At 49.9% G+C, this 70,219-nt stretch overlaps 2 protein-coding genes across 8 annotated transcripts; both read right to left on the bottom strand.

The window, feature by feature from the left end:
- Positions 1-3,943: 3,943 nt before the first annotated feature.
- SELL (selectin L) lies at positions 3,944-23,330 on the bottom strand. Of its 2 annotated transcripts, XM_059675012.1 has the most exons (9): positions 23,185-23,325; positions 22,416-22,485; positions 20,275-20,661; positions 18,824-18,931; positions 15,504-15,689; positions 13,932-14,117; positions 12,315-12,443; positions 7,917-7,935; positions 3,944-4,221 (listed from the first exon to the last, which is right to left on the bottom strand). In XM_059675012.1, exons 1-9 carry the CDS (start codon positions 23,185-23,187, stop codon positions 4,203-4,205), a joined length of 1,107 nt encoding a protein of 368 aa, XP_059530995.1. In that variant the 5' UTR covers positions 23,188-23,325; the 3' UTR covers positions 3,944-4,202. The 2 variants fall into 2 exon arrangements, with proteins under 2 accessions (XP_059530995.1, XP_059530996.1); XM_059675013.1 differs by lacking the exon at positions 15,504-15,689 and having other exon boundaries at positions 23,185-23,330.
- Positions 23,331-28,845: 5,515 nt separating this feature from the next.
- SELE (selectin E) lies at positions 28,846-39,581 on the bottom strand. Of its 6 annotated transcripts, none has more exons than XM_059675005.1 (14): positions 39,447-39,581; positions 39,054-39,136; positions 37,587-37,973; positions 36,439-36,546; positions 35,861-36,046; positions 34,975-35,160; positions 34,641-34,829; positions 33,652-33,870; positions 33,040-33,264; positions 32,185-32,361; positions 31,552-31,662; positions 30,854-30,875; positions 30,687-30,751; positions 28,846-29,767 (listed from the first exon to the last, which is right to left on the bottom strand). In XM_059675005.1, exons 2-13 carry the CDS (start codon positions 39,109-39,111, stop codon positions 30,703-30,705), a joined length of 1,917 nt encoding a protein of 638 aa, XP_059530988.1. In that variant the 5' UTR covers positions 39,112-39,136; positions 39,447-39,581; the 3' UTR covers positions 28,846-29,767; positions 30,687-30,702. The 6 variants fall into 6 exon arrangements, with proteins under 6 accessions (XP_059530988.1, XP_059530993.1, XP_059530991.1 ...); XM_059675010.1 differs by having other exon boundaries at positions 33,076-33,264; positions 33,652-33,840; positions 39,447-39,571; XM_059675008.1 differs by having other exon boundaries at positions 33,652-33,840; positions 39,447-39,571.
- Positions 39,582-70,219: the final 30,638 nt, after the last annotated feature.

Below are 70,219 nucleotides of genomic sequence, written 5' to 3' on the forward strand. Positions count from 1 at the left end.
GGGAGTGGCCACGGCCCTTTGGCCAACAGTAGTTTCAGAAATCAAATCTATTTTAATAAATTTGTATTCCCTGAATGCAAACTGGTGGAGCCACTGTGGGAAACAGTATGGCATTTCCTCAAAAAATTAAAAATGGAACTTCATTTGACCCCGTGATCCCACTTCTAGGAATATATCCCAAGAAAACAGAAACGGGAATCAGAAAGGATATATGCGCCCCTGTGTTCATAGCAGTGCAATTCACCATAGTTAAGATCTGGAAACAGCCCAAGTGCCCATTAGTACAAGAATGGATTAGAAAACTGTGGTACATCTACACGATGGAATACTATGCTGCTGTAAAAAAGAAGGAACTCTTACCATTTGCAACAGCATGGATGGACCTGGAGAGCATTATGCTATGCAAAATAAGCCAGTTAGAGAAAGATAAATATCACATGATCTCACTCATTTGTAGAATATAATGATCAAAATAAACTGATGAACAAAAATAGAATCAGAGTCTTAGAAGCATCGAACAGACTGTCCAACCGCAGAGGGAAGGCAGGGAGTGGGGGGGTAAGAGATCAACCACAGGACTTGTATGCATGCATATGAGCATAACCAATGGACACAGATGGGTGGACACAAGGGCATGTGCTGGGGGGGAGGGGGGAAGCCGGGGAGAGGTCAATGGGGGGAAAAGGACACATATGTAATACTTTACACAATAAAGGATTTAAATTAAAACAAATTATATTCCCTGTTCTCTTTAGCATAAGACACGCAGCTCTTTTTTATTTACTTACTAGAGGCCCAGGGTGGGGTCTTGGCCCACCCTGATCGAGGCTGATCCTGCCGGGGCTGGCTGGGGGGGGCGGGGGGGGGGGGACGCAGGAGGTTGGCTGGTCTAACTCCCTGTGGAACTCCCAGTCAAGGGGACGATTTGCATATTAGCCTTTTTATTATATAGGATTATTTTTAATCCTCACCCAAGGATATTTTTCCATTGATTTTTAGAGAGAGTGGAAGAGAGAGGGAAAGACAGAGAGAAACATCAATGTGAAAGAAAAACATCCATGGGTTGCCTCCTGCAGGAGCCCTGACCAGGGCCTGGGCCGGGAGGACCCTATAACCAAGGTACGTGCCCTTGACCGGAATCGAACCCGGGATCCTTTGGTCCGCAGGCCAATGCTCTCTCCACTGAGCCAAACTGGCTAGCAGGGGTGGGCAAACTTTTTGAATCGAGGGCCACAATGGGTTCTTAAACTGGACCGGAGGGCCGGAACAAAAGCATGGATGGAGTGTTTGTGTGAACTAATATAAATTCAAAGTAAACATCATTACATAAAAGGGTACGGTCTTTTTTTTCAATAGTTTTATTCATTTCAAACGGGCCGGATCTGGCCCGCGGGCTGTAGTTTGCCCAGGGCTGGGCTGGGGCCACACAGCTCTTTTTAAATATCACTTCCCTTAGCTATGAAACAGACTCCTGCTGGCCATGTGGATTTAAACAAGGCATTTAATATCTCTGAGCCTCAGTTTCCCAAAATTTGACATGGGGATAATAAGACCTGTGGCCAAGAACGGACGCTATAAGGAATGTGAGCCAGATTCCACTGGGGCCTCTGCCCCTTAAAATCAGATACAGTGGATTGGAAATGCTGATAATAGTGGAGGCCCAACCCCTCTCTGGTTGTTCCCAAAATCCCCCGGGAGCTTAAAGTTCATGCTTACCTTGGTACTGAGCTCTTCCCAAATCCTTTGTTCTAACTTTGCTTCTTGTGGCTAACCCTTCATGTCTGCTATTTTTCGCAAACTAAGAAAGCAGTCCTTCCCACTCTCAACTCCTCCTTCAAAGTTCAAAGCCACCTGAACACAGAGCAGTGTCTGTGGCAGATCTTCCCGAAGGTTGATGCAGTACCGAGGTGCTCACAGCGTTGAATGTTCCTGTTTGTCCTCAGGGCCAGCTGCCCATGGACTTCTTGCTCCCATACATTTCCAGCTCTTCCCTGTCTCTAGTTCCTTCCCTCACTTTTTTCCTCATGTCCTCACAGGAGCAAAGCAAACGAAGTTCGCTGCATGTTCTTCCACAGAGCACCCCACTGACGTGCTACTGCAGCCTAAGTTTTGGCGACACTGGTCCGTAGGGTCTCACCTTCTGCCTTAGAGGCTGACCAAGAAAAGACAGTGTCCTCCCAGCATCCGATTTGGATGTGGATGTCAAATGAGATCATTGGATGTCAACAAAAAATCAGTTTAAGATAATCAACTTAAAAACACCTGTCACCCTGTACTGTCGTCATGATGGCTGCCTTGGCGGTTAGAACTTGGAGAGTTGGAAACACTGACACCAGATCTGTGCCCTGGACCGAGCCTCTTGCCAAGGTGCCGGGGGAAAGCTGAGTTCCCATGGGACCGTCCAGCCACGCAGGGAGGAAGGCTTTCGCTCCTGCAATGCCGGAGGCCACCTCATGCGACCAGACTGCCAAGGCTGACGGGAAGCGCACTCTCATTATTCTCCTGATGATTTCCTCGTCCTTTGTCACGGCTGTGTGCTGTTGGGTGGTGGCAGCTTTCCTTTTCTGAGCGGGACACGTGGACAGAAGGAAGAACCACATCAGGCAGTCGAGAAAGGGACATTTTAGGGACAGGCCTGCCCGGGAGGCTGAGCAGGTGGCACTGCCTGGCTCCGAGGGGTGTGTCCCAAGCCGCACTCACGTGAGTGGCACACCCTGGGTTTACAGTGCACAACCCAGGCTCCTTACAGCGCCGCGTTGTAAGGCAGAATCTGAGGCGGCTGGAGAAAGGAAGATGTAATCACCACAAAAACCATCCTCATGGCCCTGCAGGCGTGTGTGAGAGCTGTGCTGGCCGTGGACAAGGCGTGTTTGCAGCTGGTCTTTACCAGGGCCCTGCTCTCTTCTACCAGCTCCGCCCTGGATGTGGGTGGTACCTGCTCAGGCCATCACACGCCGCAGAGAGAGGGTTTGCTGCCCACGCCAGCAGCACTGCTAACTCCCCCTGGCTTACTTGAGCATTTACTGAGTGTCAAGGAATGAACTGGACCCTCCAGGGATGTGGCACAGACTCTGCCTTCAAGGGCAGTGGGGGAGGGGCTGTATTTTATTGGGGAGAAAACATATGGATGACAATTTTTAAAATAACAAACTAGGTAACACTGGGGGGAAAGAGCTGTGTTTAAGTACAAAATGGCATGTTACAGACTAACCTTGCGGTTGGAGGCCAAGGGGAGATTGCTGTGGGCGGGCCTGGTAAGGACCAGCTGTGAAAGAAGTGGTGAGGGTGATGGGGGAGGCGGGACCTGAGGTGAACCGTGAGGAATGGGTGGAATAGGGAGATGGGTAGGAGAACTGGGGGCGGGGGAGGGGGAGCATTTTGGCAGGAGGCCCAGAATCTCTTTCTCCCAGTTTCAACTCTTCTTCGGAACCACAGGGGTAGAGGCTGCGTGCCGCTGGTGCCCTGGTAATGTTGTTTCTTTATCAACTACGCAGTGGTTCTAAAAAACACAGAATTCAAGAAACCTGGGTGGGTGTGACAAAAAGAGACAGCGAAACCCGAATCTGAGAAAAGCTTGGGTCTGGCGCCATCCTCCTCTCCGAGGTGTGGTGCTTATGAGATGCTGTGTGTGGAGACAGCCACCGGCCAGGGAGCAGGGGGAGGCAGGCAGTGTGGCCTGCGGGGGTGCAAGGTGGGATCCAGTCCTGTTCAGTGCAGAACCCCACAGTTTCGTTGGAGTTGGAAGCAAGGAGGACATCAGCTGAATGGCCTCTCAGTGAGAATGTACGCCCTCCCTCTGCCCCCCATCTGCCCCCCCCCTTGTAAAGTGTGGCTTGCAGCACCACGGGCCTGTGGCTGACACGTACCCACGCCCCATGGTGTTTGGAGGTGTGTGTCATCAGGTACAGCTCTGAGTAGAAACTGGAAACAAGAGTCAAGAAAGAGCGTGACACCAGGGTGTTTATGTTCCACAGCAATCCTTTCCCTGTGGTCTCGTTCCTCCACGGGGAAGAGAGACACACTGAGCTACACAAACCACAGGGCAGGTGGGTGGGGGGAGGGGACGGGGGCAGAAGAAGCTGCTGGCCCTGCAGAACCTTTCCAGATGTACTGAGCGAGACACGCGTCATCTCAACGGCGGCAGGTTGGAAGGATCCAGGGGTGGGCCAGGATCTCGAGAGCTTTCGGTCCCAGAGCATCATTTAGTACGGATCATCCATGCTGAATGGAAAACAAGAGGATGGAAGTTAAAGGAAAGGGCTCAAAACTGCGAAAGTTCAAGTGTTATTAGGAACAGTAAATAGTCCCTAGAGGTGAGAAGAAGAATAAAGAAAATATGATGAATGGGTTGGACAAAATGCCAGACAGGTGCCGAGGCAGAGAAATGAGGCCAGAGCAGCCTACAGCAGCGCTTCTCACACCTTCTGCTGCTTCCCACCCAGATGCAGCCGGTGTGGGTGAGGCCAGAGATTCTGCACCTCTAACCAGCTCCCAGGTGATGCTGCTGGTCCCCAGCCCACACCGAGAGAAGCGTCCGGGACCGGGCTCTGTCTTCAGACCCAGTGAACATGCGGGAGCTGGAGACAGACCCTGAACAGTGGGAGGTCAGGAAAGCAGAAGCAGACATGTTCAAAAGGAAAGAGAACTCAGAGAACATCACAGCTCATGAAAGCCATGGCGGTGGGTCTACAAGGCCTGATTCTGGTGGGCTATGATGGGAGGAGGTGGTGACACGTCTAGCTTCATGAACTAAAAGACACTCGTGTGTGGGAAACAGCTGTCTCATTCTTGGAAAGGACGGGAGAACCAAATGCAATCTGTCTTCATAGCACCTCTCGCAGGGAGGACCAGCCTGACGCTGTTCTCACGATGAGCTGCCCTGGGAAACCACAATTCAGCAGCTGCCAACGCGCTGCCAACACAGACACAAAACCGTTTCTGAAAACAGAATCTCACGTCGGCCCTCCTCTGAGGTTGGCATCGTATCTTCCTGTGTATCTTGGGTGTAGCTCTTACCCAGGCAGAATTTAGACACTAGAAACCAAATGAAGTGATAAACAGAACCGATTTGCAGAAGAATCAAAATAACCCAGCAAGAATCGAAACCGCAAATGCCCTAGGAGCCCGTCATTCACCAGCCAAAGGCTGGTAGGATTGAGCACAGAGGGCTCAAGGGCTTTTAAAAAACTGATACAGGTGTTTGCTGTGATCGTGTTCATGCCACCTTTGGCTTGTTTTAGAAACATGCCCTACTCCTTCCACCCCACCCTCCCTCGGTGCCAGCACACCAAGGGCTCCGCGTGGGGGGAAATCACACCACCGGGACTTGCCACTCTAACCTGGGGGCCAAGAGCCCTGAGTTCCAACAGCATGAGCGTTCAGAGCATGATCTTTGACCTACAGGGGTGCAGATCTCATGGGACTTTCTGTGATCACCAAACTTCTGAAGGGAAGGCAGTCTTTTACCAACGCAGAATTCACTGACCACTGCCATGTCTGTCTTGTATTTTCCTTTTTCCCTAAAATATTTCTGTCTTAGCTCCCCAACTAGGCAATCTCCCTGAGGTCAGAGGTAAGGATCGACTCCTCTTTTCCCATCCAGTTTAGCATTGTTCCTGCACAAAGGTGTGCAGTAAAACAACTGTTGATTGATTCATGTAAAAATTAGCAAACCGTTCAACTTAATGTGGCAGTTAGATTAGAATGGTAATGAACTTAACGCTGACATTCCTCCTGCCCTAGGACATCTAAAACGTTGAATTGATCCATCAAGCAGTGATGAAAACACAGGTGGTTCCTGCGGCCAGAAACTGGCTCTGGGGGGATTGTGTCAGAAAGACTTTTACTCGGTGGGTGTGAGCATCTTGTGGGTTTCCTGCCCACAGAGCCGGGGAGGTGCTCTGGGAAGGGTCTAGGACCCATCCGCACTGTCCACTGGAAGGTGAGGCAATGAAATAGAACAAAAGGACCTCCACCGACCCTCTGTCCCCACCCAGTTACCTCCAACTCTCTCTTCTCCTTCTAGCCAAGCTTTTCAAGAGAGATGGCTGACATGTTCTGCCTGTTTTCTCATCCCCACTGATGGATCACACTGAGCCCTGGCCACCGGACTTCTGTCCTGACCTCCACACTGAAAATGGGCTCCCACCAGTACCCTGGTCACATCCAGGGGAAATGTACTGGTTCTCTTGGCAGCATGTGAAGCAGTTTCATTTCTTTGTTTCCTAAGCGGTCCCAAACCCCCCCACCCCCCATTTCCTTCTCACTCCCTGGCGACCTCTTCCCACTCTCCTTGTCCTCAATGCCTTGCTCCCTGCTGCTGTTCCCCTGGCTGCCCCTCCCTCCCACATGCTCCTTGCCCACCCTGCAGCCTGGGTGATCTCCCTGGTCCTCCGATGGCAGTTACCTCCTGAGATGTGAGAACCCCTGAATCCACGTCCGCCCCACGGCGGCCTCTGGGCTACAGACAGAGCCAACGGACCACGCATGAGCCACAAGCACCAAAGCTCAACGTGTACAAAACAACCCGGAGCACCACCTCCAAAACGTCTCTCTTTTCGTTTTATTTGTTGTTGCTGTTTTCCCTTCCCAGTGAATAGCATTGTGCCACCTGCCAGCTCCCCAATCAGAACCACGGCAACTTCTCTGATTCTTCTCTGTTATTAGCCAACTAAGGACCACACTCAACTGATTCTACCTCCTCTTACCTCATGAGTGCATCCTCGCTGCTATGGTTCTAGACAGTTTTAACCTCATAATTTCAAATTCCTTCAAAACAGTTCTTTGCCTCCAGGTGCACCAATTCCCATGTTTGCTTACGTTTGTGTGGGGTGATCCTCACAGATCGGGTGCAAAGATCCCCGAGATACACATTTCAGCATGTGGGAGGATGCTGCAGGGGAGGGACAGCCACCTGCTCAGCCCTGTAGGGATGCCCCAAAGGCCTCAGGATAAAGTCCACACTTAATCTGGCGTGTGAATCATGCTGTGATCTGGCCTCCCTCACCTCCTGGCTCCTCACTTTCTCTTTCGCACCCTGCGCACAGCCCGCTGAACTTCTCAGTGACAATCTGTGGTTTGCAGGTTGGCACTCTGAACAAGCACCCCCCCGGGGGACCATCTTGTTTCATTTCCTGCATAAAAGGAGTCGGGTGTCTAGCTGGGTGCTTCGAATGGCACCAAAATCTCGCTTTCACAGTTCTTTTCACTGACACTCTCCTTCCTAACATTTCAGAGCAAGTCCCTAAGGCTCCCAAACTGACAAAATGTTTTGCCATCTTCATTTCTGCCACGCAGGCCATGCACTGTCACATGCTTGCATCTCTCCTAAGTATGTGTTTCTCCAATTAAAGAAATCTGAGGTTCAGGCCCAAACTAAAAAGTTACCTCTTTAAGGAAGCTGCAGATAGAATCTGTGCTTCCAACTTTTTCCAGATTTCTGAAGGCAGGGCTTAATAGAGCAATAGTCACCTACCCCCTTGTGCTAGGCATTGAGGGACTGGGGTCTGGGGTTATACCTGCTTCTTAAAGCCTGGGATTCAACAGTTTCTCAATACATATTTATTGCATAAGATGTTTCCTGCCCTCGTGTTAAGCCAGGACAAGAAAAAATAGATCACAGTGCTTCCAATCCTCACAAAATATTCAGAACAATCAGAAAGCACTCCCTTTACATAACTGCCTTTTCCTAATAGGGCATTACTTGTCCATTCATTCATTCAGCTCCACTCACATTAAAAAGACCACTACTTTTCAGAGAGGCTGATAGATGGATTGATTTATCTGGAAAGGTCATTTGAATGAGGCCCTATGTAAATGACTACTGGAGCCAGTGTGTTTAACTATAGCAGGAGGGATCTTAGGAAGGTAGAGAATAGATTGAATAGATGTAGAAACTGCTCAGTGATAAAACTTACCTCTTCTGAGACTTTTTGCCTAAAAATAGAAGAAATAGAAAAATGGCATCAGCAAAAGTAGACAATTTCAATTTTTTTTTAAATAAGAGTAAACAGAAATTCCCACCCTCGGAACCATCTTTTGAAGCATATTATGCATTTTCTGAGTGGGGCCCCATCAGCATCTGAGGTCGGAGGTACTGGGCTACTGCTCTCATTCAAACAGCGGTCAGTACTGGGACGGGCCGAGTTCCACTCCGTGGTCTGCACGGACCATAAAGACAAGTCCAGCCTGACCTGCCTGGTAACCAGGCCCAATACACCTGTTCACAGGCTCCCCATTCCCCACCTGCCCTCCCACCCCCTTCAGGTCCTTCCCTAGGAGACCTGACTGCTGATACTGTGAGGACACGTGTCTCACACCATCTTCTCTAGGAGAATCCACAGGAGGAATTGCACTCAGGCCAGTGATAGGAGTGACACCCCCTATCTGATGACAGCCCGGTGGGTTGTCATCTTACACAGTGACGCTCAGAGGTCGGGTTTCCTCCTCTGACGGCTGCGAGGAAACTCGGAGCCCGACCTGAGACCCTCGCTGAGCAAGCGTGTAGGACTTTGTGACACACACATTTCTGTGTTCTACCTTCACCGGTGGCTCCAACCTATTTTTGTACAGTACATTTTGGCCTCCTTTTTCTTACTTTTTAACTAATTTTAACTTGCTCTGTTGAACACATTTTGTAAATGATCTGACATCCTCTTGAAAAAGCAGAGAATAAATAAGTAGATAAATGAATGAACTGTAGAGTTGAGCTGCAGAGGAAATAAAAGCAAATAAAAGCTTTCTGAGTAGCCCTAGCTGGTTTGGCTCAGTGGATAGAGCGGCAGCCTGCGGACTGAAGGGTTCCAGGTTCGATTCCAGTCAAGGGCACACACCCAGTTGTGGGCTCAATCCCCAGTGGGGGGTGTGCAGGAGGTAGGCAATCACTGATCCTCTCTCATCATTGATGTTTCTATCTCTTTCTCCCTCTCCCTTCCTCTCTGAAATCAATAAAAATACCTCTTTTTTTTAAAAAAAAAAAAGCTTTCCAAGTAGAAAAACCTGCCTGGAAAGCGGTGTATTTCAGGGGCCAACCCCCTGGAGCTCTAGAATCATTCAGTCACCGAGCAAGCCCTAGTTGCCAGTAGCGTGTCCCTGAACAGCCACTTATCCTCTGTAAGACTCCACTTCAGTGAACGGGGCCTGAAATTATATCTTCCTCATGGAGTTATTTTAAAAAATGTACTCAAAGTACTTAGTGCAGAGACTAAAGCTTAGATAGTTGTCATTTACTATTTTAAACCTTTAAAATATCAGAAATTAATATTTTCACATTTCTCCCAAAATTCAGCCACCAGTAACGAACCAAATATGCCTGTGCAGAGGGAATTAAGTCTGAACTCATTGCAGGTTGCTGTTGGTTGACCTCCGTATATTTGTCTTTTAGGAGCAATGAGACGTACAGCAACACACGAGCAAGAATCGGTTCCTGCTGAGAGTTTCCTTTTTGAAGAAAAGGGAACTAGGACCTGCGCTCACCCCGTGCCCTGGTGCCCTGGTGCCCTGGTACCCGGGTGCCCTGTTCCAGTCCTGTGGTCCCAGTGGAAGAGTCTTCCATCCCCGGGGAAAACAGAGTCTCCTTAGCCCAGAGACCAGCGGCCTCAGGGGCACGTCCAGATGGGAGTCCGGCTCCGGCCCTGCTGACATTCAGGGACTTTGGAGATTTGGCCTAAAACATGATTGTCTCTGCCCGGCCGGTGTGGCTCCGTGGTTGAGCTTTGACCCATGAACCAGGAGGTCACAGTTCGATTCCTGGTCAGGGCACATGCCCAGGTTTCGAGCTCGATCCCCAGTGGGATTGTGTGCAGGAGGCAACTGATCATTGATTCTTTCTCATCATTGATGTTTCACTCTCTCTCTCTTCCTCTCTGAAATCAATATAAATACATTTCAAATTTTGAAAAACCACATTATTGCCTCATTTCCCCATTTACCGAGCAGGGCCAAGGATAATGGCTAGTCGGCTGCGGGGAAAGTTTCTAGACAAACCTATGCACAGGGGCATGTTTCTGGAGCCCCCGATTCCTCTCTCAGAAGAAAGGGGCTGAGGTCTGGAGGTCAACACAGCCAGGGCAAGGGTCAAAGTGCCAGTTCCAAAGAGCCATCTGAGGACAGAGGGACAGGGTCCGGATTCTGGACGTTTCATTGACTACTATTCTGTAAAGCAGTGGTTCTCAACCTTCTGGCCCTTTAAATACAGTTCCTCATGTTGTGACCCAACCATAAAATTATTTTCGTTGCTACTTCATAACTGTAATGTTGCTACTGTTATGAATTGTAAGTATCTGATATGCAGGATGGTCTTAGGCAACCCCTGTGAAAGGGTCGTTCAGCCGCCAAAGGGGTCGCGACCCACAAGATTCACTTGTCCCTTTTCCAGCTTCCTAAACCCCAAAAGTTCACAATGTTGATGAGTTCTGCATAGATCCAGATGTATTGTTTTTCCCTTTTATTCTTGTAAATGCATCAGCTACCTTGTGTTAGAAAATTTCTAGGGGTTTAGCCCATCATTTCTAACACTGTCTCTACAGGGAAAAAAAAATATTCTTCATGTTTCAATTAACCTACAACTAAAATTTTTGGAAGCAAAGGTGACTTGAGGTTGGGGCTACCAGAAGAGGTTTCAGAAAGGAAGACCGTTTGGATGTTTTGTGAGAGAAGCATGACCTTCCTACAGCCAGCGGTCTCCGGGCTGTGCTCTCTGCTGGCATAACTGTAACAGGCGAGCTGCCCGTTATCTGCTTCCTGTTTGCCCCACACGCATTCCCACAGCGGGGCACGCCGTTTTCAGGTTATCAGTTTAAGATCTTGTACAGAAATGACTCCAAGGTAAAGAATGTAAAAACAGCCCCACTGCCTTCTCTCACCCCTGCTTATCGATCAGCCTCAGCCAGCCCCTCCCCGCCCCACACTGAACAACTGTGACTTCAATTCTGTTCGTTTGATTCTGCTAGCATTTATGAAAAGGTTTTAGAGCTTGGGAATAAATATCCTCCTTATGCTGGCGACTCGCAGCCCCAAAGTCTTCAACAGTTACTCAGCCACCCCTTACCCACGATGCTCTACCCCCTGTCCAGCCACCCCCACCCAACGTCGGAGGAAAGAGAGGACACTGGGCCAGGCTTTGAAGTCTCCATGGAAACGACCATCAGTAGTGGGAGGGAAATCTCACTCCTGTTCTGCCTTTTACTTACATACTTAGTACGGTCCTATGAGTTGATGGGACCCGATGTCAGCAAATGTCTAAGAGCAGGAGCAGAGGCACTAACTCCTCATGCTCTCAGGTTACAGCTACTGAGGTCCTCGCACATCCTCACCCTCCCCCCACCCCACCCCGTCTTGCTGGTTGGTTAGAACACAAATCAGGTTCCCTTGTTCTTAAATTTAGGATGAAAGATCCGATCACATGAAGACTATTGAGAAATGGTAGCTACTATTCTTGCACTTGCCAGTGAGGATAGGTGGGTGAGGGGTGCAGCCCGTACATACCACATTCACTGAACAGAATACATGCTAATTAATATGATGGAAGTGGGATTAAAATGGCAACACCGCACAGCTGCTTAGCAGTTGTTTTGAGGTCACCGATGGCCCCTGACCTTGAAGCAGGGATATATCAAAAGCTGCCTACTGTGACCTTGAAGCAGGGGTGTATTAAAAGCTGCCTACTATGCATGAGTTTCAGAGTCTTGGACATTTCTGTTGGCTGAGTCCGGCCAATGAGGCAGCACACACCAGGTCTGCCTCGGGCTGTGGGCCTGTAACCGTCAGGCTGGTCCACGTTAGGGTTTGGATACTCAGGGGCAGGTGGGTGAGTGATGCCGTTCCTCCCTGGTGGGCTCATCTGCCATTTAGGGCAGACGCTGGCTTTTCGGGGCTGCCCTCCTTGCTCCCTTCTCCTCCAGTCCAGAGTGGCGGGGAAGCCGGAGAGCGCGGTGCCTTGCTGGGGCTGAGTCGCTGGTGAGTAGGCATGGGGGAGAAATGTGGGGGTGTATCCTGGGGACCTGCGACTCCACAGGTCAGAAGCCACGCGGTGTGTGGCTCCCGGTGAGGTTATCACCCAGTGAGGTGCCTTGAAGATAACAGGACTTTGTGTGTTTGTTTTAAAGTTTGTTGGATGAAAAATAAAACAAAACAAAAATCAGCCCACGTGTCTTAATGCAAGTGTGTGCGAGGCTGCCTCCCACGTGTCCAGGGCCCGAGGTGTGCAGCCTCGCCCGCTATCCAGCTTCAGAAGCTCTCGTACTTAATTTCCTATGGGTTTCTATTTTCTCCTCTTTACAGTTCTGTTCTTTTCATAGGAAGGTAAACGCACATACCTTTTTTTAATCGCCTCGCCAGCCAGATGATAAAGGCCAGCCCCAGGAATGCGGTAACCATGACTGCCACTGGGATGAAGAGGGGGTTGTAGTCGCCTTCCTTGATCATGGAGAAGCTCCGGTCCAATTCTGGAAGAGAACCGGGAGGCACCTCGCACGAGGCCGCAGCACGATCTCTCTGGTGCCATTTCGTGAGGTTAGACTTTCCCCCCTCCTTCCATCTCCCAGCAATTGCCCATTTGGTGCCGTCTGACATGAGGAAACTGGCATGGGAAGGCCCGCGATGCGTCCATGGCAGAGCTAAGAGGCCCACCATGATGGTAGGAAAAATAAAAGCCAGTGATCTGAACAGGTAACTTGTCATTCGTGCTTTTACTTTGAAGCAGCTGTGCGTGCGTCTGCACTTGGAGTTTACCTGCCGGGGACCTGCACGGACCTGTGAATGACTCACTCCTTCCACTTCCATCACAACTGCACACAGGGACACACCTCCATGTCCTCTTGTAAGTGTGCGCCAAGGTCATTGGGGAACCTTTGTTGAAAAAATGCCACGTGGAAACATCTGTAATCGGAAGCACCAGTGAAGGGCACTCCCTTCCGCTTGTTGGCACAGGGTCTGACGGCATCCCCATTCTCCACATGACCGTCCCCTCACCAACTATATAGTGCCGTGGTCGGCAAACCACGGCTCTCGAGCCACATGTGGTTCTTTGGCCCCTTGAGGGTGGCTCCTCCACAAAATACCACGTGAGGGCGCGCACGTAAAGTGCGATTGAAACTTCGTGGCCCATGCTCAGAAGTCGGTATTTTGTAGAAGAGCTGGTATTTTGTGGAAGAGCCACACTCAAGGGGTCAAAGAGCCGCATGTGGCTCGAGAGCCACGGTTTGCCGACCACTGATATAGTGGAAACAGGGCTCATGGTCCCAGAGGATCCAAACAGAAGGCACCTATTGGCTGTTTTGACAGGAAAGGATCCCTACCCTGATACAGTCTTTCCCTGAATACCCTGATTCCCTACCCACGCCCTGGCCCACAGAGATCAGCTTCTCAGACAGCTTCCATGGGTCACACCATTTAAAGACTCACTCAGTCATTGGTGCCAATGGCTCTAGGGGCAGACATGGGTAGCTTGTCTTTCACGAGCTAATTTAATGTGCATTTATTGAGCACCTACTGTCAGGTGGAGGTATTGAGAGATGAGGGAGACATAGCCCTTATATACACAGACAGATTTGGATGCTTCAGCTTAATGGTCATGCATCCACTGCTTTTGGAATTGTGTGGTTATTGGTGATTGTGGCAGCGGCATTTTAATGGACTAACAGAAGTGAGCTTGCACGGGAATAGAAGAATGGATAGGAAATAATTCAGTAGAGACAGTGAGTTTAGATGTTAAGGACTGAGATAGAAGGAGTTGAGAATTGGCTGGAAAAAAGAAATGGCTGTCGTTGAAGGAAGAGGCAAGAATAGTCAAGGGTTATGTAGTAAGTTAATATGTACAAATTTATTTTTAAAGCACATCCGCTAAGCAAAATGAAATATAAAAGTTTACTATGTCTTTCCCACCATCTGCTCCATCTTTAAGGTGTTCAGGAGATTGGGACAAATTGACTCACCCTGACATATTGGAGGAGGGCTGGACCAGATTCCAGATGATTCACAGACAGTTCTCGTCTTTCCCATCAGCTCAGTTCCTTCTGAGCAGTTGAAGGTGCACGTGGAGTTAAAGCTGAAGTTGCCCAGGGGATGATGACAGTCCATGGTCCCCAAATCAGGTGCCGCTAGAGCATCACATGGAATCACTTCAAAGAAAAAGAAAAAAGGTTCTGAGTAGAGACCTTCTCTAGACCAAAGGATTTAGCCAAAGCTGCCTGACTCAACTGTGGAACCACCCACAGGACCCCAGCCATTCCTAACCTAGAAATTGCTCCTGATCATGCTTCCAGAATTTATTTTCTTGAGAATGATGGAGAGTGGAGAGGCAGGGGTGAAGCCAGGAGACGGTGGGAGGTGAGAGAGGAGGGAGGGTGGCCCCTCTGGGAGTCACTCCATCTCCGCTGGAAGTGCCTGGACCGGGCCTTGCCCTGTGGAACCTTCCCAGTGAGTGTAGAGAATGCTCACCCTTCCCCTGCCCCAAAGTCTCCCTGAACAATTGTGAGAAACATCCCAATTATCTGAAGCAAGTCCCTCAACTTCTATAAAATTCAATGGGTTGGTCAATTTAGTTCTTTCTTTCTTTCTTTCTTTCTTTCTTTCTTTCTTTCTTTCTTTCTTTCTCTCCCTTTCTCTCTCTCTCTCTCTCTCTCTCTCTCTCTCTCTCTCTCTCTCTCTCCCCCTTCCTCTCTCTCTCTCTCTCTCTCTCTCTCTCTCTCTCTCTCTCTCTCTCCATTTCTTTTAAATCTTTATTGTTGAGAGTATTACATGTGTTCCTTTTTTTTCTCCATTGAACCCTTCTAGTTCGCCCGCCCCACCCCCGCCCCCGCCCTAAGCCTTCACCAAGTGCTATGATTTCAATAAATGATTCTGACAGTTCTTTTGAGAACTAAACCACTTAAACTAGTGAGTCAGAAGCATCGATGTAGAAAATGTAACCAAAACTGCCCCCCACCCCCCAGTCTCCTTCTGCAAGGGGATCGTCTCTCCAGCTAAAAAGAAACATCCACCCTATTTCGGATGGAGAAAGACCAGGACACTGTGTTTTTGTTTTTACAGCAGTTGTTACTCTCCTGAGGGCTCCTGAAGGAGAAAAGCTAAAAAATGATTTTGAGAATAAACAAATAAAACAATTTTTTAAAAAAAAGAGCTCTGCCCTCGGAGAAGGAGATCGGTTGGTGTTAAGAAGGACACCACATAAAACAGGCGTTTTGGAGAGGAGAGAACAACCCAGATTTCAGCAAGATGGATGGTGTATGCCCTGACAACGAGGAGGGAAATTCACCGCGTAACCACGGTGACTGCTGAAATGCACTCGCGGACTGTGGGAGGGCTCCGGAGGTATTGGGCTGGTATTTTTGTTTGAGGTTTTTCTCCTTCGTTTGAGTAACAATTACCCCTCTGGGCAGCATCACAGTGTAGACTAAGGTTAAGTCATGCTCCAACAGAGGGTCCAGGCCTCTGAGCAAGACCCGGTGCGTGTCCTCTCGGTGGGAACCCAGGGCTGCATGACAGAGCCCGGGGACAGCGCTCACCTCGGCAGGTGGGCACCGGCGATGACCAGTTCCCGAAGGGCCCGCAGGTGGTTTCCTCCGCCCCGGCGAGCTCTGTTCCCTCGGAGCAGTTGAAGGCGCACCGCGAGCTGAAGCTGAAGTCCCCCAGCGGGTGGCTGCAGGCCATGGCGCCCAGCTCTGGGCCCTCCAGGGGCGCACACTGCGTCACTTGAATAAGAAGAGAGACAGCATTGGGAGGTGAGAGGGCCTGGTGGCTCCTGAACCCAGGCGCGGCCACCTGAGCACCAGGGCGGTGACAGGGCCACGGACCCTGTCAGCTCGGCTTACTGTACACGCTTCCTGGAGTTGGTGTGGGAATTAAATGATCGAATGCAGGGCAAGGACTTAAGATAGAGCCTGGCTCACGGGAAGTTTAATTAAGCATGAACTCATCTTCTTTTATCTGTGGCATTATCTGGGGAGAGAATTTTTACACCTACACAGGTTTAAGTGGGAATGACCGGCTCCGTCTGGAGATTACTGAGAATATTAGGGCGTTGCGATGGGAGGTTTGGAAGAAGAGGGGGTGTCTGTAATTAGTCTTTAGGCAGCGTCTCCGCCTGGACTCTGCCTCACCCTCCCTAGCCGGTGCCAGGCCTCAGCTCCTCTGGTAGGACAGCCCTCTGCAGAAGCCGCATCCGTTTCCCTGCTCTGGTCGGTGGTGCAGTGGATCACATTCAGGCTGAAAGTCAGTCTCCAATTTTAGGCTCTGCCATGTTATTTGGGCCAATATTGCAACTCTCATGCCTTGTATTTTATTAAGTTTGAGCCATTGTTGTGATCCAGCTCTTGATATTTCAATAAGGAATGGATCCAAGGAATTGGAAGACTTTTTATATTTTTCATATCCAGTCCAAGTCCAAATTAAAGTGAATTACATTGTCCAGTTCAGTCCATGCCCACAAGCAAGTGCCCGATACACTCCAGGCACAGTCTCCATCCTATAGATGCAATGACAGGTAAGATGTGCCCCAACTTCCTGTGCAGTCGGTCTGCCAGGGGATACAGACACGTGATAGATGGCCTCAGCAATGCGGGTACATAAAGAAGATATACGTGGAGGTATTAGAACAAAAATAGGGACACTTCGCCTAATGGGGGTCCTCAGAAAGCCTCCTGAAAGAAATGGTCCCTGAACTGTGCCTTCAATGTTTGCACATGGTGGATTAGCCATGTGCAAACCGAGAGAGAAATCCATGAGCAATCGATGAGATACAGAGCTCGCAAGGTCAGTGTGAGAACTGCGAGCGTCCTGATGTCACTAAAAGGAAAGAGGAGATGGGGGGGGGGGGGGCAGGGGGAGTGAAATGATATTAGGGAGAAAGATAGGAGCTAAGACAAAATGCCATTGCCTTTTTTCATTGATTTCACGAGCGCCCACTGTACAGCAGCATCACTCTAGGCCTCGAGGAGTTTAGAATTTTATCCCGTAGGACAAGTGACAGGTGGACATGAAAGGGTGGGTGGCCACAGACAGGTGATGTTTGTTTGATTGTTTTCAATTGATCAGCCTGCCCGTAGTGTGCATATTTGAAGGGCACTCATCAAAAGTCGTGGATCGCAGCTCAAAAACTAGGCAATCATCTAGGAAGAGGTTGATGAGGGCAGTGGCAGTAGAATTGACAAGCAGGAGACAAATTGGAGAAATAATAATACTGTATTAAAATGAGTAGTGTGTTACTGTGTGTACATGTAGGGCTGGTGAGAGAGCCACATACCAGACCCACATATGAATGGTGGTACCACACACAAAGATGAGGAATACAGTGGAAAGCTGCTGGGACAGTGGCTTTGCACTCTGTGGGCATCCCAAGGATATGCTTGTATATTTGGAGTTCAGGGCTGGAAACAGGTCATCAGTCCAAGCTCACATAGATTCGTGAATTCACAAAAGTTGGTACGTTTGACCAAAGGGAGCGTAGAGAGTCAAAAAAACAATGGACAAGAGATAGAAATGAGAAATAACAATAGTGTGGGCTTGGGTTCGTGCCTGTGAAGAAAACCAAAGAGACATGATCACAGGTAGAAAGAAAACCGGAAAAGAGTGATATGATGGAAGTCAAGACAAAAAAGATTAAATGTTCAACAAGGGAATGGACATGCCAATGATGTAAGAATTAGAAAACAACGCTTTGGAATGGAGTGAGGGTGTAGAGTTGGGTAGGAGTCAAGGCTCTGCAATCGAGTGAAATGAGGTAGATCCGTTCCAGTTAGTTGACATTTAAATTTACTTCAGCCTCAATTCTTTATTCTTTACAAACGCTGCTTTTCTCCTGTTTATAACCTTATATTTTATGCACAGATACTTCAAACATAGTCCTGAAACTCAACCAATTCTGTCGAAGGATTTGATGTGTCTCTCGGTAGTGAGTTGACTGGGTCAAAGGCTCCTTCCTTTGAATCTGTATCTTCTTCCCTTTCTGTTTCTACCACCACGACGCTGCGCGATTTCAAGAGGATCCTAATGATCCTCTCATTGTCTCCCCTTCTGCTACCCACTCCATCTCCTGCACTGCGTCTAGGATAACTGCCCTAAATGCAGGCGTTACGATACTAAGCGGTAGGAGAAAAAACCCTCACAGACACAAACAACAGTGCCGTGATTACCAGAGGAAAAGAGAGGTGGGGAAGGTTGAACAGGGCAAGAGCGGGGATAAATGGTGATGGAAGGAGACTAAACCTGGGGTGGTGAACACACAATACAATACAATTACCTTGCTTTCAAGAAAACCAAATTATGAGCATATATAATTTCCACCAGTTAACTGTAAATCCTCTAGGGGCAGAATCTATAATAGATGTGCCTTTGTATCTTCTGAAATACCCAGCCCAAATGAATGTGTTGTATGTATTATTATATATCTCCGACCTATATGTACTGTATGTCACTATGTGAATGAGCTCTTCTTTTTGGTCTTGCCTTGGTATGACTCTGAGGATTAACATAAACAAGCGAGATTACCTTCTGGGTAACTTGCCCTTCTAACAACAAATGTTTCCGTGTCTTTCAGACTTTAGGTATGAGTTTCTAAAAGCAGGAATCTGCCACACCTGATGTGTCACTGTCCTCCTGACCCCGTGCTCTCTGTGGCTCGGGGAAAGACTTGTTGAGAAGAGAATTGAAACTTCATCCTGACTTATGAAATCTTTACGGAAAGGTGCCCACATTTCGCAAGCCCAGCCTTCTGATCAGAACTTCTCATTTCTCAGAATGGCTGGTACCTTGCTGTCCCAACCCACTTCCACAGCTGCAGGAACCCCGCGGCCCACACAGGAAGAAGCCGCTGGGGGAAAGGGCTTACCGAACTGGCACTGGGGCCCATAATAGCCCACATCACAGCTGCACGTGTTGTTGTTGATGGTTTCCACGCATTCGCCGTGGCCGCTGCATGACCAGGGCTGGCACGAAGCTTTAAGGGGATCAGGAAGAAAATATTTTAATGTGATTACTTTGTAGTACGCATAGTCATTTTCTTAGACTTTTAGGTAAGTTTCTGGCTGAGACTAATTTGCCACACAGGAAACCTTCACTGTATATTCCCAGTACCTTTGCATAAAAACCAACTGCTAACATTTCTATTTACGTCATATGCTGGCCCTATAGCCATACACGTTTATTTTGCAAATGAATTCGCCAATGCTAATACTCCGTAGCGTTTTGGGAAATCTTATGGATATATGTTGAAACTCTTGAAATTACTTTGTTTTTAATGTAATGAGCAGACTACGTGATGCCCAATCATTTCTGCAGTCAGATTGCTTGGCAATCCCTTTCTTCACAGAAAGAACTATAGAAAGATGAAAAAGTCCAAATCTGCTGAATTAGCAGGGAGTCCCATTTGCCAGGGACTCGGAAAAGAATCTGGGCTGTTTGGGGCGGTTGCCATGGCCCTTGTGGAGCTTTTATAACCAGCGACAATGAAGCACGCGCTTCATTGCACAGAACTACAGGCTCAGCCACAGGCAGCACCACACCAGGCCCTGCTTTGCAGTGAGGACGCTGAGGTGATGTGAGGTTCAGCTCCCCGCCCTTCCCCGCCTTCTTCTCAGGGACCCTGATGGTCTAGCAGTGGTTCTCAACCTTGGCTGCACATTAGAATCACCTGGGAATCTTTTTAAATCCTGATTTCTTGGCCTCATCCTCCGGAAATTCTGTTTCTTTGTTATGGGGGGGGGGGGGGGGGGCACAACATTAGTAACAAAGAAACAGAATTTCCAGAGGATGAGGCCCAGAAATCGGGATTTTAAAAAGATTCCCAGGTGATTCTAATGTGCAGCCAAGGTTGAGAACCACTGGCTAGTCCTTCCTCCTTACACACGGCTTGTCTTTTTTTTTTTTTTTTTTTAATATATTTTTATTGATTTCAGAGAGGAAGGGAGAGGGAGAGAAAGAAACATCAATGATGAGAGAGAATCATTGATTGGCTGCCTCCTGCTTGCCCTCTACTGGGGATCAAGCCTACAACCTGAGCAGGTGCCTTGACCTAGAATCGAACCTGGGAGGGACCTTTCAGTCCGCAGGCCGATGCTCTAGCCATTGAGCAGAACCAGCTGGGGCCGTCTGTACACGTTTCATCCGGATGTAAACGGATTTAGGGGCACAGCTTTGGGGCGTTGGGACTAGCCTCGCACTCCAGGAAGGCTCCGCAGTGACTGGTCGAGCTGCCTGGAGGCCTGGGCTGACTTCAGAAAGCACCAGGCGCTCTGCCCAGCATCCCTGGCGAGTCCTGGCTCTCTCCCCGGGCCTCCCTACCTGTGTAGCACAGGGCGACCTTGGGCTTGTGGCAGGCGTCGTCGTTCCACTTGCCCGCGTCCTTGCTCCTCTTGATGTACATCTCCACGCAGTCCTCTTTCGACTTCTTGTTGTTGGGCTCCCCGACGCCCCAGTTCTCGGCTTCGGCCGTGAGGGACTTGTTGGTCCCCACCCAGGTCCACACGCCTGCCACCTTCCGGATCCCGATCCAGTAGTAGGTGCCTCTGAAGGGCAGCGTCCTGTTCAGGTACTCAATCTCCCCCTTGTTCTGTATGGCAACCAGATCGGTGTAGTTTTGTTGGCAGTACCTTCTAGCTCTTGGCCAGTTCATGGGTTCTTCGGAATGATGGTAAGTCCAGCCGTCGGTCCCATGGTAGGCAGAGAAATCTGAAAGACATCGGCGAGAGTGTACACCTCAGTCCCAGCTGACACCCCCCCAGAGGACTAACCCAGGCTGAGCCCCCTCCTGGGACATGAGGAAACCGACTCAGCAAAGGTGTAAGTTACCGCCTTGGTGCAGAATGAGTCATTCGCAGGTTTGAAGTAGAAAATACCCCTGCTAGTCCCAATCACTTTTCACCACAATACAGACTACTTTTGCACATAGCTCTATTTCAGACAAATTTGGTGGCTTTCTAGATTTATTTACATGAAATAATTTTTTCTCCAAATTCTTTCCAGTGAAATGTAACCAACATAATTCAGAAATTGGTGTTTACCTTAGTAGCTATCCATCGTTTAAAAGTAATTTAAGTAAAACCTATATCTCTAAGTTTTACTACCTTTTGTTTTTAATCTTGGGATACTTTCCTAAAGGCCAGCACTTACACTTCTCGGAGAGAAGTAAAATGAAGACAGGAATAATGATATATTTCTAAGTGATGTATTTTGTATCAGAAAGATAACATTTAGTGCAGGAAGAACTGCTTCTGGGAAAACTTCCGTCCACAGCCCAAGTCTTAGACATCTAACTACATAACAACAACAAATGTGTACAAAACCAAACGGTGCAGGATCGTGAAATGTATTTAGATCATGTCCTGGACACAGAGATGTCAGCTGATGGTGTGTAATCATCATGGGTGCTTCAACGATGAGCAGTTTGAAGAAACCAAGACAAACACGTAGCCACACAATGACCTCGTGATAACATGGACCGTTCTAAGCATGTATGATCTGTGAAGCACTGCCCCCCCCCCTGAAGTAAACGTTTTCACAGCCACCAACACTGATTGAGTTTTCACCCTCGTAGGGCCAATGCCATGGGGAAATATCACAGAAAACAGGTCCAATTTTACAGTCTCCTACAGATTCTAAACGAGGCATAACAGATGCACAGAAAACATAATTAACCTGGAGCAGGTCAAACATATCGGAAATGAAACATAGGGTTCACGAGTAAGGAATGTCCTAGCATGGACATGTGGACCAAGCTGTGACGGGGCATTCCACCAGAAGGCCAGTTCTGGAGGGAGGAAACCGTTCGGCTCACTGCTCTCTGGACCTTCAGTGCCAAGATCAGTGCCTGGCACACAGCAGGGACTCACCAGGGCCCCAGGGGCCATGGGCAGACATGGTACAAGGAACGTGTGAGGGGCCGAGGGAAGCGCGTTTGCTTGGCCAGAGCTGAAATTTCAAGCCAGGGAGTCAGAAGACATTAGCTTACTGCGGCAATGGGAATGCTCCAAACAACTGCCAACACTCTTGAAGAATCAGACATAGCATTTGTCACATCGCTGGGAGAGGGATCAAAAGATATGTAGAGGGCTGGCCCTTTAAAAGCTCACACTTTAACTGTAGAACCGACGTCCACTGAACTGTCGGTGAATCATAGAAAGCGCAGTGCTAACTATCTGGTATAGATTGTAAGTTCCCTGGTAGGTATTTCTTAATTGACCTTCTTCCTTCCTAACTCAGATCTTGGTGGGTTCGTCAGGATTTGGGCCTGCAGCCAAGGGTGTGGCAGGGGCAAGGGACTTCTGGGAAAGGACCGAAGATGAGAGGCAGAAAGAGCTTCGCCGGAGGGTGGAATGAACAGTGTCTGCCTGATCATTTCCCTGTGGCTCTGCACACCCAGTGGACACTTAAGAAAAGTAAACACGTGAACGAAGGCTCAGCAATACACAAACGGCAGAACGTACCCCAGCAGAGCGCTGTCCACACCCACAGCTCCAAGGCCCTCTGAGAGCTCCAGTGCTTCCGTGGCGATGGCTGCAGATAAAACACAAGACGTACCCTCTTAAATCCCACGGGCACAGCCCCTTGAGGAGGCTCCAACCCCTTCCCCAGAGTTCAAATCGAAACACATGGGTTTACGCAACCCGGCCGAAGGCACTGATTCCTCAAACTCGGATGAAAGAGAAGCATTAAATTTGCCTCAAAACCGATACGTGGCTCCTTTATTTTCATGCCTTAGCCTCAAGGTGCTGCTTGTTACTCTTCTGACTTTTTCTATATTTCAGGAATGTTTTGTACCCGCTTCTCTGCTCAGCTGCCACATGGAACCACTTGCCCCTTAGTATGGATTGTTTTAAAGTGTCCCTTGGTGTCTAATGGGCTGTTGACATTGAGGTTGAATGTTAAAATCTCCCACTTGATTTTGATGCTTCCAATTCCGAAAAGAATTGGACAGCCAGACAGACACCAGAAAGAAAAGCGGTTCCATCTCTTTCAAGTAAAAAGAGATGCCTTTTGAGCAACTCGGAGGGCGAGACCACACATTGTCTGCCCGCAAGGCTGCTCCTTGCAACCAGGGAGCCCCGAGTCTCAGCCGAGACAGCGAGGGAGTCAGCACCGTGAGAGGGGATGCTAGGGGCCCCGGCAGGTTTAGCTCCTGGCTTTTCAACCCCAAAAGGAAATGCTTTGCCTCCTGTCCTTTGCCACCCGAGGCCTCCCAGGCTGAGAGCTCACCATGTCTGCACCGTCCCGGTCCGGTCCCTCTGCGGCCCCACGTCCCGGCTCTGCTCCGGGGGCTCCTGTCCTGGCCCCGGCGAGGCTGCGCTGCTCACTGTGCGAGTGTCCCAGAAGGGCTGCTTTCTCTCATTTCTCTAACGCAGTCTCACATCCTCCTCCTCCCCACTCCCCGCCCCCCCTTCTAGCTCCTCTTTCCCCACCTCTTTCCTGACCTCTGTCACCTCCCCTAGAAAAACAGAGGTCTGGCCAAGGTGCTGTGGTTAGATCGTCCCTCTCCTCCTTTCTTCTCTCCTCCCAGCCTCCCTCCTCCCTCCCTTCCTTCCTCCCTTCTCTCCTTCCTCCCTCCCTTTCCTCCCCCTCCTCCCTCCCTCTTCCCCTCTTTCCTAGTCTCCCTCCCTCTATCTCTCTGTCTCTCTTCTTTCTTTTTCTATCAACACTGGGCCAACTCTTTGCTATCCATGGTAGAGGCGCCTGATAACTGCAAACACCACACAATCAAAAAGTACTTCAGACATTACGATGTCCCTTAGACTGCCTAGGGCTCACCTGTAATGGCTTGAAGGTGCCTTCCTGCCCGTTGCTCGCCCCCTGGTGGACGTCCTTGTCCATGGCACCCCTAAAGTTAAGCCCTGACCTGCAGAGCAGCTCTGGCTTTCTGCCTTTGGGGTTTGGGGGCCTACAAATGCCCTTATCTGTACCCCCAAGTGTGCCATGTGAAGGAGATACACTGCATATGAAATCAGGACCCGAATGAGGGGGGGCAGTGGGAGGGGGAGTCACTGACAATCGGATTTGCATTTTTGAAAAGACAATAATAACAATAGCTGTAGATCTCAACACTCCATGTTCATTGCCTTATTAATCTTTATAGAGATTAACTACAAAACCCCGCAGTAGGTACTATTACTATCCCTGGTTTTAAAGTCCCGGGAAGGTAAGAAAGGAAGAGACCTGGGGTTTGGGACCAGACCCGCTCGAGCCTGTGCGCGTGGTTACTGCGCGGCTCTCCTCCAGGCAGGAGCTCGGAAGGCGTGTTACATGGGCACAAGCCGGGGCCGAGGGGACCCACAAGGTGCCCATCTCCACCTACAGCCCAAAGCAGTGTCTAGGCTGCATTTCTAAGTGCTCCCCTCCCGTTCTCTCCTGACCTTGTCAGCCGGGCTTTCAGCCACGCCAGGGCCTGGGTCCTCCCTTCACTGAGCCCACAGCCAGGTCTCCGTCCTCACCTCCCTCGGCAGTCGGCGCCTGGTTCCCCGCCTCACCCACTGTCTCCTGTTTCATTGGTCGATGCTCCCTCAGCTCCCCGACCGCCAAGCCTGTGGGTGCCCCAGCGCTCGCTGCTCTTCTCTCATTTACTCCGTGGACTCGATGGCCCGACCCGGGCTCTGAACCTGAATGCCGTCTAAATGCCACTCACTTCCGATGTGTGTTTCCACCCAGGACACTCCTCTGCCCCGGGAACGACCCCCGTGCCCATCAGACACCTTCCCGATATCTCCATTAGTGGTTTACTCCACCTCCCAATTTTACATGCACCAAACTGACCTCCAGACTTCCCCTCGGACCCGAGAGCGCCTGTGATTCTAGAGTGGATGCAGCTCGGGGACGGCATGGGTGAGGCCGTGTCCGGGAGAGGCAGCCAAGCGGAAGGAGAAGAATGATGGAGAACGGAGAACACGGACAGTGGACTGCGGTGCACCTGGGTGAGGTCACACAGTATACAGGGGTACTTGAGGGTGAGGAGGACCAGGGGCTGGAGTCCTTGCAATGAGGTGGTGAACTTGGTGTCGCGTGCTCCAAGGAAAAAGGGTTATTTTATTTCTTCTTTTCATTTTTAGAAGCCAGGCCAGCATGGCTCAGTGGTTGAGCATCAACCTATGAACCAGGAGGTCACAGTTTGATTCCCGGTCTGGGCACATGCCCAGGTTGCAGCCTTCATCCCCCTGCCCCCCAGTAGGGGGCATGCAGGAGGCAGCGATCAATGATTCTCTCTCATCATTGATGTTTCTCTCTCTCTCCCTCTCCCTTCCTCTCTGAAATCAATAAACATATTTTTTTTTAAAATGGGTTAGAAGAACAAAGATCAGTAAGAGACTCTCACCATAAAGGAGACCACACCTGCCTCCCACCACTGAGGTGTGGGCATGAGAGAGCAGACGTCCCCTGGAGAGATCTGTGGGCCCTGTCCCAGGCCTGGCTGTGGGGACAGCAGGGTGAGAGGGGTTTGGAGAGGAACTGGAGGGTGGGGGCTGGCCGATTGGCAGGGAGCAGTGCAGAGGGTGAAGGTGGTGCTTAGGATGGAGAGCAGGTGGGTCAGGAGGCGTCGCCTGGTGAGCTGTCTAGAAGGTGACAGGACAGCGGGGGGGCTTCCACTCTGGCTGAGGAAGGAGGTGGCCAGGAGGGGTGGTCCTGCTGGGCCCAGAGGGCAGGTGGACACTTAGTCTAACTCTGGAGCTCATAGGTGTGTGTTGTCTTCCATGGAAGCTACCTGCCAACCCAGAGCTGCTCCCCTCCTCACTCTGTGCTCTCACTGGCCCATGTCCATGTCCCCGGGCCCCTGCATTCCTTCTGCACACATTTAATTTATTGTTGCTTTTTGTTTTGCTTTTTTTATATGTGTTTTTTTATTTCAGAGAGGAAGGGAGAGGGAGAAAGAGAGAGAAACATCAATAATGAGAGAGAGCCATTGATCAGCTGCCTCCTGCATGCCCCACACTGGGGATGGAGCCCAAAACCCGGGCATGTGCCCCGACTGGGAATTGAACTGTGACCTCCTGGTTCATAGGCCCATGTTCAACCACAGGGCCACGCCGGCCGGGCTGCACACATTGCGTTTGTACAGTTTGCTGCGTCACTCTGTGCCGGGAAAGCCAACAGTCACGGGCTGCCTTCTGGGCTGCTCTCTCGGTCTCCAGGGAAACAGCCTCACCAGCAGGATCTAGCCTGGTTTTCATTTTTTCTTTACTTTTTTCTCCTAAGTAGAACTTCTGAGCTAAGATAAAGTATAAAACCAAAGTGAAACCAACTGTAGCCGATGACAGTGCCATAACCACAATTGTTTTCAGCCTGGACAACCAAGTCAACAATCAAACCAAGTTTTCTTAGAAATGTCAGATGTTTTGAGTCTTTGATAACAAGGAGGTGTTCCGCTTGGCACATACCAGGCCTCGTGGGGTGACACCTTTCAGAAGACAGGAGACACCTTTTGGGGGGAGAAGGGGGAGCAGAGAAACTAGGCTGGCCCTGGGCCTGGAGGAAAACAGGTCTGCAGAGTAAATGAAGGTGAATTGTTTAACCTGAGCAACTTGAGATCGGAGACGGGCATGAGGCAAAGACTCCAGGATAAGGACTTTGTTCCACTGACCTTCCTTGCCTTTTCTAGAGCATTCATATTTTTCAGACAACTGCGCAGTATGGGTGCAGGGGCCCATGAGTGCGGTGATAGCCAAGAAGACGGACGATAGTGGCCAGTATTGGACGGGTGTGGAGAAACTGGAGCCCTGGTGCACTGCGGGAGGCAGGTAGAAGGGTGCGGCCCTCTTACAAAACAGTTCGGCTGCTCCTCAAAAAATGAAACATGGAGTTACCATATGGCCCGGCAATTGCACGCCCGAGAGAACTGAAAACCTAAGTCTACTCAAAAACGTGTACAAGAAGTTTATAGCAGCATCGTTCACAGCAGCCAAAGTGCAGCAGCAACCCAGATGCTCACCAGCTGGCGGATGGGGAGAGAAAGTGTGGCATGGCCATACAATAGGGGATTCCTCGGCCATAAAAAAGGAATGAAGTCCCACACATGCTACGAAGTGGATTAGCCTTGAATACGTTATCCTGAGTGAAAGACGCCAGACACAAGGCCACACGGTTCCACTTACGTGAAATGTCCGGAGCAGGCAAGTCCATGGAGGCAAAAGTGGGTTCCTGTTTACAGGGCTGGGGTGCGGGGAGCGGGGGGGGGGGAGGGTGGCGACCGGTGGGTACTGGGTTTCCTTTGGGGGAGATAGGTGTGCTCTGGAGTTACATGTGGGGACGGCTGCAGGATCTTGTGAATATACAAAAACTATGGGATTGTACACTTAAAAGGGCGCATTTTATGGTGTGTGAGTTTTACCCAAATAGCACAGAATTGTTAAGAAAGAGGCCGTGCACAGAGATACATATAAACATGTTTATTACCAAACGTTATACAATAAGTTTGTATAAAGTCAAATACAATAAGTATGACATACGTTTAAATAAATACATACTTTAAAAATTACAAAATATTTTAAATCATAATTTAAAATACTTTATAAAACACAGACACACTTACATCTCACACAGCTATTTCCAACTCAATAACATACACATCTACACTGGAACAGTTTCAGATACAATTCCCTTCATTTCCCATGTGGTCTGATCGCACATTTCACATGCATCCTCTTTCTCTTATTTCCCAGAGTCCTTGGCCCTCAAAACCCCTGCCGTCCTGACTCCTGTCGCCTCGCCTCTTACTTCCGGCTTTGCCTGGGCCAAAGCGCCTCTGAGCATGGCTTCCTCGGCACATGCAGAGGCGACGGGGGTGTGAGGGAGCTTTGACCCTCACACCTGTGAGGCTGAGGCAGGCTGCAGTCACTGACAGCACTTCTCAGGGCCAGCGATCAATAACTGGACTCCTTAGGAGTTTTAAGCTGCTTTCTACACGAGCATAAATACTTGCTCATCCAGGCTTCCCTCCCTTTAAGAACAGCCTAACACACAAGAAAACACCTGGGAAACAATTACTTGGCATCTTCACTTTGTGAAAACCCGCTGGGTGAACCCAGGGCACGGGCGGGGTCCTATCGTGGACTTAGGGCCTTGCACTCGTCAAGAACTGTATGCTGACACATCACATCCGACAGACATCTTTTTGGGGATGCAAAGCACATCCTTATTCCTACAGGTGGGTGCTTTTTCAACAAAGACATTCACGAAAGTGTCCCTTCGTTCATTTGCATGTATGCTTTTACCAAATCAGAACATGTGATCTCCTGGAAGTTTTTCATCATGGAAACCACAAGTTTCTGAAAAATTAACTGACCGTGCACAGCGTCTGCCGCTTAGCTTTTACTCACCCGGTACTACTCCATTTTTTAAAGGCAACTGTAGGAAAAAAAAATTAACAATGTACACTGGTTCCCATTGTACATTGTCAGGGGACAGGATTTGCCCTTTATTGAAATATAGCCACTGCAGATGCAACATTAGAATTTGTTAATAAATAAAGAGGTGGTGATCTAGGAAAGTCCTAACACTTACATATGTTAAAGTGCCTACAACCCTTGTAGTGCTGAATTAAGAATCATGGAATACATACTCCATTCAAGTCAGAAGAATACTACCTCTAAGAATACTTTAAAGAGCACTGATCCCACAGGGAACAAAGTGGTCCAGGCTTAGTTTAGTAATCTCCACGCAGGTGTTGGTTATTGTTTTTTTTCATGTCAGTAACAGACTATCTTTGTACAATTTGTTTCCTCTAAACTTTTGACAATTTTCATTCAGCCCATGACAGCAACTTTGTAACCAGTAGTTATAACACTACTAGAGTCCCGGTGCACCAATTCGTGCACGGCTGTGGTCCTCAGGGTGGCCTGCGGGGATCGGGCTGAAACCGGCAGTCCAATGCTGCCTGCTGCTCCTGCTCATCCCAGCCCTGCGGCGCCTGCCTCGGGCTCACACCCAGTCAGTCCTGATCGGGCGCCCTCCCCAAGGTGGGTGACCGGGATGTGATCAGCCGTCCAGGCGGGCCATGGGACGGGATGCTCTTGCTGGTCCAGCATCTGGATCCATTCTGCTGATGTTCCCACTGGTTGTCAGGAGCCACCCGGTGGTCACTTTTATATAATTTCTTCCTTGCGAAGCATCTAGGGAGGGGAAGAGGCCACGGTGCCCGAAGCTGACTTCCAGGAGGCCGGGGGCGCTATCGGGATCATGCTGGAGGCACCAGTCCATCAGTGCCTGGTCCGTTCTCTGGAGATTGGACCTACAGGACTACTGAGGGTGCAAGTGGCTGTCCCTGGGATGGTGGGCCACTGGTTTGGGTCAGTCAGCTGAGTGACGCTCCCGCTGTGGAAGCCAACTGACCACCAGGGGGCAGCTCCTGTGTTGAATGTCTTCCCCCTGGAGGTCAGTGTGCGTGATAGCGACTGGTCAACCGATCATTTAGTCACTTAGGCTTTTACATAGAGAGATGAAGGACAAAAGAAATAATGTCACAAAATACTGGGTTTCTCCACCCAGATTTCATCAGGAGTGAGGGAGAGCTAGAAAAGGAGTTCTGAGACTCCAGAGCCTTGGACTCTTTGCTTTTGCCTGGAAGAGAATATCCTTCCCCCTGTATCCAGCACTTTCCAGATCCTTAGAACAGGACAGAGGAAATTGAGTCATTTTGCTGGCAGGCTGTCCTTGCCCACGGGACTTTGGTCCTTTGAAGTTCTTGGGGGGTGGGGAGGCACTGCAGTCCAGCTGCAGCAGGTGACAAAGGTCTGAGCTCCAAGGAGAGCTCTCTGCTGTCCTCAGGGCATCGCTTGCATTCCTTCCTTTACCTGTGTTCCTGCAGGTACAAGAGTGCAGATCATCAGGACACTTAATATTCTGCATAAGAAGAGTGACAACAGAATTCATCTTCTGTTCACTGTATGCACTTCTCACTGGGGTAGTGCAAACATGAACAGCAAATCCCACTCCGTTAGCTTAGTGCAACCATTCTATATGAGACTGTAAGGGTGGATTTGTGTCATATATTTGTCAAAACCCCTAGAATATACAACACCAAGACTGAACTCTAATGAAGACTGTGGACTTTAGTTAATAATGTAACAATGTCAGCCCACAAATTGTAATAAAATATCATACTAATACAAGATGTTAATAATAGAGGAAATGGGGGGTGGGAGTCAGGGTATGTTGGAAGCATGTGCTTTCTGCTCACTTTTCCTAAGAACCTAAAACTGCACACAAAAGGCACTAATTTTTTAAAAAGCATTTGGAGGAGACTTGACCCTTTCAAATTCTCAGAAAACAGAGCAGAGTGGTTAAGGCCACCGATTCTATAACCAGACTGCCCGGGTATGAATCCTGGCCACACCACTTACTAGCCTTGAGATTTTATGCAAGTTACTTACCTTTTCTATGCCTCATTTTCTCCATCTATATAATAATAAATATAGTAATAGCCCCATCGCATAAAATCCTAGCTCAGAACAGTTCCTAGCATATAGTAAGTGCCATATAAAGGTTAGCTATTATCATCATTATTATTAACTTCCATAAATGAACTGACTCAATGTGGCCAGAGCCTGGTTCCTTTCCTCTCCTTCTACAAACACATGAAACCACAGTCCATAAAATCCCCTGAAGAGGTGACCCCTCACCCCGACTCTAGAAACTGGCAGATTTGGGGGGCTCAAGGAACAACAGCACATGTAAAGAGGGTGTCTCCTCTCAAAACCGTGTGTGATTTCAATGCCTACCTGGCTGCTTTTGGACTTAAATCAACGTCTGGTAGGATCCATCTGACGGAGGGCTGTGGCTGCTGCTGCAGAACACACAAGAACACTGGGTGAGGCACCGCTCTCGACGGGAAGAGAGAAAGACGTGCAGGTGCTCCGTGGCATGCGGGGTGCAGAGCGCAACTTACCTGGCGGGAACAAACTTCTTTGCTGCAAGAAAAAGACAACCGTAATTTGGACTCAGTGACTTCGAAGGACATATCGAGTCCAGAAACAGTCTGATTCACCCTCAGAGTGGCACACGCAACGCCTTTGCGGGCCCCATGTCATCAGAGCGCAAGCACAGCTTGGCGGCAAGTAGGGCGGCGTGCAAGCGGACCTCACGGAGGGGCCTAGCTTCCCACACAAGCCGCAGCCACAAGCTCGGCTTGCCAGAGGTAGGGTCCACTTTTTCATGACCAGTCCCGAATCCAGGTCTTATGGGAAATTTCCTTTTTTTGTAATCAGAACTTAATTCAAAAAAGTTTTCAATACTCCGTAGGCCAAACAAACCACAAGTGTGGCTGGATGCTTTGCGCATCCCTCCGATTTATTCCACCACGGAAGCCTGTTCCCCAAACACATTTTCAGAGACATTTTGCCCATTTTCCTGGGAGCACGGGCCCTGGCGGCCTCTGCACGGCCTCAGAGGCCACAGAACCCAGCACGTGTGGTGCTGCCCATGGTCGTGCAATGTGAGTGCAACTGACACACATTTCCTAAAACTTCCCACTTGGGTGCTGTGAACTCTTCCCCTAAGACTGCTGCTCCACATGACTGCCGCTGACTATTGATGTCGCGCATGGAGAGCGTGGTGCAGGGTTGGGGTGCATGCACAGGCCCTCACCTTTCTTCCGAAGGCGCTTCAGGAGCCAGAGGAGGAACGATGCCGAAGTCAGGAGGGAGGTCCCAGCAGCGGAGAGCCCGATGGCCAGGGGCAGGCTGGACGGGGCGGGGGCTGCGGAGACAGGGAAGAGCCGTCACGAGAGGAATTGACTTGAAAGTCCTACTGCTCTGTGGATCTGCCCTTTGCTTTATACACACATTACAGGACACAGAGCAGAGGAGCCGTGCGGTTTGTATGTGGGAGGAGGCGTTGCATTAAAGACCTGGGAGGTCTGCCCAGCCTGGCACAACTCATTGCCACGCTCTTTCCCGGCACACAATGCACCCCGGACTCTATCTCCTCTCTCTCTCTCTCTCTCTCTCTCTCTCTCTCTCTCTCTCTCTCTCTCTCTTTCATTTTCCCTCCCCCCCCCCAGCTCTCCCTTTATGATGGTCAATATTCCACCCATTCTATCAACATGTCACCTCTTCTGTTTTCTCTATATTCCCATTAAATTGCATGTTCACAGCTTAGTAACCTGGCCAACCCTTCGGCCTTTCCGGTTTGGATGTAATAGATCGTCATTATTTTAGCCAGATAACCCCCATCTTCACTCTCGCCCTCCCCCCCAACCTCCATCAACAAGTGCCTCACCTTCGCAGGTGGGCAGCATCCCGGACCAGTGTCCTGCGGCACCGCACGTCAGAGCCGCCGAGCCATTGAGCGTCCATCCCTCAGGACACGCGAAGGTGCACTCAGCGCCGAACACGAGCTCCCCATTGCAGCTCACGGCCACCTTGCCGGGCACTGCCGGGTGTGAGCATCGCACCACTGCAGGAGAAGGACCGGCAGAGGTTCAGGAAAATCCCCTGGAAGCTCCTAACCCTGGCTGGACAGGCAGTGCACAAGCACGACTTATGGACATGGCGTCATTTTTTTTTTTAATTTATATTTTACTAGAGGCCCGGAGCATGAAATTCGTGCAGGGGGCATGGGGGTGTCCCTCAGCCCAGCCTGCACCCTCTCCAATCTGGGACCACTCGGGGGATGTCCAACTGTGGGCCTAAACCAGCAGTCGGACATCCCTCTCACAATCCAGGACTGCTGGCTCCTAACCACTCTGCCTGCCTGCCTATCGCCCCCTAACTGCTCCCCTGCTGGCATGATCTTCCCCAACTGCCTTCCCCTGCGGGGCTGAAGGGGCTGAGGGACTGAGGCTGGATGAGGCAGGGCTGAGGGGACTGGGCACTGCCATCTTGTGAGGGTGTGATGGTCAATTAGCATATTCCTTCTTTCTTAGATAGGATTGATTTTGGAGAGGGAGAGAGAGGGAAAGAGAGATAGAAACATCAATGATGAGAGTGAATCATTAATCGGCTGCCTCCTGCACACCCCCTACTGGGGACCGAGCTCAAAACCCGATGCTCTATCCACTGAGCCAAACTGGCTAGAGCAAGGCACCACTTTAAATGAGGCTCAAGTCCCTGGGGGCAACGTGTGAGGACTGACCCACATCTACTCCTTCGAGTCTGACTTCAGTCTGACCTTGGCAGGAGGGGGCCTCCTGTGTCCACTGTCCCCGAGCCGTGCACTCCAGGCGAGCTGCCCCGTGCAGTTGGAAGCCGTCCTCGCAGCCGAAGGTGCAGGAGGAGCTGAGGGTGAGCTCCCCGGCAGGGCCGTGGCGGCACCGCACCCAGCCGCTCTGGGGCCGGTGCACAGGGGCACATCTCACAGCTGGAAGGGGAGCAAGCACATGAGAGGTTCGCTTGTCTCAGGCAGCCATGGGTGTCTCCAAGTCCCGGACTCCCTGGCTCTTCTATATATAAATACATCGTTTAAATTTTCCTTTGGTTAATCCTCACCCGAGGATATTTTCCCATTGACTTTTAGGGAGAGTGGAAGAGAGAGGGAAAGACAGAGAGAAACATCGATGGGGGGGAGACACATCGCTTGGTTGCCTCCTGCACGAGACCTGACCAGGGCCAGGCCGGGGAGGAGCCTGCATCCCAAGTACATGCCCTTGATCGGAATCGAACCCGGGACTCTTTGGTCTGCAGGCCAAACCGATTAGGGTTTCAATATTTTTTTCAATCTTAAAAGAAAACAAAAACAAAACCGTACCTTCACAAGTGGGCTCCCCGCTGTCCCACTGCCCTGTGGGGCCGCACTGGAGCCTCTCGGGTCCTGCCAGCTCGAAACCCGGCTCGCAGGAGAACGCACAGCTGGCGCCGGGCTGGAAGCTCCCGGAAGCGCTGGGGGCACATTTCACGTGGCCCCCCTCGGGCCTGGATGGGGCTTTGCACTGGGAAGCTGAAACACCAACGCGGTGGTCAGGACACGCTGGCGGGACAGGAGGGGCCCGCATGGCTGAGTGGACCCAGTGCACCTCGGACAAGGACGTGCTCAGCGGCTCAAACTCTTGGTTACCCCGGGAAAGCCCGCCATAGCGCTAACCAAGGGCAGGCGGCCCCTAACCGGCCGGGCCCTCCATGCTCCTCTGACATGAGAAAGAGGGGGGCAGGGCCAGGAGAGGTGTGTATCCTCAGAGCGCAGCTGGGGGACTGGAGCCTATAGGGGGTGCCCAGGGAAGGGAAGTCGGAGGCAGCCACGCAGTTGGTCTGCTGTGCAGTTGGGTGCGGCTCATGGCTGTTTGTCCCTGGACAGGGCTCGGTGCCGTGTGTGGCTACGAGGACAGCAGCACCTGGGAGTGGAACCTGCCTGTTTTCAATGTCCTCCTCTCGCCTTGTGGACTAAATGCTGCTGCTGAGGCCTGTGACAGCGGACACCCCTCCCCCTGCTGGCCCTGACACTTCCAGGAGGAAGGGAAGATGGGTTCTAGCATCGGGGAGCTCTCGTGGTCCCCGTGTTAAATGTGAAATCTCAGAGTGAGACCCTGCTTCTCCCACCCCGGCGGCCCAGGCTCCGCCAGCAGCACATTGGGGAGCCGGCCCAGCGCCCGCTCTCGCTGGCTGCGCTGGTTCTGCCAGACGCATCTCCAGGAGCTGAGCCTGCTGCCCCGAGCCTGAGCCTGACTTCCAGTCTCCTTCAGACCGCCCCCCCCCCCACACACACACACACACACTCCCCACCTCCCAGGAGGCAGGGCTCACCTTCACAGACCGGGGCGGGCTGCGCCCAGTGCCCCTGTGCGGTGCACTCCACGCGGGCGGGGCCCCGCAGCAGGAAGCCCTCCTCGCAGGCAAAGCTGCAGGAGGACCCCAAGGCGAGCTCCCTGGCCGGGGAGAGGCTGCAGTTCACGGAGCCGTGCGCAGGGGGGTCCGGGGCCCCGCAGGTCACGGCTGTAACACGGGGAGCGGGCAGTGAGCAGGGCTGGCGGGGCCGCACCCGGCACGGGTGAGGGAAACGCGTCTGAGCCGCGAATCCCGACCGACCGACTGACCCACCGACCCACCGACCCACCGACCCGCGGGCGGGGCTGCCTACCTGTGCACGTGGGCTCCTCGTGGTCCCAGTGCCCGGACGCGGAGCACCGGAGGCGCGGGGCCCCCACGAGCGCGAAGCCTTCCTCGCAGCGGAAAGCGCAGCTCGTGTTCCACGGGAAGGCGCCGGGGCCCCGGGAACAGTCCACGGACCCGTGGGCGGGACGCGCCACCTCGGGGCACTCGACCACTGCGGGTTGGAAGGCACATGAGCGTTAGAGGAGAAGCCGCGCTTCCTGCTCGGTTTGCGTCTAGGACGGAGCAAGGGGCTGCCTTCAAGGGCGTCCAGCGCCCCGGAACTCCTGGGGGCGGAACCCCCACGGGGCTTTCCTTCTCTGGGGGCGATTGCCCTCTTTTCTGAGTGTTACTCTGGGCCCAGTGTCTCTGATCTACAGTCCGATCTCTCCGCGGGCCCCTGAGCGGGTTGTCAGGGGCCTCAGTGCCGGGAAGGAGGCCCTCGGTGAGGAGCCGGCTGCTGGTGGTGGAAACAGGAGTGACAGACAAGACAGCGTTCGCTTCAACCCCATGGTCCCCGAGGAAGGGGTCGTGGTCTCTGGCCGAGAAGATAAGACAAAGCGAGAAGGAGACGCTGAGGCTGGCTGACTGCACAGCCCTGAGCGGGTCTGTTGTTGACCTCCAACAGAGAGAAGGCGAGAGCCCCTGAGGCCTGGAGCGTGTGCTCGGGCTTGCAAGTTACCAGGGCCGCAGGGACACCCCTTTCACACGTAGAAAAAGCCTCTCTCACCCCAAGCAGGCGCCACCCCGGCCATAGACACGGGCTGAGAAACAAGCTTTCGTAAAAGACAGCGACAAAAAGAACTTTCCCGAGAGCTTGAAAACGTTCCAAGTTGGATAAAAAGCTGAGGCAGGCAGGGGTGCTTCGGACTCACCCTCGCAGCCTGGCAGGGGCGCGCTCCACTCCCCGGAGGCGGTGCAGCGGGCGGCCTGGGGGCTGCTGGGCCGGTAGCCCTCCTCGCAGCTCACGGTGCAGGAGGCGTTGTAGCTGAAGCTCCCCCAGGGCTGGGTGCAGTCCAGGCGTCCGTGCTCAGGGACGTGCTGGGCCGGGCAGGTCACCACTGGAAAGGGAAACCGAGTCAGTGCTGCCCTCTCTCAGCTCCTGTGGGAGGAGGGACCCCGGGAACTGCCGCTCCTGGGGTTACAGGTTTCCTGAAAACGGCCGTCTGCCTCGGGTCACAGAATCCCAGCCACAAGCCCCAAGGAGGTCTATTCTCACGCTCGTCTTGCAGCGAGGCAGCTGGGCCTCGGAGCGCAACTCCCGGCCATGGTGCCAGATACATGGGGAATCTGGGGTTTGAACCTGGAGGGTCCGGCTTCACAGGCTCAGCCCTTGCCCACCGACCCTGGGCCCCACACCCCCCGGGAAGCGGAGGCCTGCAGACCCGGCTCCAAGCCAGCGAGCTCGGCCGGCACTGCCGTCTCAGGGAGGGACAGGTGGCATCCGACTCACCCTGCTCGCACTGGAGGCCGTGGAAGCCGGGGTGGCACTGGCAAGTGTAGTTGTTGATGGTCTCCACGCAGTCGCCATGGCCGCTGCAGGACGTCGGGGTGCAGGCAGCTGCGGGCACACAGGCATGGCAAGGAGCATGAGCCCTTGGACTTGAGGGTCAACAGTGAGCACCACAGACGTCACCAATGACACGAGTGCCCAACGTTCTGACTGAGGCGCCTTCCCAGAGCGCCAGAGCTGAGCTCCAGGCTCGCGGCTGAACCCTTGGTGCCAGCACATGGGAGTCAGGGGGACGGCCGTCCCTGGCACCAAGACTAGGAAACTCACTGAATCACAAACTCGAAAGATGGCTCCCCTGCCACCGGTAAACAAGGAACCAAAACACGCCCCGTGCGTGTGCATACACACCCTACACACGTACAGACCTAGGCATGCAGCTATGGACACATGCACACATGGGTTCTTGCCTACATTCGCCCAAAGAAGCAAAGAGATACTTTCTCAAGCAGCACACGTTAACACCAGATCTTTTAGAATATAAAATCATCGCCCTAGCCGGTTTGGCTCAGTGGATAGAGCGGGCTCAGTCCCCAGGAGGAGGCAGCCGATCAATGATTCTCTCTCATCACTGATGTTTCTATCTCTCTCTCCCTCTCCCTTCCTCTCTGAAATCAATAAAAATATATTTTTTTTAAATCACATAGAGATCAGTGTTTGCCTAGTGCCAGCAGTTTGTGGTGAGGCCTCCCCCCCCCATGCCGTGCCCACCTGTGTAGCACAGGGCGCCTCCCCCCCACCGTGCCCACCTGTGTAGCACAGGGCGCCTCCCCCCCACCGTGCCCACCTGTGTAGCACAGGGCGCCTCCCCCCAGCCATGCCCACCTGTGTAGCACAGGGCGCCTCCCCCCAGCCATGCCCACCTGTGTAGCACAGGGCGCCTCCCCCCAGCCATGCCCACCTGTGTAGCACAGGGCGCCTCCCCCCAGCCATGCCCACCTGTGTAGCACAGGGCGCCTCCCCCCAGCCGTGCCCACCTGTGTAGCACAGGGCGCCTCCCCCCAGCCATGCCCACCTGTGTAGCACAGGGCGCCTCCCCCCAGCCATGCCCACCTGTGTAGCACAGGGCGCCTCCCCCCAGCCATGCCCACCTGTGTAGCACAGGGCGAGCTTGCGCTTGCTGCACAGCTCGTCGTTCCACTTGCCCGGGTCCCGCTCCCGCTTGATGTAGATCTCCACGCAGTCCTCGTTGGTGCGCTTGTTGTTCGGCTCCCCGGGAGCCCAGTTCGCAGCCTCCTCCGTCAGAGGCTTCCCGGTGCCGATCCAGACCCACTGGCCTTCGACCTTGCGGATCCCGATCCAGTAGTAAGAGCGTGAGTGGCTGAGTATGGAGTTCAGGTACTGAATCTCCTCCTGGTTCTGAATCGCCACCAGGTGGGTGTAGTGCTGCTGGCAGTAGGCGCTGGCCTCCTCAAAGGTCATGTTGTGATTGGAGGCATTGTAGGACCAGGCTCCGCCCTGTCTGACCAGGAGGAGCGCTGAGCGGGACGTGAAAGGAAGGAGAGCCATTAGTCCTGCCATAGCCTGGCTCTGAGCTGCCTCCTCCCCTCCCCACTGTTCTTCTTCCCCCTTACACTGAGGGAAAGTACAGTTTGCCACCCTCACATGGTAAGTGCACCGTTCAGGGGCATTAAATAGCATCATATGGGCAGGCCTCACCACCACTCGTCTCCACACTCTTCCATCCTGAACACTGAAACTTTAAATCAGTGATGGCGAACCTCTGACACGCGTGTCAGAGGTGACATGCGAACTCATTTTTTGGGTTGATTTTTCTTTGTTAAATGGCATTTACATATATAAAATAAATATCAAAAGTATAAGTCTCTGTTTTACTATGGTTGCAAATATCAAAAAATTTCTCTATGTGACACAGCACCAGAGTTCAGTTAGGGTTTTTCAAAATGCTGACACGCCGAGCTCAAAAGGTTCGCCATCACTGCATAAATCTATTGACCTATGACCCCCACCCCCTGCCCCAGCCTGGCGACCAGCATTCCGCTTTCCGTCCCTAAGGCTTGCTCTGCCCTGCCTCCTGCCAGCGGAGCTCTGAGGCTGTGACCGGGCCTTTTACCCTCTTAGGGAGGCCAACAGTGGGCTTCTGGGTGACTCGAACCTCTCTCGCCTTTTCCAAAGTAAGAAGGGGTTTGGACGGAGAAACTTCCGTTTCCTGCGCTTTTCTTCTGTGACTGACTCTGCACTTGCTTTGCCTGCTCCCACCACAGCCCATAGGACCCCTCTGCAGGGGACAGTGGTCAGAGTGAGCAGGCGCTGCCGGGCGCCACCAGCCTGCCGGGGAGCTGTGCCTGCCGTGACCCTGACCCTCACGTGCCTCTGGGACTTAGCTGTGCATGGTCAACACCTCGCACTTACGGAAACTGAGGCACAAAGAGGTAAACTGCCCTGGTCCAGGGCAAGCCGCATGGTGTGGGAGGCCGGGACGCTGCTCGGCCCTGCGGTGCACAGGGTGCCCACCCACCAGAAAGCATCATCGGTCCGAAAGAGCCCCGGTGCCCCGGATGGAGGATGGGAGAGCTGCTCGGGTGACATCGGCTTACCAAAGGCCAGAGCAGAGAGCAGCCGCGGGGCAGTCATGGCTTCAAGAGTTCTTCCCATCGAAGGTCAGACTTGAGGTGTTTTTCTGGGGAGAAAAGGCACAAAACGAATTACAGAATGAAACCCAGGCGGCCGGGTCCTCGGCTCATTCTCCAGGGATGTTTGCGGCAGCCTTTCAGGACCTTAGGTAAAGGGCTCCAGGGCCACAGTCTCTATGAAAAAGAGGCTTGCCTGAATGAATAAATGGGAATTGTAAATGTGCACCCTTGAGGTCCCAGGGAAAAGCCAGCCTTTGCCTGTCTGGACGTAGAAAGATCCCATCGGGAGGCTGTTGCATATCTGTTCATAGCGGTCATCTCAGTTGCATGGCCCAGGGCTGCTCGTTAGAGACTTACGGGTTTGTGGAGAGGTTGTTTCCCTGTCCGATTCTGATTCCCAGTGCGTTCCCTCTGTGTCCGGTCCCCTCTGAGTCCCCGTGCCACTGCGTCCGCTGCTCCTGCAGGGCTGGTGCCAAGTCAGCCGACAATAGCAGAGCCCGCTCTGCCCGAGCCTTTATAAGCCACTGGCTTCCTGTGAGTCACAGGAGAACACTCCAGACCCGCGGGCAGGACTTCCCAGCAGCATCCCAGAAGTTTCCCGGGAATATCCATGATGCTAAAGATTACAAGGATACCAGGAACCCTGCCCCTCACAACCAAGTCTCCTTTGTTACACACCTTTCCATTTTACATGAATTCTATTAACATGACACAAATGCATGGTCTTTCATTTTAATCAGGTAAAATCTCCATCTTTAAAAGGTTTTAAAACGTTGCTAATTAGCCCTGGCTGGTGTGCTCAGTAGTTAGAATGTCAGCCCATGCACTGAAGGGTTGAGGGTTTGATTCCCAGTCAAGGGCACGCACCTGGGTTTCAGGTTCGATCACTGGCACCAGTCAGACCTCATTGGAGAGACAACCAACCAATATGACTCATATCAATGTCTCTCTCTCTCTCTTTCTCTCTCTCCCCCTCCCTCCCTTCCCCTCTCTCTAAAAAGCAGTAGAAAAAAATATTCTCAGGTGAGGATTAAAAAAACTTTACTGATTAGCAGCAGCTCCTCTGTAATTGTGGTAGTAATGCCAGTAATGGGTTACCAACCACGTTTTTTCTCTTTCTCACCTTTCAAGTCAACCCATTTTAAGGCACACTGTCTCGCAGAGGAATGAGTCACAAGCTGCACAATAATCCTCAGATTCTGTGCATAATTACAGCCAAGTTACTAGAAATAATATTTCCAAAATGTATTGAGTACTTACTATGTGCCAGCCCCCATTCTGAGTATTTTGCACATTCATCTACCTGACTATTAGTCTTCACAGCAGTCTATGAAATAGGTGCTCTTACTGTGCCCATTTTAAAGATGAGGACATTGAGACACTGCAGATTTTACCTTCTCAGCCAAAAGCACAGAGCTATGGGGGAGACCCAGACAGCCACTCTCAGAACCCGATCCCTTAACTGCTACCTCGTGTCCTGGTTCCTCTTATTGTCAGGCCCTCGATGGGCCTCCCTGTCCTGCCCGAGTCTTCAGTCTTCCTTCTTCTTCCCTGAGCAACAGGATCACCCCAGCTTTCAGCTGGGAGAGCTGATATTCATGGATCCTGAGACACGGGGGCAGGAAGGAAACCCAGAACAGAGGACAGAGGCTGCAGTGAGAATGGATCCCAGCCCCCAGCACATGGGGAGAACGAGGACAAAGAAGCGAGCGTGCAGGCCGAGCATCCCTGGGAACCACTGTGGACCCCTTTGCCACACTTCCTAGGAGATCCTGACTCCAGAGCACATTCTCTCTGGAGCTAAAGGACAAAATGATTGTTTAAATGTAAATTGAGATAACTCGAGGAGAGAACCCAATACCACAAGGAGGGATAAAAGAAATGAGTGGATGCCCTGACTGGTTTGGCTCAGTGGATAGAGCATCGGCCTGCAGACCAAGGGGTCCCGGGTTCGATTCCGGTCAAGGGCATGTGCCTTGGTTGCGGGCACATCCCCAGTAGAGGGTGTGCAGGAGGCAGCTGATTGATGTTTCTCGTTCATCGATGTTTCTAACTCTCTATCCCTCTCCCTTCCTCTCTGTAAAAAATCAATAAAATATATAAAAAAAGAGAAATGAGTGGATGAGACTTGTGAGTAAACGTAACCTATTATTATTATTACTAGAGGCCCAGTGCACAAAATTGAGTGCGGTAGCCCACCGTTGCTGACCATGCTCGCCGCCCCACCCACCCACCTGCCACTGATTGAGACGCTTACCTGCCACCCGCCTTGCTGCGATCGGAGCCTGTGGGCAGCAGGGGAGGGACTAAGAGGTGGTCAATGCACCTCATGGCGACTGGTCGAGCGGTCGTTCCAGTTGTGATGCTTATGGCCTCTGGCCTTTTATCACATAGGATTGTAACAGTGGGAATTGTAACCCACCCCACCATTCTCTTGACATTGTTTCTTTAAATGCTGACTCAGACTAGTATGCAGCTTGAAGATAAACAGCATGTTTGTCTAAGAATCCTAGGAATTAACTTCAGAAGATACAGGCCCTGAACTTCAGTCATCCCTGTTCCGGGAGATTTGCTGACCTTCAAATGTAGAATCAGGATGACAGAGACCAGGATGATGCATATCAGACCATCACGTGACCAGTTTTGAGATCCTTATCGGAATGGACTGTGCTGGACTGAATGTAGAGAACCTTTCAACCCCCTCTCCTTGATTTCTTTGTTCAGCTTTCCCTCTCCCCCATTATGAAAACCACTGAGGTGGGGAGATGGGCTTGGACAAGAGTCCCCCATCTCCTCGAGATGCCGGCACTTGAATGAACCTCTTTCCTTTTTCACCAGCACCTGTCTCGTGAGTTTGTTTGTTTTTTGTGGCAGCAGGCAATCGAACTTGGGTTCTGGTTACATTATTATTGTCACCAGAGGTATGAAGTTCCAAACCTAACACAGTCATCCTGCATTCTCCCAGAGGGAGTCCCTGAGGGGGGTCTGAGAATAGGTGCCTGGGGTACAGGGGTCTCTCTTCAAGCTCCAGAGCTGCTGAAGGGTCACAGACAGACCTGGAGGCCTGTCATAGAGAGACCCCAGCACAGGGAGGGGCAGGATCCGGCGACAGATGGACTGCAGCCTCTTTACCTGCACTTTCCTATCAGGTGAAGGGCACCCCCTTAGGAGCACCCCCCTGTTGGAGATCAGCAATGAGTTGCAGAGGAAATTGGGTGAGAGTTGAATAGTTGGGGATGTTGAATCTTATCTCTCACTCCCCAATAAACCTAATTTCCCCCAAGTAACATGCCGATTAGAGGTGTCCCTGCTGGGTTACACCTCTGCTTCATGTGGACCCCTTTACAATCTCCATCGTGGGGGAGACAAGAGAAAAAGCAGGAGGTGGGGCACACGTGGGCACAGCCCAGCCCCACCACCGGGGCCGCTTGGTCTCAGAGGCGCCACACTTCCCGGCTGAGCATCCCTTTCCTGGAAGCTCCTGCCCGCTCCTCCTTTAATGGGGCCCCGAGGACTCGAACCGCTTTCGCTTCTGTGCCCAGGTCAATTCATGCTCACCTTTATGACGAAGGGACAGCCCTGAGGGAGCGAGAGCCAGAGCAAGGATGTCGGGGTTTCCAAGACGAACGTTGCCGTTTCTCCAAGGCGCCCTGTGCACCGTCGATGGCTGGGGACAAAGAAAAGCCACAGGCGGGAAAAGGCAGCACCGGCCATGACACAGGCAGAAAGGCAGCCTGTGAGAGGCGTGGATTTAGCGCTGGCTCCTCGCTGCTGACGGGAACGGCAAAGCGGGCAGGGGCCGCCTCTGGTCCTCCTGAGGCCCTCAGTCCCCTCACCTCTGGGAAGGGTTGCTAGGCGCTCATTTTTTAAAACCTTGGCACCTTCCCCCCAAATTCTACTCTGCTGGCATCTAAAGCACTTCTGTAGAGTCTAAGGCAGGGGTGGGCAAACTTTTTGACTCGAGGGCCACAATGGGTTCTTAAACTGGACCGGAGGGCCGGAACAAAAGCATGGATGGAGTGTTTGTGTGAACTAATATAAATTCAAAGTAAACATCATTACATAAAAGGGCACGGTCTTTTTTTTTTTTAGTTTTATTCATTTCAAATGGGCCGGATCTGGCCCGCGGGCCGTAGTTTGCCCACGGCTGGTCTAAGGTAAGGGAGGAAATCCCAATAAAGGTTCAGTCCTATGTGCAGAACACAGCTGTATTTCTTGCACACCCCAAATCCTGAAATACACTTCATACCAGTGTACCATCACGGTGTCCAATGGCGTGCCTTGTTTGATCAACCCACGGGCATATTTGATGGGAAACTGATCTGGCTCCTGCTAAGTTCATTCCCCAGGAAGGCTTGGTCATTCATTTGGGATTTGGAGATACCTTGGGTCATCGGAGTCAGGTAGGAGCCCTGGCACTCTTGATCTGCACTCCCACACCCGGGGGGATGGGGGGGTCTCAAATTCTCCTCTTGAAGAAGACTAACTGGGCAGCTCAGTTATTTATTTATTTGTTTGTTTAGAAAATATTTTACTTATTGATTTTAGAGAGAGGGAGAGAGAGAGAGAAACGTGGATGTGTTGTTGTACTTGTTTATGCATTCGTTGATTAACTCTTGTCTGTGCCCTGACCGGGGATGGAAGCCACAGCCGTGGCGTATCAGAATGACACTCCAACCAACTGAGCGGCGTGGCCAGGGCCATGGGCAGCTCGTTTAAAATGCACATCTTCAGGCCCAACATCCAGAGTCTGACTCCATAGGCCTGGGTGGGGCCCTGGCATCTGCTCTTTAAGCGGATATCTCAGGTGATTCTGACACGATGGCCAGGTCCTACCACTGAGAGGCTCTGGCCCCGGGCCACCTAATGTGGGAGGGAACATGGAGAAGGCCTGCGGCCGGTGCTCAGTTACAGGCGCCGGATTAGCTGCAGTCAATCCTGACACCCTCTCTCCTGGACGGCCGGACAGCCGGGCGCCCGTCGGTGGCAGCACTGGGCAGACACAGGGATGATGCAGGGTGAGTGGGGGCTTCAAATTCCTGGACATGGAAGGCGAGTGGTTTGGAGCCAAGGACAGGGAATTGCAGCTCGTGGGGACACATGTGTGCACCTAGGAGCTTATCCTCTGTTCTCCGCTGGACTTGGAGGAGAATCGGAATTCCACTCCCCTTTCTAAATTCTCTAGATAACGCTGAGACACTTAACATTTCCTTGCTTCCTGCGTGGCAGAACCTTATCTCGAGGCTTCCTTCTTCTGTTTGGGGATGTAAGAAGTAACGAATGGGAATATCTCCAAAATGAGCCGGTCCTGGTGAATTCCCAAGGCGGAAGAACCCGGCGCGGGCTGGAACTGACAGCTCTTCCTGGTCGCAGCCACCCGTTTGGTAGCAGGGGAAATGCCCACATTTGAGAAAAGTCCCGCGCTTGTTTTCCTTGGCCGCTGAGCCCCCTGTTTTGTCAGTCCAAAGTTTCCTCGGGGGTTATTCTTAGCTCTGTGGCGCCTCACATCAGAAAAATCCTGGCCTGATCGCTTTTCAAATAAGAAGAGATTGCTGTTTTATCCGACTTAGCTCTGCGACCAGAGCAAAGCTCCTTTGCCTCTTTATTTTGTTGTTGTTAATCCTCACCTGAGGATGTTTTTTCCATTGCTTTTCAGAGAGGGTAGAAGGGAAGGAGGGAGGGAGGGAGAGAGGGAGGAAGGGAGGGAGGGAAGGAGGGAGGGAGGGAGGGAGGGAGGGAGGGAGAAACATTAATGTGAGAGAAACACATGAGCTGGTTGCCTCCTGCATGTGCCCCACCTTGGGGCAGGGAGTGAACCCACAACACAGCAACCCAGGTACATGCCCGTGACCAGGAATCAAACCCACAACCCTTCCGTCCATGGGCTGACGCTCTAACCACTGAGCTACGGGTCAGGACACTTCTTCGTCTCTTTCAGTCTCAGATTTCCCATCTGTAAACCAAAGGCACTGGACCCCGGTCCCTGCCGGCTGTAATGTATAAACACCAGAAAAGACATGAATTTAAGTCCAAGTGTTCACTCCTTTTCCTTGCTGTGAAGTTTTTAGCTAACCCTTCACTGTGACACCATCCACAGAGTGCATACTGTGCGCCACGTCCCTTGGGTACAGGACTGCATAAAGTCTCACCCAGTGAGGTGGACAGTGTTCATTCTGCTTACAGAAGACGGTGCGCAGACCTGGAGAGGTTACGTGACTTGTCAGTGTTTCTTTCCGTTAATGAATGGCCGAGCGGGGATTCGAGTCCGTGTCTGAGTTATTCTAAAGCACATGCCCTTCAGGCTGACTCCATGCCTGCCCAGTTTGAAACCTCACAGGAACGTGTACCTGAGCTTTTGCATAAAAAATAAAATAAAACGCCCTAACTGGTTTGGCTCAGTGGATAGAGCGTCGGCCTGCGGACTGAAAGGTCCCGGGTTCGATTCCGGTCAAGGACATGTACCTGGGTTGTGGGCACATCCCCAGTAGGAGATGTGCAGGAGGCAGCTGATCGATGTTTCTCTCTCATCGATGTTTCTAACTCTCTATCTCTCTCCCTTCCTCTCTGTAAAAAATCAATAAAAATATATTTTTAAAAATAAAATAAAATAAAATGTTATAGTTACAGCCACCTCCTTGGCTCCCCTGGCCACCGCCCTGTGAGCTCGGTTGTAGGCTGGTGCCCTTCCGAAGCAGAGCCTGAGGCAGCGTGCAGTGCAGTCTTTTATTTGAGATGTGACCCCAGGAGCCACTGTGGGGCAGTGAGGAGGCGAGAGGGAAAGGGAGGGAGGAAGGAAGGTGTGCTAATAAGCAGGTGACTGAGGGGGCCAGTTAGACAGGCATGCGCAGAGCAAGGGCGATGGGCCGGGTACAGGGCACCAGGGTAGAAGGTCCCACACTCCTGGCGATGGAAAAGCTGGTGGAGCAAGTGCTGGAGAGAAGTATCGTTAACCAGGACCTCGCCCCCAGGCCCCCTGTCCACCTAGAGTGCTGCCCTTGCAGGGGGATTCTCCTGACCTTTCCTCCCCTGGCACCTGGTGAAGCCATGTGGGATGCCCCACCCTTAGAGAAGAACCAGGGGCTGGAGGGAAGCCCCATTGAACTTCCATACAAGGACCCGAGGCGGCTGGACAGACCCTGATAGGTCAGCTGGAAGGAGAAAGCTGTTACCCCCTCTGAGGGGTTAAAGGAGCCCTAGCCCACTCCTGGAAATCCCTCTTCCAGTTACCCTCTCTTTGCTTGCCCAATAGATCTTCTCCAGCGCGTCTGAGTCCTGGCTCTGAATTCTTTCCCAGCCAGAACTCAAGTACCGAGGTTGCTGAACCCAGGTCCGGTCTGACCCCAGCGGTCAGACACCTGGTACCGTTCCCACTGCCCTCTGGAGAACTCTGGGAGACACTGCAGAGTGTCCCCAAGGAGGCGCAAGGGAACTGGGGGGGAGGGGGTATATGTATCCACCTCTGAGGGCAATGGGCTGAGGGCGTGGTTAATTCCCGTGGGTTCCTGGGATGGAGAAGGCCTCCTGCGTGGAGTTGTAGGTGTTTGCAGTTGAAAATGGCATCATCTGACTTAGGTTTTAAAAGGATGATCTGTATGCTCTGTTGGGACAAGGTAAGTCTTAGTTTTCTATTGCTGCCTTAACAAATTACTACAAATGTAATGGCTAAAAACAGCCCAAGGTTATTTCATAGTTTCTGTGGGTCAGAAGTGCAGGGGCGCTCGGCTGGTTTCTCTCCCCTGGGTTTTGTGTTACCAAATTCAAGGTGTCGGTCCGTTGGGCTCTTCTTGGAGCTGCTAGGACGATTCCACTTCCAAGGCCATCCACGTTGTTGGCAGGATCCACTTCCCTGTGGTTTCAGGCCTGAGGTCTCTGTTTCCTTGCTGGCTGCTATCCACCTGTATGGCCCGGCTCATTATCCCCTTCACCTTCCAAACCAGCAATGGCAGGTGGAGTCACCCTCTTCGAATCTCCCTAGCTTCCCCTCTGCCTCCTCAGTGTCCTGCCTAACGTTTCCCCTGCGTCTCTGCCCCTACTCCGCTGCCTCCACTTCTGCGATTAAGGGCTCATGGGATTGCACTGCTCACCCAGATAACCCAGGGTAAGTTCCCTCTTTTAGGGTCAATTTGTTAGTAACCTTAATTCCATCTGCAGAATCCCTTCTCACAGTACCTAGACTAGTGTTTGATGGAATAACAAATACACAGGAATCTCGGGGGGTGGTTAGGAGGGGAAGACATATTCAGCATTCTGCCTCCATGGTCAGGACATAGGCACAGCTATGCCTCCAGGGGCCAGCACGGTGTGCCAAGGCCAATTCCAAGGCGATGTGTCTCCTGACCTGGTGCTTATATGTTACCTCTGCTTGGAAGGGGGACGAACGCCCTGAACGAGGGTGGTCCAGGCCTTTAAGAGGGGATTAAATGTACACAGCAGAGGACCCACCGTGGTGTCCCACCCATACCCCCTTGGCACTCCTTTTTCCTGAACAACCCAACTCCATTCGTTTTTATGTCACATTCATTCATTCACGCTGTGAGCTGAGGTCACCCACGTGGACGCTTCACTTTGTCAGTCCCAACGCTTGAGTGATAATTACCACCATTAACCTGGCAGCTACCGTTAATGGGTCACTCCACACTGGAGGCACAATTAAGCACTTTACCAAGTCAACAGGCCTGAGCTACTACTGTCCCCACTTTACAGATGAGGACGCTGAGGCTTAGAGAGTGTCAATAACTTGCTTGGTCGTAACCATCAGTAGGGTCAGAGTAGAACATAGAACAGTCTGAAGCCTAGTTGCTCATCTTGCATCCTTAAAAATGGCTGACCCCTAGCAATATGTACCCAAAACAATGAAATGTATATAAAAATTACAAACAAGTTTTCCCTTTTAAAGAACTTCTAAGAAAAAACATCAGGGCCTTGAAAATGTTGGTTCTTTTTGTCCTCCCCTGTTTCAAATTCTCCTTGTGGTCTTGGTTAGGTGGCGAAGACCACAGGTCGCCTACAGTAGGTGCTACACAGGTGGGCTGGCCAGCTGGTCTGGCCTCTACTCAAAGGCGACCGCATTCACATTCCGGGACAGGTCACTGCAGCCTTTATTTAACTTATTTTTTTATATTTATTATTTTACTTCTGTGTGATCTAGTGTATTGCTGTTTATTTTTTGGCCTATGCGATATCTGTGTGAAACAATGTTGTCCAACGATAAGTTGGAATTTTATTTTGCTGGGAGGTTCTAACCTGGCATAGGGAAGGGCCAATCCCACTCTACAGAGCCGTTTTCTAATCCGTGGTCCTTGCTCTAATCCAGTTTTACTTCCTGCCTGTTAGTTCTGGTGTCCACATTTTTGCTGAACAATGCGGGTACTTTAGGGTATACTATGAGGCTTGTCATCGAGGATATTACCTGTGGTTACTCCCTGCCCCTGACTCAGCCTGGCTCCCAGTAAATGACCACTGATAATTGCTGTAGCTTAGAGGGACGCAGTCACTTGAAGCATGTAAACGTGTGTTCATGTGTCCCGATCATGGATGACAGGGCCTGGCATCCTGGAGAGAAAGTGTGCATGCTCTCTGTTCTTTATACTTTAATGTTTCACAACATGGAGACAGGAAAGCCTCAGGGCAGGCTGCCGCCTCAGTGTCTCTAATGCCAAACCCAGCGCCGGCTTCGTGGAGCTGAGCGAGGGTGGGCGAGCCAGGCCCGCAGCTCCAGCCGCGCCCAGGGCCGTGGACAGTCAGTCTCCAGAGAGCAGGGGGCAGCCCTCAGGGTCGCATTTCCACTCGGCAAACAATGAGGCTCCCCATTATATAGGTAGCTAGGATTTGTTTATGTTGAAAGGCAGTGGAAGATTTTTCTCAATAAGGAATCATTCCAACTTACAGCATTTGCAAACCCTCCTAACATAACCTTAACATTCTATTAGATAGAATATGCAGAGCCTCCCCAGCTAATTCTGGGAAATTGTAACCTTCACATCAAAACTGGACAATGTTGGCACAAGGTAAGAAAGCACTCTCCTTTCTTTTATATTTCAGAGAGGAAGGGATGGGGGGGGGGGAGAGAGAGAGAAACATCAATAATGAGAGAGAAATCATTGACCGGCTGCTGCTGCCTCCCTGCACACCCCTACTGGGGATCGAGCCCACAACCTGGGAATGTGCCTTGACCAGAATTGAACCTGGGACTCTTTAGCCCACAGGCCAATGTTCTATCCACTGAGCCAAACCGGCTAGGGCAGCACTCTCGTTTCTGATGAGGAATCTAGAGCGGAGAGTCCCGCAGAGCCCGGACCTGCGCCGGCCACCCTGGCGCTGCCTCTGTGTGTGTCCCTGTGTCTGCTCACGGACATGACCATGTGTCTGTGACATGGAGTCACGGTGGGCAGCCACCTCCCCTTCGCCCTGCTTGCCAGAGTCCCTGTGGGACGGAGCACCCAGATGATGAAACCAAAAATCGGGGGGGGGGGGGGAGGAGCCACCCTCATTGTCGGGAAGGGGCCTGAGGAAGAAGCCTGGGGTGACTTTCAAAACGGAATCTCTGCTTTCTGGATGGTGCCTTCCTTGGCCTTTCATTGTGAAAGGTTCCTTTTGTTGTCTAACAATGTTGACTTTGGAGAGAAAACAGAGTTCAGAATCGAGCAGATCCTCCTCTGGGGAGAGTTACAGGAATGCAGCAGGCAGGGCCGCTGCTTCTAGGAGATACAGGGAGGAAGAGATGAACAATAGCTTTTGAAGAAGCTCAGCCCTATCGCTTCATCTCATAGAAAGATGCCTCCAGTCAGTCTGGCTGAAGGCAGTGGGCATGGGAGTGTCTTTATCTGTGATTTCAGCAAGTGGAGTGTTTCCCTTCATTAAGAGCAGCGTGTCTGACTCAGGAAAATGAAACACTTTCCCCGGCCTGCGCGGGCCAGAACCCTCACTAATAAAACCCGCGGGGAGAGTAAGGCCACTGTCTGAGTGGCCAGAAATGAGTCACTTTCCTCCTTGAAATACTCAGACAACTGAAGCAAAAGGATATCTTTTGGGTTTTCTTTGCCTAATAGATCACTGATAAGGCCTTCGGGTTGCTAAATTACTGGGAAGAGGCATGGAACAGAAGAAAACCCTGGTCATTGTCGTTATGCAAACCAGCAAGAGTAAAACTTCTGGGTGTTGTCACACACTGTTGTCACCTGAGCAAGGCATTGCCTCTCTGTGAGCTCAAGGTTCGGCATCTATGAAACAGCATGTGTCTGTACAATGGGAATTCTTTCTACATCATAGTTGTGGTTTTTTAAAGAAGTAAAAATAGATGAGATAATATGAAAAAAGCACTTGGCTTACGTAGGCACTGAGGAAGCAGTACCACAGATGATACTACTTGAAGTGTGATTTTAGATGTGGCTCTTCTGAGATCACCCGCCAAAGCTGGCTATGCCAGGTGGGGCCTGAGAATCCGCCTGGCCTTCAGAGCCTGGCCTTCAGGCATGAGTGATTGTCAGCAAAGCCTCTCGCCTGGGCCAGCCTGGCCAGGTGGGAGATGTCCAGGCTGGTGCGAAGCCTGTGGCTTGAGAAGCATCTGGACGGAGTGAAGGGAAAGAAGGGGGAAACGTAGGCAGGGCCTCGGGAGGCCCTGGAGCGGGCGGGTTGGACTCTGGAAGGGGACGGAGAGGACAGGTGGCCTTCCTGTGAAATGGGCACCAGCACCTCCGGGGTCCCCCGTTGTGTGAATACAAGGCCAGCACCTCAGTGGCTTACAGAAGACGCTCCACGGAATGCCATTTTCCGGAGGGGAGAAAAGCATATCACAGTCAAATCACTTTGGAAAATAGCTGAGACTCTTCCTGAGAGTGTTCATACTCGTTAGCAGGGAGAGGCCGAGAAGTCCTCCAGAGCAGAAGGGCTCCATGGCTGCCTACCTCCATATCTCCCCATTCTACTTTCTCACGGATACTTCTCCCTACTACCCCATTCTCTGACTTGCCTCTAACATATATAAACATATATGCACAAGATTATTCATTGTAGCATCATTTTTTTTTAAATATATATTTTATTGATTTTTCACAGAGAGGAAGGGAGAGAGATAGAGAGAGTTAGAAACATCGATGAGAGAGAAACATCGATCAGCTGCCTCTTGCACATCCCCCATCAGGGATGTGCCCGCAACCCAGGTACATGCCCTTGACCGGAATCGAACCCGGGACCTCTCAGTCCGCAGGCTGACGCTCTATCCACTGAGCCAAACCGGTTTCGGCTGTAGCATCATTTTTAATAGCAAAACATTGGAAACTATCTAAATTTAAATGCACAGCATTTACCTTTTCTTCAAAAACTCTGTGTATCATTAAGACTTACAGGGCCCTAGAGAAAATGACTCTCTAGCTCGAGGGCATTCTAACCAATCTACTGTATACTTGCCTTTCTGTGGGTCAAGCATACGATTCAAATTCCAGTCTCAGAAAAACTACAAGTCACCTAATGTCATGTCCATTCAGTATTCAAAGCTGCCAATACGGTCTTTGTAACCAAAGGCCCACTCTATAGACAAGTTTCTGTAAACATCGGTCCTCCTCTAACAAAAGTAGTCTTGTTGATAAAAACAAGGAGAACATTTTGTTCAAGAATAAGATTGTCTTAGCTTCCCACCTACATAAGCAGAAATGGAAGCTGTTTTCTATCATTTTTTCCCCTTTATTCTGCAACCTTGCGTGCTGGCATGGACACTCATTTTCCCTTTTGCACATGGTCATGTGAGAGTTCAAGGGCGGAAAGATATGTTTAGAGATTTGTTCTGCTGTGTGATTGGTCCCAAAAGAAATTTGGCTTTGCTTTTGCAGAGTTCAGCATGGCCGTGGGGGGGTTTTCACAGCTCATCATTTTTCAGAGCTGTTTTTGTTTGTTTAGGTGTTCTAGGAACGCGCAGCACAACCTCTTGTCTTAGAACAGCTGCTTACAAATAAGCAGCTCCTCTCACAATGTTGGGCATGTAAAAATCCCAAGGCAAACACGCTATTTTTGGAGACTTAACAGAACCAAAGAAAGTCCAAGGCAAAAAAAAAATTTATAAAACTGATGGACCCCAGCTGGTTTGGCTCAATGGATAGAGTGTCTAGCCTGCGGACCGAAGGGTCCTGGGTTCAATTCCAGTCAAGGGCATGTACCTTGGTTACAGGCTCTTCCCCGGCCCGGGCCCTGGTCAGGGCTCATGCAGGAGGCAACCAATCGATGTGTTCCTCTCACATCGATGTTTCTCTCTGTCTTTCCCTCTGTCTTCCACCCTCCCTAAAAATCAATGGGAAAATATCCTCAGGTGAGGATTAACAAAACAAAACTAAACAAAAGAATGATGGGAGGTGGGAGGAAGAAAGAATAGAGACCCCATGAGGACAAACTATTTAGAAGTCGGGGGCTGTCTCAGAAGCTTGGCAGCACACTGCTTTGGAGCGGCTGAGGGAAACTTTCAGTTCCATACATGCTGGGATGGCAAACAGTCCCATCCTTCCCGAGAGGGGTTCGGCCATATCCAGCAAAATGACGCAGGCCCTTATGCTTTGACCAAGCACTCCCACTTCTAGGAATTTGAGGTGAAGGTAAACTTCAACAATATTAAAATATATGTGCACAAGTTTACTCACTATGGTGTGGTTTTAATAGCAAATTATTGTGAAGGACCTATATGCACAAAATAGGGGACTTATTGAGTAAACTGTGGCACATCCGTACAATGAAGTCCTGTTCAATTATGTTGTCAACCAACGTGCCCAGGAATGTAATATGTTACCTTTCGTGTAAGAAGAGGGAAATAAGATAAATAAGTATGCATCTGCTGCTAATTTTGCAGTAATAAACACAAGAACTATAAGTCAGAAACTAATGAAATTGGTTATCTCCTGGAGTTAGTGGGAATAGGGTGAAAAAGAAGGAAGTTTCTTTCGGTATGTATCTATACATGGTTTTGACTTTTGAGCCATATTCATGTTTATATATTCAAAAATAAAAATAGCCCTAGCCAGTTTGGCGCAGTGGATAGAGCGTCAGCCTGCGGAATGAAGGATCCCAGGTTCAATTCCGGTCAAGGGCACATGCCCAAGTTGCAGGCTCAATCCCTGGTGGGGAGCATGCAGGAGGCAGCCAATCAATGATTCTCTCTCATCATTGATTTTCTATCTCTGTCTCCCTCTTCTTTCCTCTCTGAAAGCAATAAAAATATATTTAAAAAATGAAAATAAACTAATATGAGTAGCAAAACAAACAAACACCTAAAATTGACTGCAAACAGAAAACAGTGGAACCTAACAGCACTGATAACATAAACTCAGAGAAGAAATGAAAGACCCAATTCAAGTACCAGTGGAACATAATACTCTAACTGTACATGCTCAGGGGGATGTCCTAAAGACAAACAGAACTGCACAAATACCTTCAACGTTAGCTTGTGGGATTTTATTGGCGCTCGCCGTGATGTACTAATCCTGGAGCTGTTTTTTGTATATCATAGGATTGAGTAAATGGTGCAGTTGGGAGCTAAGATATCGCTGTGGGAGAAGAGAACTATGAGTAGGATTTGACAAATGAAAGAAGGACCCTGTGTGAGGCTATTCATATAAACTTATTATTTTAAAAATATACCCCCTGCCTCCGCCCACCAACTGGGCCTCCATTCAGTGGTGTCCGAGTGGGAATGGGCACACCTATTGCCCAGAGCCTGATTTCTCATTATCGTTCTTCACTACAGAAATAGGTCTCCTTGAGGAAGTGACCTCTAGCTCTAGGGCAGGGGAAGCACAAGGTGAACCCGGAATTTCTTGCCGTCTCAGAAATCAGCAAACTGCTCAAAACCGTGTGGGAACCCATCAAAGGACACACAGGATGCTGGATGTAGGCCTCACTGGCCAACGTTGGGACCATTTGAGCCTCAGAAAGAAGATCAAGAATAATCCTATATAATAAAGAGGTAATATGCAAATCAAACCTCACGCCCTCACAAAGATGGCTGCCCACGGCCAGGCCAGCAGGGGGGTTAGTGAGAGACAACTAAACGACTGAATAGAAGGCTGCATGGGGTGACCAGGCCAGCAGGGGGCCATGAAGGGCGACCAGGCCAGCAGGGGGGCAGTTGGGGGCAAGCAGGCCTGCAGGTGAGCGATTAGGAGCCAGCAATTGTGAGAAGGATGTCTGACTGCCAGTTTAGGCCCTATCCCCAGGACATCCCCTGGGCTGGGGGGACCTCTACCCCCATGCATGACTTTCATGCACCGGGCCTCTAGTGGATTATAACCCTTTGAGTAAAAAGGAATCCATAAGCCCATGGAGAAGAGGGGGTGGGGCGGGGGAGGGAGCTCTTATTCACAGAAGAATATCAAATAACAAGTAAGAAATGACAGAACTGGAGAAAATTTGTTTTGCAAACAATGATTGCAATGATCATTTCAGGCAAGCATTATTGGTGGATGTACTGCCAGTGGGTAAAGGTGGATGGGAACAGGACATTCATGTAATCTCAGGCTACCACCCAGAAGATAACCTATGAATTACAAATGGGAAAGGTGCCTTTACCATGGAGGAATCTCACCCATGCCACCTTCATCTAGCACAGTGGTTCTCAGCCTCGGCTGCACATTAGAATCACCTGGGAATCTTTTGAAAATCCTGATTTCTGGGCCTCATCCTCCGGAAATTCTGTTTCTTTGTTACTAATGTTGTGGCCCCACCCCATCACAAAGAAACAGAATTTCCGGAGGATGAGGCCCAGAAATCAGGATTTTCAAAAGATTCCCAGGTGATTCTAATGTGCAGCCAAGGTTGAGAACCACTGATCTAGTATCAGACTTAACGTCACCAGCAACGGATCAAACGGAATCACCCGTCCCCTAATACGATGCACCAGGAGGATGCGCCATCAGCAATGTCATATTCTCTTGTGTGGAGCAAACCACCCAAGGTAAGGCCAGCTTTTTCCTTGCTTCCAGGGTTGTTGGTTTTCATCTGTTTTGAGGATCTTAGATGTTTATTTTATTGTCAGCTCTGTCATTCATTTAAGAAGATGGTTTTTATATTTTATTCATTATCTTGGTTGTTTTTAACTTGGAGGGTCTTTCCAGGTTTCTAACTTATTGCTGTTGCCAAAACCGGAAAACAGCATGATTGCTTTTGAAAATGTCTAACTCCACATGGACTTGTGAGTCATTAGACTCATACAGCCCTTTGTCTGCTAATGTGGCATCATGTGGCATGGGCTATAAAAATGTTTATCCCCTTTTAGTCAATAATATCACACTTGAGAATTTATTCTAAGGAAATAATTTAATAGTAACAAAACACTATTAGCACAAAACATAATTTGATTTGGGCAACCAAATGCTGGAAGCAAGCTAATTGTCCATTAGGGAAACATTTACTGTGCAACCACTAAAATGCTCGTTAAGAGGATTGTGGCAACATGGACATGGCTCCGAGACTCAGCTTTAAAAGCTGAACATAAAATGTGTGTCTACGCCAATTGCAACTTCTAGAAAAATATGTGCACATAAGGATAAGAAGACACAGTAAACACAGTTGTGTTAGATTGTGGAATTATGGTTGATTTTGCTATTTTCTCATTAGCATTTTGATGCATCATTTTAACTTTAAAATAAAAAAGAATTTGCCACTGGTGTTTGCCACTTTAAGGGGAAAAGTGATTATTCCATTCTTACTGGGTCTTGGCAGTTTCCTCGTGTGTAAAAAGGGGGTACGAACTCCAGCTTCGTTCCATTCCGTAAAGAGGCCAGGCTGGCTCCCACCACAGGGCACTGGTGCGTGCTGTTCACTCTGCACTTCTGCGCCCACATCTCTGCACACCCACCTTCTGGGGATCCTTCAGGTCTCAGCTCAAAAGCGGTCACTTTCTCAGAGAGACCCTTCTAACCATCCAGAGTGAAGCAGCCTTCCTTCCCCCGCCTTGTCACTGACCATCCCTTAGTTTCATTTTCCTCACAATCGGCATTGTTGTCTGAAATCACCTTGTCCAATGATATGTTTACTCATTTAACCCCCCCACCCCCTCTGGAATGTCAGTCCCAGAGATCCGGACTTCGTCTGTCCTGTTCCGGGCTGCCTCTTCGGTGCTCAGCACGGGGCCTGCTCACCAAAGGCCTCCATCAGTATGTGTTAAGTCAGTGGTTCTCAACCTTCTGGCCCTTTAAATACAGGTCCTCAGGTTGTGACCCAACCATAAAATTATTTTCGTTGCTACTTCATAACCGTAATGTTGCTACTGTTATGAATCATCATGTAAATATCTGATATGCAGGATGGTCTTAGGCGATCCCTGTGAAAGGGTCATTCGACCGCCAAAGGGGTCGAGACCCACAGGTTGAGAACCGCTGTGTTAAGTGAAAGCGTCTCCAGCTGCCCCTGTCCTGGTTGGGATAAGGTCCAGGGCTTACAAGCTGGTCCCTGCTCCCTTATGGAGCCTTATCTTTCACTCCCCAGGCCCCCTCTGGGCTCTTCTTGGCTTTAACCTTGGACGGCCACTTTTACCACTTCAGGACTTTTGCATATGATGTTCTTTCCCTGGATGCTCTTCCTCCTCTGTAGCCCTCGTTGCCTGGCCATTTCTACTCTTAAGTCTGAGCTGGGACTCCATTTCCTCTGTGGTGCTAGTTGATCATCTTTCCCAACTGCTTCCTGTTCAGGCCAGAACTCGCGGAGTTCCCATTTAGAAAGGTCAGAGGTCTCCTTGTCTTCTTGGAATTGGGTGTTTCCATAAATGTCCATAACAAGAACAGTCCTGGTGGTTTGGACTGAGATAATGGCAGGACAATCTTAATAAGGCTTGTTTTAAGTAGTCTACTACCATAGCAATCAGAAAATAGTTGTAGTGACTAATAGAGTAATAAAAACGCTAAAGGGCAGGTTAAGCAAGGTGTTTCCTATGCAAACTGATGGCTTTGCTTCCTCACCCCTCTGTCCATGGGCCCCTCAGCTCTTCATCGCATGGTTTCCAGGGAGGAATAGTGTTTGAGATTAGTCTCTAATCACCAAATTTCATGAGCCGATTTCTAAGTCAAAGTCAGGCATCTGGTTAATTCAAAATGGGTGATATCCTTGAACTTGAGAGTGGGGATTTGTCAATTGTAAAAGACATTCCTTCCTCAGGAGAAGAAACAAGCAAGCATTAGCCTAAACATGAGTCCGCTCTGATCCCAAGCATCTTTCCTGCACTTCCAAATGGATTAGGTTTCCCCTGCTCTACTAATACTTCTATCACAAAACTTGCTTCATTGTAATTATTTTTCTATGTTAGTTAGCAAGTAAAAGTCTCATTACAGTCATCCTATATATATATAAAAACCTTATATGCAAATAGACTGAATGGTGGGACAACTGAACAACTAAACAACCAGTTGCTGTGACATGCGCTGACCACCACCGGCCATGCATGAAACATGGCGGGCATCGGTAGCAGGTGGCAGAGTGTGGAACATGGCAGGCATCGGCCGCGGTGGGATGGTGGAGCAGGTGAGCAGGGCACCAGACCAAGGCAGGGTGCTGGTCGCTGTCATCAGTGTGAGCCTCTGGTGGTTACTAAAAAACTCTTTGCTCCCACGTGCCACGGTCCCACCTCGCACTCATACCTGCTGCCATCACCGGAGCCTCCACTCACACCTGCTGCTGGTACCTGGCGCTGGCCCCAATTGATTGGCGCCATCAAGGGGTGCAAGCAGTGGCTACCAGCCCTGATCACCCCTAAGGGCTTCTCCACTTCCCCCTGCTCCTGAGGGCTGATCGGGGCAGCAGCCGCTGCTCACATCTGCTGACAGCACCAGCCACGCTCACACCCACTGCTGGTGGGGGCCCCAATTGCTCTGTGCAGTCAGCGGGTGTGAGTGGGACCAGTGCCATCAGCACGTGGAAGTGGCAGCAGCGGGAGCAGAGTTGCCAGCAGACAGGGGACCAGGGGCCGTGGTGGGAGGGGCTGGGCAGGAGGTGCAGAGAATGGGCCGAGACCCACCCCTGTGCTCACCACAGCCTCACCGCCCTCAGTTCCTTTCAAGGTGCACAAATTTGTGCACTGGGCCCCTAGTGTTGATTATAATCTACTAATGGTAAAACTCTTATTCTGACTTGTCATTTAATGCATATTTGAGGAATGGATGGGTTATTGAATGAAAATAAAAAGGAGACAAGTGGACATGGACTATCACGAGATCATCTGTGAGTAAATGTGAGTTATGGAGCCAGAAGGGTGTCCTGGCGTTCAGAATACGTAAAAATCACTGTGGCTGAAACGATCAGGGGAAGCTTTCCAGGGGGGCAGGACAAGAACATGGCCTTGGAGGCTGGGTACAGTTGAGCCACCCAATTGGAGAGAGGACGCTACTCCAGAAGCAGAGGGAGAGAAGACTTGGGCGACAGGCACAGGGCCCGTGAGCCACTCCGTGACCTCAGGCGAGGTCCGCCAGGGAAAGCTCCGATGCTAAGGAGTGGGCGCCTTTTCCTACAGATGAAAACCTCTCATTGCACAGGAAAGATGCTGCAGAGTCAGCGGAAGGAACCTGCGTCTTGTCATGGAACGCAGGGCGTATTGGAAGGAGGAGGAACCAGAGGTGAAGAAATTAGCTTGGAGTCTCATGAGGTGTGAGAGGAAGGCTCAGGTGAGCAAGGGGCTTGGAGAGGAGGGTTTAGAGGAGAAGGAGAGCTGCCAATGGCGGTGATGCGACAGGTCAGGGAGGCGCTGATCCACCGTCCTCTCCCTCAAAGAGCAAACGTGCTTGACTTCCGGGTGGTCTTTGTGGACGCCATCCTATATGCTTCACATGCCCTTCATCAATTCTCAATCAATTCTCTAAAATTCTTAAGATTAGGGGTTTCCTTCCTGGGTATATTTTTGCTTAAGGCATAGAGCTGTGACCTAGACTAGCAGGTCACGTACAAGCAGGTCTCACTTGCCAACTGAACTCAGATCCCTCGAGGTAGTGTCCAATTAGAAGACACAGACCTGCTCCTGGCAGAGCTCCAGCCTCTGTCGCGGGGAACTGTTCTACTGTATTTATGAAGCAATGTATTTTAGCGGTGCAGACACTGTCTATCAATCTTAGAAGGCGTACACATCTGCTGCCTGGAGTCCATTGTCAGCTATATCAATCCGTAAAATCGTCCCTAAAAGTCACCTAGGAGTCTAGTTAAAAACTGTACCTTGGAGACTTAGTTATTAAATGTCTACATTGGCATTTCTGAGGGAAATTTTCAAGTCATTTTTGAGATGGGGCAGAGCACACCTGCTCCTGGTCAGCGCTCTGGGCACTCAATAGAATTTGGGTCGTCACTCACTGTGGGTACTGACTACACTTCCCTAGGGAGGTCCCCCACATGATTCCAGACCCCACACTCGGTCTTCCTTCTCCAGCCAACAAAATAACCTTGGAGCAAATATTCAGAGGCCTGACTTAATACTCATGAGACTGATATTCTGAAATGAAGTCGCCGCCAGTGCTCAGGAGTAAACTAAGGAGATGGACAATGCAGAGCCGGGTGCCAATCCATTCAGCGGCTTCCTGGCTTCCCTTCCTGTTGGGTGGCCAATTCCACTTCTGGCGGAAAAGCCATCGACGCTTTTGCTCTTAGTGTAAGTGCTCATCAGGACGTTGCTTATTGAAAGAAAGATCTCTAATATGCTGTCCCTGGAGGCCGCAGAGTGTGAGTGCTTGGCAGGGCTGCAGGCGAGGAGGCCAACCCAACTGTGTAACAATGAGGTGCGTTCAGGAAATCCCCCCCTTCAGCTCATTCCCAACCTAGTGCGATGGGACCCTGGAGTCCATGGAAGTCAGAGGCGTTTTTACTGTTATATCCGTCGTTCCGATCCAGGCTCCTTCAGGTTACTGTGATGGCCAACAATGGTCTCCAAGGGGACGATCTCTGAGGACTGCTCCCTGAGACAGATGAGAAAGACAGGCCAGTCTCCCACTTCTTATCTTCCTCCTTGGAGCACAGCTCATTTCTGATCCCAGCTTTTCTTCCCAGCTACACAGGGTCCAGCTTCAACTTCCCCATGGCTATACCGGACACAGTGAGCCTAAGCAAGCAAGGCTGGAGGACTGGCCATGGCGTTTCCCATAGAACCAGCTAATCTTCTGAGAAGCTTGTCCAGCCCAGACCTGCAGCATTTTCAGGAAAGCACTCACTCTGTCTTTTAATGCTTTCTATACTTGCTTTCCATGGCTGCACTAGCACATCACCACACACTTAGTATCTTACAACACTTACAGTTCCGTAGGTCGAAAGTCACACACAGGCCTCCCCTGGCTAAAATCAGGGAGTCGCAGGCAGGGCTGCGTTCCTTTCTGAAGGCTCTCAGGGAAGACCCGTTTTCTGGCTCAGGTGAGTTGTTGGCAGAATTCAGTTACTTGTGACTTTAGGATTAGGGCCCTGCTTTCTTGCTTGCTGTCAGCTGAGGGCTTTGCCCAGTTTCTCAAGCTGCCCACATGCCTTGGCTTATGGCCCCTTCCCTCTAATTTCAAAGACAGTGGCAGTAGGTAAACTCACTCTCTCACTTTGACTCTCTTCTCTTCCTCTGGCTCATCTCTTTATTAACCCAGAAAACCAGGAAAGATTGTCTGCTTCTAAGGTTTCATGTAATTAGACTGGGCTTACTATGTCCAGGACAATCTCAAGGTATGAACCCTTAATCACACCAGCAGAGTCCTTTTTGCCATGTAATATACATGTATGTTATAAGTTCTGGGGATTAGAGTTTGGATGTGTTTGAGAAGGGAACTTTCAAGGGTCCATTACTCTGCTTACTGCATTATCTAGAGGTAAGGATCTATCTATCTATCTATCTATCTATCTATCTATCTATCTATCTATCATCTATCTATCGATCTATTCAACAAACATTTATTTAGTACCTACTATATACCAGATCATTTATGAGGCCCCGAATGCTCTGTCCTATTTCACCCGTGAACTGTGAGAGGCGATAGAGAATTTGTGCCTGGAGAAAATGTACCTGGTGAATGTTCTCTTGAGCCCCACATTGTGCACAAGGAGAGGAGGCTGGGAAGGAACTGACGGCACAGGAGACTCTCAGGAGTTGTGCATGGTCACCTGTCGCTGACATCCCTGCTGATCTGATGGGCGAAGAGGGGCAGGTGTGAGATGAGGCATTCAGGATGGGAAGTACCAGGCGGAAGTCATCTGCAGGTCAGAAAGGATCCGTTCATGCAGCAACACTGAGGAGCTGTGGCGTGTGCTCTGGAGTCCCCAGCATAGGAAACACAAGCTGTGTTCTAAAGAGCTTGCAGTTTAGTCCAGGAGACATGGCACCTCAGACAGTTTGGTAACAATAAAGAGCAGCATTTCACTTAATTAAAGCAAAAGTCATGCCTCAGTCCGCAGGGAGCCTGCAAAGGGCACAGCCTGTGCAAGCTAGAGGGGACTTTCCTTATGCGTGTCTGCAGCAGGGGTGGCGCCAGAGGAGGTGGTCAGAGTTTAAAATACCAACTGTGTAAACCAAGCATGTCAAACTCAAAGGCTAACACAGGCCACATAAATAAGGTTTAAGTTTATGTGTCAGCAAAAACACAAAAGCTTCAATTTTCATAGAAACATAGGTTTATTTCAATAGAGACATGCTGAATACAAAGGGCTGAAATAAATGAGTCATTGTTAACATAAAATAATAGAACATTTTAATAAAAATTAATATTTTTCTTGAACATTAATTTACCAGACACTGAATAACTGCACAAATTAATAAGCGTAACGCAAATAAACCTATTTTCTTGTTCTCAGAAAGTGAAATATTTCCTGTTGTGCACACCAAACAAGTCAGTATGAGACTAATTATGTGGCAATTGGCTGCTAAAATATTCGCTGCTAGTATTAGTGGAGAGAAATGGTATGCCTGCGTGTAAGGCACATAAGGGAAATGAATGCAACATGATTATAGTAATCAGTCATTAGTGAACATTGTAGTTCCATATTAATAACTAGAGGCCTGGTGTATGAAATTCGTGTACAGGTAGAGTCCCTAGGCATGGCCTGCTATCAGGGCTGATCTTCCCTAATTGTTGGCAGATGGCCCCATCACCATGTCCGCCACCACCCACCCCCAGTTCCTGGTTCCTCATCGGGTGATTGGACCCTGCCGGCCAGTGGGAGGGACCGAGAGGTTGGCTGGCAGGCCCCCGATTGGGCAATCGGGGCCTGTGGGCTGGGGGCAGCTCCTGCATTGAGCATCTGCCCCCTGGTGTGTCATAGCCTACCGGTCGTTCCACCGTATGGTTGATTTGCATATTATACTTTTATATAGAGAGAGATTATGTATAACAGGATATTGTAAAAATTAAGTTATGAAATTTATATTAAAACGTTTCTTACCATTATATTGGCGGGGCCACAAAAATATTAGTTGTGGGCCACATGCGGCCGATGGGCCATGAGTTTGACATGCTTAGTGTAGACCGAGCAACTCATGAATTGGAGGACTAGACATAAAAGATGGCATTGCCACTATTTTTTCCTTTCTCTATTTTCTATCTTATTTCCTTGACAAAGAAAATAGAGTCAAAATGAAATAAAAATGTAATACTCAGACACTGACAACACCGAATGCTGGTGAGGATGCGGACTGACAGGAACCCTCACACATTGCTGGTGGGAATGCAAAACGGTGCAGCCGCTTTGAAAGACAGTTTGGCAGTTTCTTAAAAAGCGACACTCTTACCCTATAATTCAGCAATCGTGCTCCCTGGTATTTACTGCATGAGTTGAAAGCTCTCGTCCACATGAAAGCCTGCACACAGGTATTTACAGTTCAATCATAATTGCCCAAATTTGGAAGCCACTGAGATGTCCATCACCAGGTGAGTGGATAAATGCTAGATTCAGATAATGAAATACTATTCAGTACTGAAAAGAAATGAGCTATCAAGCCATGAAGAGATATGAAAGAAACGTCAATGCAAAATACCAAGTAAAAGAAGCCACCGGAAAAAGCTATATACTATATGATTCCAAGTATAGAGCATTCAGGAAAAGTCAAAACTATGAAGACAGTGAAAAGATCAGTGGTTCCTGTGGCTGGGGGAAGGCAGAGGTGAATAGGCTGATCACATAGGATTTTTAGGGCAGTAAAACTATTCTGTGTGATATTATAATGGTGGATCATATCATTATAAATTTGTCCAAACAGACAGAATGTACAACACCAAGAGTGAGCCCTAATGTAAACTATGGACTTGGGTGATAATAATGTGTCAGCGTAGGTTCATGGATTGTAAGAAATGCTTCACCCTGAATGTGAATAATGGAGGAGGCTATGCATGCGGCTGGGGGAGGAGTTATATGGGACCTCCCTGGACATTTTGCTTAAATTTTCTATGAACCTCAAATTGCTCTAAACATAAACTCTATTTTTAAAAATGTTATTGCTACCATTTTTGAGCACCTGTTTTATGCCGGACACCCAGGCCTGGCAGGCAAGGTGAGCTATCTCTTGTGCTCACAGCAATGCAGTAAAATAGGTATTATTTTGTTGTTGTTCTACCATTGAAAAAACTGTTATTCATGCAGATTCAATGAGATTCTCAAGGCCATTCAGCTAATCAGCAAGAATATGAACTTCTAAACTTAATTATCTGACTGCAAAGACCAGCATTTAAAAAATTATACTATACAAAATATACATCCTATCTAATAAAAGAGAAAAATGGTAATTGGCGTACGACGATACCCTTTTCATTGGCTAATCAGGGCTATATGCAAATTAACTGCCAACTATGATTGGCAGTTAACTGCCAACTATGATTGGCAGTTAACTGCCAACTAAGATTGGCAGTTAACTGCCAACAAGATGGTGGTTAATTTGCATATGTAGGCACAATGCAGGGAGGCGAAAGGGAAAGCAGGAAGAAGCCCCCTGCCACTGACAGTGATCAGAAACCCAGGGGGGAGCTAAGAGCTGGGGGGCAGGGCAAAGGCGGCCCCAGGGCCGCCTTTGCCCTGCCCCCCAGCCATGATCGGAGAATCAGGCGCCTTTGCTGCCCTGGCCAGTGATAGCAGGAAGTAGGGGTGGAGCCAGCGATGGGAGCTGGGCACGGTTGAAGCTGGCAGTCCTGGGAGCTAGGGGTCCCTTGCCTGGGCCTAAAGCGAAGCCCATGATCGCGGGGCCGCTGCAGCTGCGGGTCCCCGCTGCCTGGGCCAGACGCCTAGGCCAGAGGCGTTAGGCCTGGGCAGGGGCGGGCCTGCAACCGCGGGGAGCTGGGGGTCCCCTGCCCAGGCCTGACACCTCTGCCAGAGGCCTCAGGCCTGGTCAAGGGGCCGATCCGGTGATTGGTGATCGGAGGGTGATGAGGGTCAACATCTCTGGCCGAGGCATCAGGCCTGGGTGGGGGGCAGAGCCGGGGATTGGGGGGATATGATGGTCCCCTTGCCTAGGCCTGAAGCCTGGGTCAGAGGCGTCAGGCTTGGGTGGGGGGTGGAGCAAGCGATCAGAGGGAGATGGGGGTCCCCTGCCCAGGCATGATTCCTGGGCCAGAGGCCTCAGGCCTGGGCGGGGGCCAGAGCCAGTGATCAGGGCGAGATGGGGGTCCCCTGTCCAAGCCTGACACCTCTGGCGGAGGCGTCAGGCCTGGGCAAGGGGCCGATCAGGTGATCAGAGGGTGATGGGGGTCTACGCCTCTGGTTGAGGCATCAGGCCTGGGCAAGGGGCCGATCCTGCGATTGGAGGGTGATGGGGGTCAACGCCTGAGGGCTCCCAGTATGTGAGAGGGGGCAGGCTGGGCTGAGGGACACTCCCCTCCCCACACACACCCAGTGCACGAATTTCGTGCACCGGGCCCCTAGTATTTTTATAAATACAGTAGAGAATGTTGTATTCAACAATATGGGAGATACTTGATAACAGTCACCGAATCTTCAAGTAGAGAAAATATCTGAGCTAGGAAATGAGAAGAACATGGCTGAGAAAAACAGGAAATAAGGAAACACACAGGAAGTAGCCAAAGTTCTTCCCAGAGAAGAATGCTGTTCAAAGGCCAGTTCTATTTAGAGGCTCCGGCTTCCAGTTAGCCCCCCGAGCTGCATGTGTGCATGGCAGAGGTCAAGCATATGGCTAGGGCTCAAAGAATTGAACAAAGATCTCTGTTGCTACCCATTACAGAGGAGTTAGAGTTTGAAGTTCAAGTTCAATCAAGTTACCTGCCAGGTGGAGAAAAAAAAATGCCATATTAGAGAATCCAGTCTCCACAATGAATAGTTCAAAACGTCCATGTGGTTGCCCTAGCTGGTTTTGTTCAGTGGTTAGAGCATTGTCCCTCGGGCTGAAGGGTCCTGGGTTCAATTCTGGTCAAGGGTATGTACCTCAGTTGCAGGCTTGATCCTGCCTGCGGAAGGCAACCAACAGATGTGTCTCTTTCACCTTGATGTTTCTCTCTCTCTGTCTCTCCCCCTCCCTTCCACTCCCTCTAAAAATTAATGGAAAAATTATCCTTGGGTGAGGATTAACAACAAAAATAGTCCAGATCGCAACCAAAAATTATTACATATATGAATGCACAAGAGAATGTGAGCCATACTTTTTTTTTTCTGGTGCCCTTGACTGGAATCGAACCTGGGACCCTTCAGTCCGAAGACCGACGCTCTATCCACTGAGCCAAACCAGCCAAGGGCTGAGCCATACTTTTAAATTTATTTTTTATTGATCTCAGAGAAAGGGAGGGAGGAAGAGAGAGAGAGAGAGAGAGAGACACATTGATCAATTGCCTCCCACATGTGCCCCTAATGGGGATATAACTTGCACCCTGGGTATGTATCCTGACCAGGAATTGAACTGCAACCTTTTGGTGTAAAGAATGATGCTGCAACTCACTGAGCCATACCATTCAGAGTGACCTATACTTTTAAAAATGGCCCTTGCCTATGTTTAGGGTACAGATCTTCCAGAATACTTGAGAGGCATAGATTCATATTCCCTGTTTACAAATGAAGAAGCTGAGGTTCAGCAGATACAAGTACACCAGTGTCTTGCCCGAGGTCACACCATGCATGGCAGAGGGGACTTAAATGCAGACCTACATTCCAGCTTGAACAGATGAGGAAGATGGGAAGAGATTAAATAACATCGGGGTGAACTGCTGAGCACACACCTGGTGCCCTGTTTTCTGCCTCCTGCCAGGAAAGGCCAGCAAAGTGTGTGGAAGGGAAACCTGGCTGGGAAGGAGCCAGTGAACAGCTTTCCCACGCAGGTACCTGCTCCTGAATTCTCACCTCTGTCTGCTCAGAACCACTGTCCTTCCCAGATCTTCTCCCCCAGTGGCTGGTGCTGCTGCCTCCACATGGGACCTCCAGGGTGGCACGGATCCCTCCCCACCCCTTCCTCCACATAATACAAAAAAAAGTCGACAACCACAGATTAACCATCTATCTTTCATGTGCCAGTTACAAGTGACAAATTCCCACTCTCAAGTTCAAGGATATTGCCCGTTTTTTAAAAAGATATATTTTATTGACTTTTTTACAGAGAGGAAGGGAGAGGGATAGAGAGTTAGAAACATTGATCAGCTGCCTCCTGCACACCCGCTACTGGGGATGTGCCCACAACCAAGGTACATGCCCTTGACTGGAACCTGAGACCCTTCAGTCTGCAGACCGATGCTCTATCCACTGAGCCAAACCGGTTAGGGCAGTGGTCGGCAAACTGAGGCCCGCAAGCCACATGCGGCTCTTTGGCCCCTTGAGTGTGGCTCTTGCTAAGCCTTAGGAGTACCCTAATGTGGAAAAAGCAGCCACATGCTGACCTGACAAGCTCAGGAGAGGCCTGCATGGCAGTTTTGCAGACTCGGAGACCTAAAGTAACCACAAAGGATGGTCTGAAATAAACTCACCAAAATTCTTTACAGGTTTCAGTGGTTTTTTATGTTAACATTAATTGGTGTAGTCGGCAGGATTCCAAAGAAGCTCACCCAGGACTACCTTAAGGACTCGGACTCGGTGCTAGGATCCAGCAAGGAGCCCACTGAGCCCCGCCGGCTCCCCGCCGTACCAGGTGAACTTGGGTGAGTTGTCTCTTGGATCCAGAACCTTCCCTTCCTTTGGTCGAAGGTCAGACTTTATTTGAGCTGTTTAAAATCCTCGAGGTGGAATGGGGTTGATTAGGACCCCGGGTTAAGGGTTGACAGAACCCAGGCTTAGGCAGGAATGGAGGAAAAAATGGGTGGCTGGTTTTGATTTCAGCTCTTTAATTGGAATGGCTTTCTGAGAGTCTGAGCAAAAAAGAAAACCTTCGCTGTATAAATGAGAGCTGACAGCTCCGAAGATAAAGGGGCACATCCTCCCTCCTGACCGGTTCTCAGGTGTTCTTAGGCAACTAAGAATCTTTGTGGAGGTGTCAGAGGTTATACCTCATGACATGCAGGAGCCTCACAGGGAAATTCCAACTCAACTGTAATTAACTGACTGGCTCGTCCAGGGGAGCACCCATAAGGCCTGGTAAGCCAGCGCCCTGAGCCCTTCTGGCTGTTTTAGACAGCCAGGAGAGAAACCGAGACACGTGAGAGGGTTGAATTGCAACATGAGGGGTGACAGCCTCATGGAGCTCAACCCATAAGCAGCACATTTTGCAACCCACTACATAACACCCCTAGAAAATTTCCTCAGACTCTAAAGATATTCAATAATAATAAAAAATTAACATGGGAAATTGTGCCTCCAAGGCCAGAAGCTCCCGTGACCCCAGCCCTCATTTAATATTCCTGATAGGAAGCCTTTACTTGCAAGTACTTTGAAGAAGTGGGAAGATTTAGCTAGAAAATATTAACTGAGAAATGGCCAAAAATGCAGTTTGTTTGGGGTACCTATGTTAATATTTTGCATGCAGAAATTAGAAAATGCCGGCTCTGAAATTAAACTGAATGAGTACATGGGAAGCATATCTTGATTTGGAAATTAGAAACTTCTAGAGAAAAGCATAGAAAAATTTTCTAATGAGATGGAAATTAATAAAATTTTAGAGACTGTCTCAGAACTATTCTGAAGTTACTTAATGTCTACACCCTGTTTTTCCTTTAGCCCATTTTTTGTTTGTTTGTTTTTTGAATAGTCCATTGGGAATATACTGAAACTCTAGAGAGGGGAAGTTCCCGAACCAGGGACCAAAGGCACTGCTTTGGTAGTTTCTAATGCTGGACATTCTCTGGTGCAAACTTTCAGTGTGTACTGTGCGCCTATATGAGTGTTGATGTTTTTGTGTCTCTTTGTTGTAGCAAAATAGGAAAAAAATTTACAATGTCTTTCTATTAAGCATGACTTTGGGAAAAATATGCCATTTGAGTCATTTGCTGAAACCTCCCCCAAAGCAGGATGTGGGGAAGGGAAGAAGGGAGCACATGGCGATCCAATATGGACACCTCCTCCCCGAGTATTCTAATTTAAAGTCTCCTTGTAATTGAAAAGTTTTACAAAATTCAAAAATGTGTCTGGGATTTCTCTGCACGTATGAAGAGAAAGGCTGGCTTAAAACTAATGCGCACAACTGTCCTGTTTTGGGGCATTTAGATAGAGTTTTGAACTGGAGTCTCTTTACAAATGTACAGAATAAAATCCAAGACTGATTATTTCCTAAGAAAAATGGCGAATTTTACCCAGGGAAGAAATACAGGCTGATTCTAGCAAAAAGATTGGCATTTTTCCATAATAAAGTGATTTTTTGAAATATTAATGAAGTCTGTTCCAAAGTTAACTTTAAGACCTCCAAAAGAAAATTTCGTAAAGTTGTCTCTGTTATAAAAGTCTGGCAAAGTAAATGCCTTAAAATAGTAATTGGATTTGAATCTCAAGAATTATTGAAATATATTAATTATAACAATCTAAGTAGCCCGGTAAAAAAAAACTGGCCCTTTGTTAATTAAAAAGGCTAGCCACACCTTTCTAATGGAGAAAGGGGCTAGTTGCTTTCTAAGCAGAGAAAGAAAGAATGTGATCAATTTACATCTGAATGGTCCAGGTTAGACCAAATTTTTGTCAGCTGAAAACAATTTTTCCCCTGCGGCTGCGATCTCGTGGCCAATTTTGAAATTTCCCACAGGCAAGCAACCGGCAAGAAACTATGTAGCTACAAGTTTGCTTCTTGACTTGCCCCAGAAAAAAAATGGTCGTTTTAAAGTCAAGGGCTTGGCCAAGCCTGTTTTACCAGCCCCAAGCGTGGTTCTCCAGAGCCGCTGGGAACTTGGGACCTTGGAATTTACTGAATCAAATGATAAAAACTTCTGATTAAAAAGGGAGGATTAACTCTGATCTCAACTGAAATTCTTAATACAAAAACCAGTTTAAATTTAATTGCAAAGAACAGTGTAGACATCCACCACTTTGGGCTGCGTGACTTGACAGCCGCCATGATGACCACATGGCTTGCCGCTCCCCTGGGGGCCGCCATCTTGAAACAGCAAAAGCCAACCCCTCCCTTTGAATTAGCCAATCAGGAAAGACCATGCCCCTGGGGTCCAGTCAGGAGCAAGGGACGGGTCACTGGGTTGTTACAGATTGGGAGCCTATGAATTATTTTCAATGCTGAAAACACTGCTTGCAATAAGCCATGTGCCTCATTTTAAAATCCTACATATTGTTTATTCTTTATGTGCTGAAATCCGAATTGAGTCTAAAGGCATACAAATTTTATATTCTCTATGTCATCTTACAGGGATTATTACTTACCAAAAAAAAAGAAATTGTTGTCTTGTAATGTTATATTTTATAGAAAAGCAAGTTTTTTATCAAATCTATAACCATGCCACTTTTAAATTTTGTCATTTGTGGACAGCTTTATTCTGATGCATTTGTAGGTATCTGTTTAGAAAATTCCATGAAAAAAGACTCTGACTTAATCTAAATTGCAGGCTTGTAAGCAGGTCATATTTTTGAACTGGATGAAGATTTAAAGAACTTCAAGGAATAACTGAATTCAAAACCTACTGGCGCCCTGACCGGTTTGGCTCAGTGGATAGAGCGTCGGCCTGTGGACTGAAGGGTCCCAGGTTCGATTCCGGTCAAGGGCATGTACCTTGGTTGCGGGCACATCCCCAGTAGGGCATGTGCAGGAGGCAGCTGATCAATGTTTCTCTCTCATTGATGTTTCTGACTCTCTATCCCTCTCCTTCTCCCTT

The sequence above is a fragment of the Myotis daubentonii genome, chromosome 18 (genome assembly GCF_963259705.1).
Source record: "Myotis daubentonii chromosome 18, mMyoDau2.1, whole genome shotgun sequence".
Taxonomy (NCBI): Eukaryota; Metazoa; Chordata; class Mammalia; order Chiroptera; family Vespertilionidae; genus Myotis; species Myotis daubentonii.

Excerpts from the sequence above, each read along its gene's own strand:
- SELE (XM_059675005.1), bottom strand. The coding sequence starts at position 39,111 with ATGGGAAGAACTCTTGAAGCCATGACTGCCCCGCGGCTGCTCTCTGCT. Across the intron at positions 36,047-36,438 it reads CGGCCTCCAGTGCGAGCAGG|TGGTGACCTGCCCGGCCCAG; the intron begins GTGAGTCGGATG and ends TTCCCTTTCCAG. Across the intron at positions 31,663-32,184 it reads GATGCTGCCCACCTGCGAAG|CCCCCGCCCCGTCCAGCCTG; the intron begins GTGAGGCACTTG and ends CTGTCTCCGCAG.
- SELL (XM_059675012.1), bottom strand. Across the intron at positions 18,932-20,274 it reads GGTCGCCCTGTGCTACACAG|CTTCGTGCCAGCCCTGGTCA; the intron begins GTAGGGAGGCCC and ends ATCCCCTTAAAG. Across the intron at positions 15,690-18,823 it reads TGGGCCCCAGTGCCAGTTCG|TGACGCAGTGTGCGCCCCTG; the intron begins GTAAGCCCTTTC and ends TTCTTATTCAAG.